Source organism: Arachis stenosperma, chromosome 10 (genome assembly GCF_014773155.1).
Source record: "Arachis stenosperma cultivar V10309 chromosome 10, arast.V10309.gnm1.PFL2, whole genome shotgun sequence".
In the NCBI taxonomy this organism is placed as follows: Eukaryota; Viridiplantae; Streptophyta; class Magnoliopsida; order Fabales; family Fabaceae; genus Arachis; species Arachis stenosperma.
The window spans coordinates 12,387,693-12,459,781 of NC_080386.1; the positions used below are offsets into that span (position 1 = coordinate 12,387,693).

Genomic DNA, 72,089 nt, shown 5'->3' on the forward strand with positions numbered 1-72,089 from the left:
TAATTGATCAGAAGATAGCTCCAACTGTCCTGTTTGAAGATAATACAGCATGCATTGCTCAACTTAAGGGAGGATATATCAAAGGCGATAGGACAAAGCATATTTCTTCCAAATTCTTTTTCACTCATGATCTTCAAAATCAAGGGACAATTGATGTCCAACAGATCCGCTCAAGTGATAATCTGGCAGATTTATTTACAAAGTCACTCCCAAAATCCTCTTTTGAAAGATTGGTACATCAATTTGGGATGCACCGATTTCGAGACATTAAATGATGTCGACAAGAGGGGGAGACTGTACTCTTGTTTTCTTGGTCAGTTTTTTTTCATTGGTTTTTTCTTGACAAGATTTTAATGAAGCAGTCCCCATCACAAAGGATATTGTACTCTTTTTCCTTCACTAAAGTTTTTTCCTATTGGATTTTTCTTTAGTAAAGTTTTAACGAGGCATAATCCTAAATGGTCATCCAAGGGGAAGTGTTGTGATAAGAATTAAGGATGTGGATGCCCATTTCCAAAAGAATCACATTAAATGAAGGTTGAAAAATAAACACTTCATGCATGTATAAATAGGGAATGATCTGAGGCCATATATACACGAACAATCAATAAAATTCTCTCTCTCTCTCTCTCTCTCTCTCTTTCTCTTTCTCTCTCTCTTTATTTTATATTTGTTACCTCTTCCTTATTTATTTATTTAGTTATTCTATAACAGCAATAATAATTTAATGTTAGTCAACAAATGATATAGATAATGCCACTAAAGTTTGAATAATATTTTGATGTTTGTATTTTTTAGGGTGTTTTTATTTATAATTTTAAAATTATTTTATTATAAAACGGTTTTTTCGGTTAAATTACGGTGGACCGATTAGACCAATAAACTAGTAACTAGAATGGTTTAATAATCGATTCAATTTTCAAAACTTTATAAAACAATTATTCTAATTGAACTACAATTAAACTGATTGGACTAATAAACCAGTAAATTAATAACTAAAACGGTTCACTGACCGGTTTGATTTTCAGAACGTTGATAAAACCAAGGTTCTAAAAACCGGTTCGAACCGGACGGTCGAACCGGTCGAACCGCGAACCGCTATCAATTACGGTTCGGACAGAAGGCAAAACCGGCAAATTTGAAAACCGTCGTTGGATCGTTGAACCGGCCGGAAACCGGTCGGTCGTACCGAACCGTGACCCGACCGGTTTTTTAATCTAACCAAAAACGCTGCGTTTCGCTGTGCAGGATGGCAACCCTAAGTTCCCCCCTTCCTTCTAGTCTCCAGCCTCCACAACGCGAAGCAGCAGTCCAGAGTCCAGATTCTCTCAACCTCATCGAAGCCGCTGGCGCATGTCCGTCCAGCCACCGCCACCGTCCCAACTTCGAGCTTCGAAGGCAACGGCGCAACGTTCGTCCAGCCACCGCCGTTTGAGCTTCGAAAATCGAAGCCACCGTCGCCGGTCTCACCTCTTGCCTCCGTCGTGCAGTCACTTCCCGCCGATGGCAGCTCTATTCCACACGACCACGTCGGCCACCTTCCCCGAATCAAGAATCATTCGTGCATCGTGCACCCCCATTAGCCCCTTCTGAAGAAAATCAAAGAGAACCCTAGCCCTAGGATCCTTGCCGCCGCCGTCCCCAGGTTCTCGGCGCCTCCACTTCTTCTTCTTCTCGCTGTTCGGAACCCAGGTAGCTTGGTTCGTCATCCCCATCTTCCCTGTCTTCTCTGTTCGTGGCTTGGAGCAGCTCGCCGTTGGGTCGCCGCTTGCTGTCGCCTTGCCTATTGTCGTCGTCTCGTCGGTTTCCATCCGTGTCTCCGTCGAAGGTTAGTGATGGATCTGTTTAATTTTGCTTCTGGTCACCGATGGCTCTGTTAGTCTGTTTAATTTTGCTTCGCATTCGCTCCTTCCTTTTAATTTTGCCATTGCCATGGTTAGTGGTTACTGATGAGTGATGAGTGATGGCTCTGTTTAATTTTGCTTCTGGTTACTGATGGGTCTGTTTAATTTTGCTTCGATCGGCTCCTTCCTTTTAATTTTGTTCTGTTTACTGATGAGTGATGGCTCTGTTTAATTTCTGAATGCTTGGTTCTTCTTGTTCTTTTTAATTTCTGGAATTTTTGTTCAAATTTTTGTGTAATGTTTTATAATGTTGCTGCTTTGTAATTATTGGTTGCTGGGTGCAGGTTTAGAGTCATCACTGTTTTGGAATGTTTATGTACTAATGTTTATTGCTATTTTGTCATTGTTGGTTGCTGGTTGCTAGTTGGAGGTTTAGTGTGATTATTGGTTAATATTTTGTAATGTTTGTTGCTGAATGCTGATTGTTGAGTTCAGATATGGTCTTGTTGCTGAATGCTGTTTGTGCTGAATGCTAAATGTTTGTTGCTGAATGCTGTTACTATTTTTAATTTCGTGAATAATTTATTAATTTTATTGTTCTTAACTTCTGTTCTTGTTAAAAAAATTTGCAATTGGTGATCTTTTGATTTATTGTATGTCTCATGTTTTTAATTTCACTTTGCTTCTAGGCTTTGAAATCAGGTTATGATAACTGTGATGCAATTATTTAGTTGGATAACTGATGTAATTATTGAGTTCTAAGAGATTGAGTTTTTCTATTCTATTATTAGTAAGACATGGATAGCTTAGTATTTTCTATTTCTTTCCCTTACTTCTGAAGTTCATTGTTTCAAAGGTTCAGTATTGGCTTCAACTTTCAAATAGGAATTGGGAGCTGGTGAAGATAATAACATCTTCTGGAACTGAGTCTGTTGTTTCACTGCCTGATAGAAAAGTAAGATATGATCTAGAATTACCACAGTACACAGTGATGTTTGTTCTATCTAGCTGGACTCACTGAGACAACTGAAAAATATTCTTTTAATTTAACCTTGTTAATCATATCTTGTAAAATTCAGACAAAAGCAGGGCCTATTTTGGTTGCCATAAATCCCTTCAAGAAAGTTTCTTTGTATGGTAATGATTATATTGAAGCCTACAAGCGTAAGAATTAAAAGGGCCTGTTTTGTTTTACTTTTTGACTTAGCTACATTAAGGCAATATTCTCTGTCTTTAACTTGTGCACTGCAATTCAATTCAACTATTTTTAATGAAAGTATAATTATGTTAATTGCCAATATATTTGCTGTAAGTATTTGAGTATTTTGATGATTAATTACATTTAATTGGTGATATGTTATATAGGGTTTTAAATTTGAAAGATACCTTAGGATGTTTATTTATAATTTATTTATTATTTTATTAAGGAACGGTTTTTTCGGTTGAACCACGGTTAGACCGGTTGGACCAGTAAACCAGTGAACCAGTGACTAAAACGATTCGATGACCGGTTCGGTTTTCAGAACCTTGGATAAAACCCATAACCCATATCGAATCAGTTCTCAAACAAGTGTTATCGAAAAGTGTGCCTGCCCTATCTTAACATGGTGCCCACTCGCTGACATCAGTAGATTCCAATTTCACACTTTTCTTCTGCCATTCACCGTCATGCATTTTGGTAGCCATGTATCTCTTGCTTTTTTACATTTTTATCTCGATTGTTGGAGCAAAGAAAATTAAATTAGTCATCTAACCAGTATTTTCTGCCCACATATTATCAAAATGAATTGCTAATTTGTAATTTCATATTGAAATTGTAAATCTTATAGTATAGTAAAATCATGTGTAAGAGAAAATCAAATTCTGTGTTGTGGCTGGGTTATATTTGAAGATTAGTGTTCTTATCGTTGGAGGTTTATACTAGGGACCATTACTTTTGCAAAGGTCATGCATGCAGTTTTAGGGTAGATCTACTCACTTTTTTTAATAAGATTTTTTTTTACTCATATAATTTAAAGTCATGTAAAATATAGGTGCAGAACTGAAGATTCTCATTGTTGCATATAATTGAATGATGTAAAGTAAGATATTTCCTTCATTATTTCGGTTCTCAGTCTTTGACACAAAAAAATCACAAGAGGATAGTGTGAAGGCAGATTGTTGTGATGGATCTACAAGGCTTGCCTGCGAGTCATGGATTCCACATGCCTGCGGAGTGGGAACCTCACACTCAATGTTGGATGGGTTGGCCTGTGAGTTGCATAATTCACACTCTTTTATTCTTATTTTTCTTAAAGCAAATAGACACTTCACAGCACCAAAAGTAATCACAAGGTTCAATTCATGGTCATAGCTTTGAACATGGTTTCACACATCTCTCATCACAGATGGTTGTTATTGAGACGTGACACAAATATAGGAACATAGAGATTGTAAATTTGTGTCCACTATAGAAAATATATGAAACCTAGTGTCTTGAGACTCTCAATTTTGTGTACCTGTCTCTTTGATATTTGTGTCGTGTTTTAGCCGCCCAAGGCAGCCTTGAAAAACTAGTGAAACAGTGTTTGGTGGTGGACTTTTGGGGTCTTTTGGTGATTGTTATGAGTACTAGGTTGGTGTTATTTGACAGGAACGCCCAGATAACTGGAGAGAGAATGCTGTTCCTGCTCAAGATGTGTTTGCCAAGGTAGCATCTGCAATCTCAAGATTTGAGGATGTAACTGTTTGTGCTAGTTCTGGCCAGGTTGGTTGAAGTTTGACATTTTCATTATTTGGCTAGTATCTTGAGGAGTGGACTCAGTTGTTTCTGATGATATGTGGCTTTTGATGCTTGAAATTTCTTTGCCATTTTAGTGGGAGAATGCCAGGAGAATGCTACCTGAACATATCAGGGTCCTTGAGATCAGCATGAATGATTCTTGGTTTCGTGACACCGGACCAACTGTGAGTTTTTCTCCTTATACATGGATGAGTTTTCTGATCAAGTCAGATACTAGATGTTTGGATTTCTACACATGCAGAATTTCATTGTTGACAAAAATTTTCTCTGTTTTGTTCAATAGTTTGTTGTGAAAAGATCAGAGTCTGGTAAGCAAACTATTGCAGGAATTGACTGGAATTTTAATAGCTGGGGAGGTAAGCACTTAAGACCTTTGATATTGGACGTTCTATTTCCAAACAAGGACTGTTTCTTTTGTGGAATGAATGAAGTACATATGATTAGTTGATGTTATGTCTTCATTATTGTTAGTTCAGCTAATGGAGTTTATAAATCTTTTCCAGGGTTAGAAGATGGATGTTATACTGATTGGAGTTTGGACATCCTTGTTGCTAGGAAGGTGTGTGTAGTTAAATATTTAACATTTTTATTTTTGTCATCTTTTACTCTATTGCAAAATGCCTACATGACTTCGCTATCATCATATGTTTGCTAGATTTTGGCAATCGAGAGGGTTCATAGATTTTCACATTCAATGATACTTGAAGGTGGAAGCATACATGTTGATGGAGAAGGTAAGAGTTGTTGGCTTGCTGAATTTTAATATATATATATATATATATATATATATATATTCCTGGTTTTCTTGTTGTTTAATATAAATTCCCCCATATTATGAAGAAATATACACTTTTGATAATTGATATAAAGTAGACAATGAGTCTGCTTATTAAATGCTATTAGGTTGCTCTTAAACTTCTCTAAGATGTAGTTTTATAGTGCTAATCCTTTCATAAATTAAGTGCTAACTAGGCTGGATGATTGTTTATATGTAATTATGTTCATGAACTTGTGGTCTAAGTTTATTCTTTCGTTTCTATATGTTCTGAGATCAAATGAACTGTGCTTGAATATAATGTTCTGTGGCTATATAGCTTACAAAATTTATAAGTTCTTCTTTTAACTTCAGCAACCTTTTCTTGCTTCAGGTACTTGCCTTACCACTGAAGAATGTCTCTTGAACAAGAACAGAAATCCTCATATGAGTAAGAACCAAATAGAGGATCAACTTAAGACATATCTTGGAGTCAGCAAGATTATATGGTTGCCCCGTGGATTGTATGGTATATAAACTTGATGCTGATCTTTTAGACTAAGAATCTTCCTATGAATTGATATTATAATGATCACAATTTTAAATTTGGTGTAGTCAAAGATTTTTGTAAAGACCATTTATCATGAGGTGCAGTATATGTTCTGATATGGATTGGTGTTTGGATAAGAATAACTCCATTTATGAATAAAAGCCTAGTTTCATTTGTCATAAAAATTGGGCCAATTGCAGCTTAGTATGCAATATAGCTTAAAGTTGTACACCCATTTAATGATACCACTCTGGTTCAATAAGTTCAAATCTGAATGTGTGTTTTTTAATGCACATTCTGTCTGGAAATTAGTATCTTGTTATTTTGAATATGCTTTTGCCGGTAAATTAAAGACTCCAGAGCTTCACTATTATCGTCTACACATTAGTACATTTTTTTTTCTGCAATGTAATGTTATTATTACATTTATACTGATTAAAGCAATTTCTGCGCTAGGAATCTTATGCTCTTATGTAGAGATGATGTGAAAAATATTGTGATACAAGTTTTAGGTTCAAAATGATACTTAAATGTTATTCACTCCCTAAGATCTGATTGAGAAGTATGCTGCTTTTGTACAGGAGATGATGATACTAATGGCCATATTGATAACATGTGCTGTTTCACTAGGCCTGGTGTGGTTTTGCTGTCTTGGACTGATGATGAAAGTGATCCTCAATATGAAAGATCTATGGAAGCATATTCTCTGCTTTCTAATGAAACTGATGCCAATGGTAGAAAATTTGAAATCATTAAACTCCATGTTCCTGGACCACTATATATGACAGAGAAAGAGGCAGCTGGAGTAGTTCAAGTAAGCATCCAAGTTCATATTTCTTGTCTTGTCAATAAAAAATATAATTTCTTCAAAGTTGGATGTTATAAAAGAAAGGTATCATCTTATTATTTCATTTCATTTGAAGACTTATGCTAATATTTTGCAAGATTTAATACAAAGTTTGTCACCATCTATATCAATTCTTGATGTAATATTTGAGGCCATTCTGTTTCTTAATGGGAAATTGATTGGGCATATATCAAGTCATACCCCTCTATTTTGGTTAATACTAAGTTCTAATGTTGGATAGTATCTACCAAGTATTATGTGTGATTTCTTTGATGGAATTTCTCTCTGTTTATATGGAAAATTCAGAGATATGAACCAGTTCTGTTTTGTTAGAATGTGGTGGTTTATGATCAGGTGTACAGTTTAAATTGAGATATCCTGTTTCTTTTGATGACTTTGCTAACTGGTTATACCAAAAAACTTGTCTACCAAGCTTAGAGAAATGTTGATGACTGAAGTGATGAATTTAATTTACACACTTCTGACTGAAATTATTCAATATTCATGCAACTGCTGTTGAATCAGTTCACTCAATGCCTTTTCTGAACTTCTAATATAACTATATTTTTCAGGGTGATGATGGTAAGGCAAGACTTCCAGGTACTAGGCTTGCTGCTTCCTTTGTGAACTTTTACATTGCAAATGGAGGTATCATTGTACCACAATTCGGAGATAAGAAGTGGGACGATGAAGCTGTTCGAGTCCTATCAAAGGCCTTCCCAGATCACAAAGTAAGTAAAACTGCTTGTTAAAATGCTATTTTTGTTGAAGAATGTTTCACCAAATGGTAACCTTTCAGAGTGAAGTATTATTTGCAATAATTACTTCAGCTTTCGCAAATCAAGGCGTTATCCTAAACATCTGGAAGAATACCAAATTTGAATACCTAAGAGTCTATTTGGTTTATGTATTTATTTTCAATGTTTTTGGTTTTCAAAATTGTTTTGGAATAAAAAAATGAATACAGTACAAGAAAGAACAAAATTTGTGTTTTGTTCTCTCTCTCTCTCTTTGGGGTTCTTGATGTATTTTTTTGGTTACTGACATTCTTAGTTGTGGCTAATATCTAGGTTGTTGGAATCGAAGGTTCGAGGGAGATTGTTTTAGCTGGTGGAAATATACACTGCATTACTCAGCAACAACCAGCCTCTTGAGCAAAGTACTGTCAACATTTGTTCATATGAGTGTTGTATTTGCATTGAAATTTGTAGTCTCTGGATCATTGATTAAACTGCTGGGTTCATTCCATTAATCTTCAAATGATTGATCCACATAGAGGCACAAAAGTGTGTTTAAGTGTATTGAAATAAAAATTGTGACATAGGTCTTTGAACGGCTAAAATTTTATCTAAGCTATTAGATCCTTGGACAAATTTTGATAAATCATTGTTCAAAGACTTAATTGTTTCATGCAATTTTTCATTTTCAGCAATAACTTTGGCAAGATTAGATGTAGAATTTTCTTGTAAGTTCTTAATTTCAGTTTTCAAAGCATCCATTTCTCTTTTTAAAACATCATTTTCATTTCTTAATTTTACAACAGATGTATTATCATACTTATCTAATTTTGCTTTTAATGAAGACATTTCATATAAGCTTAAGTTTCTTTCTTGTATTTAGAATATTTTGACAAAAGTTTACTAGTTATGAGATAAATCATCAATAATATCATGCAGCTGTTCAGTTGTACATTCACAAATGTTTACCTCATCATTGGATTCTTTGTCCTTAACCATAAGACGTGTGTTCTTTGTTCTTCCTTATCATCATCGGATGAATCATTTTCTAAATTTTTTCAAGATGTCATCAAAACTTTCTTCTTTTTCCTCTTTATTTCTTCTTTTCATTTCAGCAGCGGGCATTCTGTTTTGAGGTGTCTAGGTTCTTTGTAGTAATGGTAATTTCCTTTGTTGTATTCCTTTTTGTCCACCTTTGATGAATAACCTGTTTTTCTGCTTTTATATTTCGTCATTTTTCTCAGCCTTTGTCCCAAAAATATATCTCACCATCGTTGGAAAATTTCTCATCTGATTCGGTTTTAACCTTCGACTTCAGAGCCACACTTTTCTTCTTGTTTTCTGTCTTTAAAATTTAAATGAGTAGCTTCATATGCTAGTAGCTTTTCTCTTAACTCATCATAAGTGATTTTGTTAAGATCATTTCCTTCTTATACTGCAGTAGCTTTTGTCTCTCATTGCTTTGTGAAATTTCTCTGAATCTTCTTAACCAGCTCCTTTTCAGTGAATAGTTTTTTCAATGCATTGAGATTATTGATTATGATTGAGAATCTCTCATACTTCTCGTTTATGGACTCTTCTTCCTTCATGAAAAATAATTCATAGTGTTTCATTAGCATATCGATTCTAATTTCTCTATTCTAGTTTGTTCCTTCATGAGTAACTTAAAGCTTCTCCCATATTTCCTTTGCTGTTTTACATCAGGAGACTTTTTTGTATTATTCCTTTGCTGTTCTTCGAGTGTTAGCTTTGTTGGAACATCAGGTCTGTTCATGATGATCTTTCAAAGATTATAATCTGTTGCTTAAATGAAGATCTTCATTCTCTTCTAATATGAGTAATTGTTGCCATTGAAATATGGAAGTCTATAGCAAGATTGTCCTTTGGTTAGGTTGAAAGGAAGTTGATTGGTCACCACAAATTTTTTTATCGAAGCTGTTAAGCTTGACTTCCGGAGTCTAAACTCTGATACTAATTGAAAGTTTTGTAGGCCTTGAAAAAGAGAGTTTGAATCAAGACACTCTTTTAAAGTTTATTCGCGTTACTGATTAAAAAGGAGATTTTTTGATTTTGTCTCTTGGCAACTGCAGAAGATAAATGAGGAAAGAGTAGAGAGATTCACACGAGCAGGTATCCTGGTTCAATTTTAATGTGCAATGAGGTGTAAGTTTAGTTTCTACCACAACAATTATAGAATTTCACTATATCCAATTTAAGGTTACGATTACCATTGCCATGACTATTTCAAAGACAAATCGAACTAAATCGGTTCTATCCAAGACAATCAAAGCAACAATTCATGCTTCACAAACCAACACCAAGACCAAACTAAATCACTATGACCAAACAAAATCAAGGACAAATTGAATTTGAACCTATGTTGTCTTTTCTTCGTAGTTTATGACTTTTTACCCGTAGGTTTTTTCAAATAATCTCTCAATAAATCACATGTCTTTTTCTTAGTACTAGGAAGATTCAAAGCTGAATATCAGATACAAACCAAAGTGAAGAAGAAAGACACTTAATAGTGCAATGTTTAATTTATGAATATTCTCCTTAATTTCTTCAAATTTTGTTCAACTTCTTATATTCAAAAGTTCAGCCTCTGTTAGCCGTTGCAGCAGGTTTAATGCTCTTTAATGGTGTGATTTTTTCTTTTCTATAAACAACAGTTTTTCTTTCCTTATTCTTCTCATCTTTCCTTATATGCAGCAACTCTTCTATCTGAATAAGATCAGGTCATTGCATTGAAGATGATTATAGCTGTTGCTGTCCATGATCTTCTCATGATGTTTAAGATTGTTTCCTTATCTATTTGGTAGCAACAACTCTTTTCATATGTTTCATATCTTGCTCTTAATTAGTTAATTTTTTTCAATCATAACCAAATCAACATTTACACCAATGTTAAATCTGAAACTTTATAGCACAATCACTCAAACCATTAACTAAGATCAATCTTTAATCAATCAACTAAATGTTTGTCATCATAATAAAATGTAAAATCATTTTCGAATTCAACAAGTTGTTAATTAATGAGGGAGGAGATGATAGTGATGGTGAAAATTTTGGATTGTTGTGGTGGTTGTGATAAAAATGATGGATGAAAATGAAGGAGGAGTTGGCGGTGGTGGTTGTAGTGCGGTAACAACAATTCCAAGAAAGGATGTAATGGTGAAATTGGTGAGAAAGAAGGAGGAGTTACTGTAGTGGTGGAATAATTGGTTGAAAGTTTGGGTAGAGAAAGGGAGGTTTTTAAAAAGTATTAAGAATAAAAGATACACTTTATACCAAATAAAGATGTGTATTTGGTTTTTCACCATTAAAGTTTTGTGATAACATTTAATTAAATAATATGTCCAATTTTTCTACAATATTTATTCATAGAAATTGAGGGGTAACCAAGAATTTAACTATCATATATTGAAAAATACTGGGCGAACAAATTTTTTGTATGTGTGTTAAACCAGGAAGATGTTATATGTGTATTATGTAGTAAAGAAGTTGAAGATGGTCACCACTTGTTTATTGGTTGTGAATTTTCTTTGCATATTTGGTGTGCATGGTTTTCTTTTATTGGAAGAAAATGGTTATGCCTGGGGATCCTAAAGGAACATTTTTAAAGTTGGACTAAATTACCAACTTGTAAGGAGGAGCGCAAGAGATGAATGGTGTGTTTCTGTGCGATTATCTGAAATATTTGGTTGGAAATGAATAGAAGAATTTTTCAGAATAAAAGAAAAGGAGTTGAGAATATTATCCATTGGTCCTTTGTGAACTATAAGGACTAAGGAGTGATTAGGTGTAAATCTCTTCTATTGTTGATGGCAATACGAAAGATGACAGAAGAATATCTTATAGTGTGCTTTACTTTGGTTGCTTTCTTTTTTTCTTCTAGGTTAGTATTTTATAATTTTTGTTATGCTCTACTTGTTGTATTGAACTCTTTCTTTCAAAAAATTTTTTTTTCTGTAATCAAATATCAATCAAATTTTTGTAAAGTTATTGATTTTTTTTCTAACAACAAAGACAAATAATATGAAACAAATACAAATTTCTTATAATAAACACAAATAAAGCTTGAATTTTTTTTATTATAAAATCACAAATTCTGTATAAATAATATAATATGAAAAGAAAGAAGCAAATACATATTGAAAGACAACACAAGAGCACAAAAAAAAAAGAATAATGATTTACTTACTTAGCATTACAAGAAGAATGTTAATTACTGTTGGATTTGATACGCAAAATCGACGATTTCGATTATTATCGTCGAAAAATCCAATAATAATTTCGATTGTAATAGTGATAGAAAATTTTTAATAATAAATCTAACGACTTTAAGTGTTTCTTTTAGTAGTATAAAATTCTCTTTTATTAACATACAATTAAATAAATTCTTTATAAATATTGTCAAAGTATTTAAAAGAACATATGTCAAACTCATTTAATTTTTTTATCCAAAAAAATTAAATGAATATTACTTTTAGTTTACTAATAACTTAATAAGTATACATTTGTAGGGTGCGTTTTTTTTTCTTAGTTTTATCAATTATTTTTAATATTGAGAAAATATATATTAAAATAATACATATAACATTTCTGAAATACAAAAAAAAATTGTAATTTTGGTTTCTTTTGATGTGGGGCCTACATACAAGTGCCGATGAATGTGAATGTGATGACCATACTTTTATGTTTACTTTTGTGCTGATAGCCCTCCTTTCTGACTTTTCATACCCATTCATGCTTGCCTAGCACTGGTCAGTATAACGGGTAACCTGCTTTAAAAAAAGAGCCTCCAATTGATAAAAATATATGTTCGGGATTTTTTATTTAAATAAATTAATAAATTATAAGAGAGAAATATTTATTTCGATAAATATTTTTTAAATTATTTATTTCGATAATTATTATAATTTATTTATTTATTTAAATAAAAAATTTTATATATTTAAATTATTTTAATATTAATAAAAATATTTTTAAATTTTATTATTTATAAAAATATTTTTAAATAATTTTAAAAAGTGTCAAAATATCCAATCGTAATTTAAGACCTGTTCTAGTAACAAAAATGATTTGGCGTGACTTAATATCGAAATTTGACCTTTTACATAAGAAGTTTTTTTATAATATTATTTTTTATTAATGTAAAATATTTTAATTCACGAATATACATTTTGGTCAAGTTTTTAAATAATTTAAAAGTATTTTTATTACAAAAAATATATTCAAATTATTTTGTTGTTGGCGAAAATGTTCTCAAATTTTGTTATTTATAATTTTTTTGTCAATAATAAAAGTGTCCTCAAATTATTTCAAAATGTAATAAAAATACGTATTTAAGCTATGAGATATTTTAGATTAACAAAAAGAGTAATGTGATAAATAGAATTATTTATGTGATAAATGAAATTCTAATATTGGCAAGTGAGTCCGTCATACTTTTTTATTAATGAAATATGTCTTTGATCACGACTGAACAATTTTAATATATTTTTAAATTATTTAAAAATATTTTTGTTAAAAACAAAATTTTTAAGAACATTTTTATCGACGTACCAAAATAATTCAAGTATATTTTTTATAGTTTACCTATTTGTTAATTAATATAATATCTTACAATTCAACTTTTAGAAATAAAAAGTTACTGTTAGGAAATTTTTAATCATTCATACAGTTATATCTATATCGAATTAATCAAATTTTTAATAATGAATATGAATAGTGCTAATTCAACATCTAATTTATACCTTAGAAAAGATTTGATATATAATTTGTTGCTCTAAAAATATCTTTCATCATATATTCATAAAGAAAGGTATTTATGTTATTTATAAAATTTAAACCCGAACCTCTTTTATTAAAATTTTAAAATATTACTATCTTAATTATTTTTATATTTGATATAATTTTATATATTAAATAATAAAAAATATATTAATAAAGAAGTTAATAAATTATCAATGAGTAATAGCTCAAATGATATAATCTCTCCATACTCATATAAGAGGTTGCGGGTTCGAGTCTTCTATCTTTGGTAAAAAAAAAAAGTTAATAAATTAGTATATATAATGAGAATTGTAAAGATTTTAATACACCTATTTTTTTAAATACTATTTATTATATATAGTTCATAAAAAAATATATCTTACTATTAATAGATTTATCTTTCATTTGAATTAAAAAAATTTTATTAGCTTAGTAATTTTATAATTATTAATACATTAGTAATAATAAAACTGATCAAGTTGAAAAGATACTAGAAAACACAGAAAAAGTTGCAAATTCAAGTGCCCACAAGTTTAGAGAAAGCGAGGGTGGGCCTCTGTCTCTATGTATCAGTGACAAAATTGGGTGGGATTTTTGCTTTTGTTATGTGAAAAAGTGGCAGTTTCTGATTCAGGACTCAGAAAGAGGATAAAAGTGTCTTCATGAATCTAAAGTTTTCATGAATGGGGATGACAAGAATCACAACTGATTTATTCTTTATTTCTTTTAATGGGTTTTTTAGGGTAAAACACGCATATAAGCCAAAGCCATACCAAAATTTTACAAATTAGTCAAATTAAAAATTGATACATGAATCAACCAGAAACACATTTTCATATAGTTTGAATTAGGAGAATTTGAATTAAACATTCACAGTAATTTGAATTATACTACACATACACACTAAGACACTAATTCGAATTGGGTAGCTTCGAATTACTCATGTTTAGTGTCTATAATAATTCGAAAAAATGTATTTTGAATTACTCATGTTCTAAAAGAGTTCGAACCAACCTCATTCGAATTACAAGTATTAGTATGCATAAGCTATTACAAATTTTTACACCACCCCTAATATTTTTTAAGTCATTTTTTAAAATTATTTTGCATGGAATCAAATCTTTTTTGTGGTATAATTTAAATAAATTTATTAAAAAATAATTAAAAATTATATTTACTCAAATTTCAAATATAATAATACTCTTTTACCTAATTAATAATTTAAAAATTAAAAAAATTATTTTGTTTCATGTTAAGCAATTTAAAAAAAACGGCTTAAAAGATGTTAGGAGTACTGGAAAAATTTGTAATATCCCAGTGACTTAGGTAAGCAAAAATATATATTTGTAATTTTTAAATTATTATAAACCATGCAGAGTATTTCTTTTAAAATTTGGGTACATGCATGTATTTACTTAAGTCACTAGGATATTACAAATTTTGATAGTATTCCTAACATCTTTTAATCCATTTTTTAAAATTATTTTGCATGGAATAAAATATTTTTGTGTGATATAATTTAAATAAATTTATTAAAAAAATTAATAATTTAGAAATAAAAAAATATATTTTATTCTATGCATTAAAAAAAACTAACAAAATATTTAATTACGAGCCTTTTTTTTAAATATTAATAACATATCCATTCGAATTCTATACAATACTCTTCAGCCAATTCTTGATAACTCATGAATATTTTGAAAAAGTCTCATAATTAAATAGTTTGTTAGTTCATTTTTTCTTTTTAACGATTTTGTATGGAATAAAATAATTCTTTTAAATTTTTAAATTATTATTGATTATATAGAGTATTTTATTTAAGATTTGAGTACATACATGAATATTTGCATTTAAATTTATTTTTTTTAAATTGTTTCGCATGAAATGAAATAATTTTTTTAATTGTTAAATTATTAATTATGTAAAAGAGTATTATTATATTTGAAATTTGAGTAAATATAATTTTAATAAAATTTTTTAATAAATTTATTTAAATTATACCACAAAAAAGATTTGATTCCATGCAAAATAATTTAAAAAAATGACTTAAAAAATATTAAGGGTGCAGTAAAAATTTGTAATAGCTGGTGCATAATAATATTTGTAATTCGAATGAGGTTGGTTCGAACTCTTCTTATAGGCAAAACATGAGTAATTCGAAACACCCTGTTTTAAATTATTATGGACACTAAAACATGAGTAATTCGAAGCTACCCAATTCGAATTAGTGTTTTAGTATGCGTGTGTGTAATTCGAATTTTCCTAATTCGAACTATATGAAAATGTGCTTCTGATTTATTTATGTATCGCTTTTCAATTTGGCTTATTTGTAAAATTTTGGTACGGCTTTGACTTATATGCACGTTTTACCCTTTTTTTTAGTGTGAAATACATCATTAAAATCAAACACCAACCAATATTATATGCTATTTGTAATAAATATAGTACTAAATTGAATCAAATTGATTCGATTTTTACCGTATATGCTATTTGTAATAGATATAGTACTAAATTGAATCAAATTACTTCGATTTAGTATATATCTCCTGCATTTTAAATTTCATTTTTTGTTGTAAATCAAAATAAATAGTTTCGATTTATATTGTTTCTAATTCGATTCGATTTAGTGCTACAGTGTATTATTCGAATTTAATCAATTTGATTTATATAAATATATACACGAGAATATTTTAAATGGTTAGTGTTTGATTTGTTGATGTGTTTTACCTTTTTTTTTTTGCTTTGATTTCTAAATTAAAAAAACTTGCATAATGTGAAATGTTTTCGTAGGAGCGAGATTGTGTTTTATCCGTAATTTATACGGGAGTGGATCCTCTCCGATGAATAAAAAACTGGATGGTGTGCAGTGTTTAATCTAACCATTCACCACACTCTCTCTTATTTATTTCTGGTCCCACTATTAAAATCAAATGTGAGAGATTGCACTGTATTTTATCAAGTGTTGAAAAAATTGGAGAGGATCCATTTCCTAATTTATACCTATTGTCAAAACAATTGTGGTGTTTGTTTGTAGTTTTTTTTGGCACATTTTTGTAAAATAATTATTGTGGAAATTAAATTTGGTTGTTTTTTAGTTATTTCTTTAACGAAATTTTTTAACTACTGAAGTAAGTATGATTGTTTTTATATTTATTTTGTTATATACATAAAGCAACCCAACACACATGCTAGTGTTTGTTCGGACACCAGTCCGTATGTACTTATAATGATTTTTTTTTTAATTTTTCAAAAATTTTATTGTAAGAGTATTAAAAACTTCAAATTTTTTAGTCCGCAGACTTTTCTTTTCTTAGTCTTAAAGAATTTAAAATGTTCGATTTGGATACTACTATCATTTTCTGTTTGTTACAGAGTCTCTCGTTTGGCCTAATGGTGACAGAAAAATTGTATTCACCAAAACCATTGTTTTGAATTTTTAGGACCCAAATAATGAAAATAATTACAATGATTAAATAAATAGAAATTAGTTAAATTACAAAACACAAACTTATAACTTATAAGGATGGAAACTTAAGCAAATCAAGAATTTATTGTTTCTTAAAAAGTTAAGGTATTAATTATACGTTATTTTACTTTTATTTAATATATTAAAAAGACTTCTACATACATTTGTGAACTGTGGTGGATTAAACTCAAATTAGGAAAATGGTAGGTCATTTTAAAGTCATATATATTAATGTAATATTTAATTTAGTCTCTGAAATTTTAAACGCTTATTAAAATAATTTCTGATTTTTAAAAATGATCAAATTAAACCTTTGAATTTATAAACTGTGAATTTTTGTCATCTTAGATTTAACTATTGTTAATACAATGCTAATATGAAGTGTTACAGTGTTAGTATAACATTCCAACGGTAAGATAATGTGACTAAAACTTCACAATATGATTAAATAAGTGTCTCAAATTGGATTAGACTCATTTTGGTTAATTAATTAGTTTTATATTGGTGTAGAGACTCAAATAAGTCTCATTAACCAATTTGTATACTAAAATTCCATTTTAACACTTACAGCAGTTAAATTCAAGGTAAATGGAGATTCACAATTTATAAATTTTTGAGTGCTCAAAATTTTAGCAAACAAATTGAGCATTATCTCCATATATATTATACATGATGATATAGGCAAGTCTCACCTTAACGTAAAGGCTCAAGTAGAGCCAAATCAGCATTTTTGAGGCCATGAGATGTAAAAGTAAACAAATCCTATCCTATACTATTTTTCTAAAAAGAGAGCTTGCAATTATTGAAATTTAACGCCTGTCAAACTCCTTCGAGATGGTGGTACTATTTATGTATTCCATCATGTAACACATGCCATGCTTCAATTTATACATACATATTCATTGGTTTTATAAAGACTCATTCATCTCTCACCATGGTCATGTCCCCATCCATGGTTCTAATTTCTTCTTATGCATGTATTTACATTTATTAACATATAAACATCTTCTTTTTGTCTCTTTCTCTGCTATGAATTTTTCTCTGATTTATGCACAAGCCATTGGAGAGAACAATTCATTTTAAAATTCAAATTTCTATAGATAGATAGATCATGTTGCATGTCATATCAGTCAATTATTTCTCATCTCACTCTTGCTCCTTTCTCTTTGTTCATAAATATTTAATCATTAAATTTTTTCTTGACTCTACTAAAAAAGTAGGTTAAATTCCTAAATTACTCTTCCATAATCATCTTCAACTTCTTGAAATTCTATATCAAAAATCATCTATAAACTCATTCCATTAACAAAGAGCTACTCTTTCCTTCTTTTTTTTTTTTCATGATAACTTTCTTCTAAAATCTCGTTAAAAAAGGACAAGCAAATTTTGAGCAAAAATAGGTTATTTCTTTCAAATTTTTGAAGACTAATTTGTAGCAATAATTTTGTATCCCCCACAAATTAAGATCCTAAAATTAAACTCAAAATCTCTTCTATTTCAATGTCACTCAACCTCAACTGCGCAAAACTAAAATTCCAAACCCGTGATATTCTCTCTTTAACCCTAACCCCAAATCCCTTGTCCCCTGTTCTCCTAAGGCTCATCACCGTTGCTTGTTGTGGCTCTGCAGGCTGATGACCCTTTGGTTGGTGGCTTTGTTAATCTCATCTTGTGTTAATTTTCTTATTGTTGTTGTTATTCGTGTTTGTTGACGCTACTTCTGCTTATTGTTTGTGTCACTATTGATAAGAATAATAATAAAGCATAAGTATTGTTCGGGTCCTAAGATTTAGAGTCAAAATCAAATTCGTCTCTTATATTTTTTTATTTAAAATTGTCTCGAATATTTTATTTAGAATTAAAATCGTCATTTTTAATAAAAATTTTAATTTTATTACTAAATTACTTATATCCTAATAAAAAATTATAAAATAAAAAAAAAGCCAGGCGGAGAAAAGAAAAGAAAAAAGGACGCGAGGGGGGAAGGAAAATGGAAAAGGAAGAGGGGAGGGGAGGGAAAGATGAAGGGAAAGAAGAAGAAGGGGAAGGGGGACGGCGTCGGCAAAGATTGGAGTCGCCGTTGCTGTTGGAAATCAGAACCAGAGGGAGAGAGAGCTCGCGAGGGAAAAAGGAGACACGAGCTAAGGAGTCGTGCTCCGCCACTGCCGTCGCTACTACGCCACTTCACATCCTCGCCGCTGCACCTCGCAGATTCGGCTTCTGCTTCTGCTTCTTCTTTGGCTTCTGCTTCTGATTCTGCTTCTGCATCTATATCTGCTTCTGCTTCTATGTCTGCATCTGCTTTTGCTTCTCTTTTGTTTCTGCTTTACTTCTACTTTTGATTCTAATTTTAATGTTATTTTTCTGATTTTATTATTGTTGTGTGTTGATTTTGTTGTTGAATTTGATGTTGTTAGTTTCTGAATTTGAATAATGTGTTATTGTTAGTGTTTTTAAATTTGATTATTCGCATTTGGTGGGAGTAGGGGAGGTGGTGGTGGTGGTAAAGGTAGTGGTGGTGAAGAATATTTTTGTCCGTAAAAATTCAAAAGGACGATTTGATACCAAATAAAATGTTGGGGATGACTTTAAATCTAAAATAACATTAGGGACGAATTTGATTTTGACCCTAAAATTTAGGGCAAAAAACTCAATTAAGCCAAGGTGAGGAAATTTTTACCCAAATCCACTAAACCAAATTCTGATTCATGAATCAACCAATGCACGTTTATATGTAGTTCGAACTGGCTAAATTCGAACTCCATTTGAACATAATTTTAATGACCTTGATTCGAATTATAGAGAGAGGCAGACACACAGCAATTCGAATCAACCTGATTCGAATTACACACACACAGTAATTCGAATAAGGGTGATTCGAATTACCCCCAACACGCAATCCCAAGTAGTTCGAAACAAGTTGATTCGAATTACACACTGTATAGTTCGAATTAGGCTGGCTTGAATTATAAAGGACCAGAGGTGTATATATATGGTGTGAACGTGAATTGATCTCATTAGAATGGGTGAATGGCTAGTGAAGAGAGTTTGGATCGATTAAGAGGAAAACACGATCCGGTGTGAAGTTCACCGATAAGGATCCTCTCAGTATTTTCGTGAGGCCTACGACGAGCTATGATGAGCTTGTTAATTCTGTACTACAGAAACTTAGGTTGGAAGGCGTGAAACGGGTTAAGAAGTTTTTCCATCGCATTCCAATCTCGGTGCTGCAAGAAATCGTGAAGTATGATTGTTTCACGATCGGGAGTGATGAGGACTTGCAGGTCATGTTTCATTGCCCGCCGGCATTTTCCCGAAGTTAGGACACCTAAATTGTTGGCGAAGCTGATTAATGTGGTATCCAGCTCGGGGGATTCGAACCGAAATACCCCCACTATAGGCACAGTAGCTGGTTCTAGCTCCAGACCTGCTGGTGCATCTTCGTCCGTCCCTGTGTATGAACCTCCGGTCGAGCCTGTCACCTCCCTTTCGTTCGCTGTTGAACTCAACTATAGTGGAGGCGGCAAGGTTGGAATAGGGGATTTTGTGCTGACGTCTTCACAGTGTGCTGCACCGGCTGGTCTTGGAGATGCATTGTTGGATGATCTAGACGATGATGATGTAGAGCCGGATATCGTTGTTGATGACAGTGGCGATGATATTGGAGCAAGTGAGCCAGCTGCGGTGGGAGGTGGTTCTAGCTCTGGCACACAGCAGTACCCTCCGCACTTTTCATGTTTGGACTTAGATGCCATGAGGCAGGAGGGGGTTCCTGGGGAGCCTGCTGGATTTGGTGCTAGATACAAGGTGGTAGAGTCTGACTATCGCCGGTATGTTGGAAAGTGTTCTGAGTTTGGGAATGGCTGCACATGGTTGATTCGGCTTAGTCTCCGGCAGCGCAAGGGCATTTGGGAGGTCAAATGGTGCAAAGCCGCCGCCTCTGGGTCCGTCACCATTGAGCAAAGTCACCGCCTCAGGGTCCGTCACCGCCACTGTTTTCTCCGCCATCGCTGAGCCCGACCCTGCGCCTCGCCATTATGTTGCTATTAAGGGAGAAGGGAGCGCGAACAACAACCACGGACGGAGAAGAGAGCGTGCATGCAGAGGAGGAGAAGTCGTTGCTGTCACTGTCGCGTGTGGAGTCGCCGCCGTTCCTCCACCGTCGCCGAAGGTCCATTACCGTAACTGAAGCCTCTGCCTTCTCAAGATGTGCGCCGCTGCTGTGAGTTATACTGTGTTTGGTTTATATGTTGTTGTATTAATTAGATTATTTTATTCCATTGTCTTTGTTATTACAAGTTTGTAAGAGGGGTAGGAGTTGTATGTTTTATATGTATATTATACTATGAGATATTATGTAAGAAGTCTTGTATATGAATCTATGCCTGCTTGTATTTTTCTTAAAATAAAGTATTTATTTCCGGTTCTCAAATAAATCAACGATACGGTGTCGAGTCACAGACTCCTATTTTAATATTTAGTATATAAAGTAGTCGTAATACTTCTCGCTATCAGAGTGGCACCGCCGGAAGCGTGACATTCTGGTAGTGAGGGTATTACAAACACCTCTCTATCCTTATTCTTTATGCACTTAACGTGATCCAAATCTCTCGTTCTTCTTTCACGGCTCTTTGCGATTCTATATATACCTTTTTCTCCTTCTTTCGTGCCCAAAGGCTGGTAAAGACCCTCATATGCTCTTGTTCTTGCTTCATTATAGCCACTTTTGTCTCTTTCTTAGCCGCCTTATATTTTTTCCAGTTATCTGCGTTGCAGCATAAAGACCACTCTTTAAAGCACTCCATTTTTATCTTTATCTTTTTTTGTACACTCGCATTCCACCACCAGGACTCCTTGTCTCTTGGTCCTATTCCTTTAGATTTACCAAAGCTTTCTTTTGCTGTTCTTCTAATAACTTCTGCCATCTCCCTCCACATCTCTTTCGCGCTTCCATTCCCATTCCAATTTGCCTCTTTTCCTCAACTTTTGCTCAATGCGAAAATCCATGATGAGCACCCTATGTTGTGTTGTCAAACTCTCTCCCGGGACAATTTTACAATTGATGCAAAATTTTTGGTCGACTCTCCTCAACGAAAAGAAGTCGATTTGAGAGTTTGTCATGCCATTCTTATAGGTTATAAGATGTTCGCCTCTCTTTTTAAAACATGTATTTGCGATGAGAAGATCAAAAGTTGAGGAAAAGTCCAAAATAGTTTTACCCTCGGCATTGATCACCCTAAAACCATGGCCTCCGTGAATACTCCCATATCCAGTCACTTCTCTCCCAACATGGTCATTTAAATCTCCTCCTAAGAAAATCTTATCTCCCAAAGGTATGTCTTGAACCAAACTCTCTAAATCCTCACAAAACCTTATCTTGTGTTGTTCATCTGAACCCACTTGCGGTGCATAGGCGCTAATCACATGGAAAGTACCTACCTCAACCACAAGTTTGATAGAGATGATCCGATCTCCCACCCTCTTGATATCCACTACGTCCTTCTTCCACTGCTTATCCATAATAATTCCAACCCCATTCCTATTCTTCACCTTTCCTATATACCAAAGTTTGAAACCAGAAGTATCCAACTCCCTAGCCTTCACACCAACCCATTTTGTTTCTTGTAGGCACATAATGTTAATTTTCCTCCTTGTCATGGTGTGCACCACCTACATAGACTTTCCTGTTAGGGTGCCTATATTTCATGTCCCAAATCTCAACCTTTTGTCGCTCCGACCTTTACCTTTTACTTTGTGAACTAGCTTATTTATCCTCGTCTGTTCACGAAAATGCGAGAACCCTTTCTCATTTAACACTACATCCGGGCACCAATACAGTGGCTCTTGCTCATTTGACACCGTACTCGAGCCATACAACGCGTTGCTTTCGGGCAACGACCTAGCTTTAGCGCAATAATGTGTTTGATTCATGTCATGAGGATTCGACTATATTTTTATGTTGGTTGTCGAAAACCTAACACAACCCTCCTCCTTTATCCGGGCTTGGGACCGGCTATGTACCGCAAGTGTAACATAGGCGGAGTTAGTTGTAAACCTAATGACATGACTAAATATCTAATCATAATCTATTCCTTCTATTTGGTGAAAATCTTTGGCCACCAAACGTGCTTTATACCTGAGAATTTTGTCATGAGAATCTCTTTTCATGGCAAAAACTAATTTGCCGTCCAAAATAGAAGCATTTGGTGGAGCTTTTTTAAGAGTCCAAGTTTCACATTTAAAAATAACTTTATATTCTGAGTCCATTGTTGCCTTCCAATGTGGAGACTACAATGCTTGTTTAACATTTTAGTAGTATTATTTATAAGATCAGGTTCAATATTTTTAGATACAATTAATGTAATAAAGGAATTCAATTTTGCTTTAGACCTTGTTATCATATTGTGAGTGTTATGAGATGAAATAGAGGGTAATCAAATTTTAACTCTCCTATGGGAATTATAGAACTTGGTGATGTTTATAAAAGATGCTCAATCTTCTTGTCTAGTTCAGGAGGTGAATTCAATAAGAGATCAGAAGTGTGATCAAAATTGCTGTCATGTGACTTAGTAGTGTTATGTCCTTTTGAGATTTGTGTAATAACTATTTGAGTAGCATGATCATCTGACATATTCTTAATATTTGTTGTATCATTAGTTGTTGATTGTTGTAATGGAAGTGGATGGGAACTAGATGGAGCTGATGAGCTTGGTAACTGAAACATAGAGGCTGTAATTGAGATGTAATTGGCAAATATTGAGATTTAGTATTGAGATTATAAGAAAATAGTTTAGAGTAAGGAAATCACTTTTCATTCATCAAATTTGACATGTCTAGCCATATATATTTGTTATTCTTTGCCATGAATTTATAGCTTTTATATTGAGTGTCATATCTAAGAAATAAGCAAATTTAGACTTGTAATCAAATTTGACTTTATTGTAAGATTTTAAAAATGGGTAGCAGGCACACCTAAAAATTTTGAAAAAAGTGTAGTTTAGTTTATGTTGAAATAAAAGCTCATAAGGGCTTGTATTTCCCAAACTAGTAGTTGGAAGCCTATTGATAATATAGACAAAGCTAGAAAAAGCATTTTTCCAAAATGACATTAGGAGAAAGAGGATGTGGCTAATAAAAAAAAGTCTCATCTAAGTTATATGCCAGTGCTTTCTTTTAACAGATTCTTATTGATGATGTGTATCTGGATAGGATTTTCTATGAAAAATACCTTTTGCTGCAAGAAAAGAAGTAAAAGTTTTGGAGAGAAATTTTGCTCCCATGTCAATTTGTAAAGATTTCAATTTACATCCAATCTATTTTTCCATTAGATTTTTATGATTTTGTAAGGTTAAGAGAGATTGTTCCTTATTAATATGCATAAAGATACAAACAAATTTAGAAATATGCATCAATAAAGCATACATAGTATCTATATCCATTTCTTGAGATAATTGCGGCAGGGCCCTAAATATCAATAAGGACCAATTCAATGAGTGATTTGTAGTCAATGTTGGAAAAGTGTAAACGTGTATTTTTGCAAGAGAGAAAAGTTCACACACATTATCAAGTTGAACATTAGGGTTGTATTTGGTTTTGAGAATAGGACAAGACAAAACACTAAGAACCTGATACAAAGGATAAAGATACAAAAATTAGTGTTTTGTATTTTGTTTGGTGAAAAACTAAATATAAGATAGAACAAACAATAAAAAGTCCAATTTAACTTCATTTTTCTTTACAAAAAATTTAGATTAAAAAATAAAATGATAAAAAAATATAATTATAAAAATTTAATAGTGATCATAAAAGAAAAAAAAGGTTATATCTCCGTCTAGTGTCTATGTGTCCTTCCTAACAAAAAGGACACAAAATACACTAATTTAGTGTCCAAGACATGATATCTTTGCCTATATTTCACCTGTCAAACACGATTTTGTGTCTCTGTGTTCATATCTCAATGTCTTGTCCTTGTAAACAAATATAACCTAGAGCGTGTAGAGAAAGAACATCGTTTAAGGACAGTAACAATAGTATTTATTGCACAATGGCCTAATCTTTTATGCCACAATTCAATATTTGATGTTTGATTACAGTTAAAAGTAGTCACATTATATCTTTGACTATCTTGATTAAGTGAATGACTAGAATGAAGAGAAAACTGATTACTATAACTGTTAACTAAACTAGTCTAAGGCTTATTCATAGTTGTAGTAGTACACAGATCAAAACAAATTGTAGGAATGGATTTTGACGCACAAAGTTGATCAAAGGTTTAGATGTCATTCTTAGCTACGTCTTGGAAAAGATGCTCCAGGGTAGCCTGATGCACCACTATTTCGTGGTACATCTTGTGCTTAATTGAGTGGATTTTATCCACTATTCTCACACTTATTCATGTAAATTGCATGTTTACATTTTCCTTCTTGATTTTGTGCTATGATTGAAAACATGTTTTTTTGGTCTTAATTTAGCTAATTTTAATCCTCTCTTATTACCATTCGATGCCATGATATGTGCGTTAAGTATTTTCAGAGATTACAGGGCAAGAATGGCTTAGAGGATGGAAAGGAAGCATGTAAAAGTGGAAGGAATACAAAAAGCTGAAGGAACTGCAAAGCTGTCAACCCTGACCTCTTTGAACTCAATCGATCATAACTTGAGCTACAAAGATCCAAATGAGGTAGTTTCAGTTGCGTTAGAAAGATAACATCCGGGGCTTCGCAACGATATATAATTTGCCATAGTTGATTTGGCGTTTAGGGACGCGCACGCGCAAAGTACGCGTACGCGTGGATAGTGCGCAGACCAGCGGCGCGTACCCGTGCATGACGCATACGCGCGCATGAGCCACGTGCTGTACGTATTAGAAATTGCCCCCAGCAAGGGCTATTTTTGACCCAGTTTTCGGCCCAAAAAATACAGATTAGAGGCTGCAGAGTGGAGAAATCAATTATACTACTTTCATTCACACAATTTTAGGTTTTAGATGTAGATTCTAGAGAGAAGATCTCTCCTCTCTCTAGGTTTTAGGATTTTAGGATTAGCTTTTCTTAAATTCAGATTTCTATCTTGCTTTAATTTAGATTATCTTCTACTCTTATTTGTTTTAGCATTCTAGTTTATTTATTTCTCTTGTTGATTACTTTATCTTCTCATTTAGTTTATGAATTCTCATGTTAGATTTGATTTTCTATTTAATGCAATTTGAGGTATTTCAGATTTATGATTGCTTTCTTCAATTTATGTTATTGATGTTTGTAATCAGTTGTTTGGATTTAATATTCCTTGCTAGTTTTTTATGTTTTTATGTTGTGCCTTCCAAGTGTTTGATACAATGCTTGGGAGGATTTTAAATTAGCTTTTTATGTTTTCTTGGCTTTGGTAGAGTAATTGGAGACTTTTGAGTTATCAAACTCCTTTGTGATTGATAATTGAAAGTTGCTGGTTGATTTGGATCCCTCTAAGCTAGTCTTTCCTTAGGAGTTGACTAGGATTTGAGGAATCGAATTGATTTATCTACTTGACCTTCCTTCATAGCTAGAGGTTGACTAAGTGGGAGCAAAAGACAATTATCATCATAATTGATAAGGATAACTAGGATAGGACGTCTAATTCTCATACCTTGCCAAGAGCTTTTCTAATTATTAATTTACTTTCTTGCCATTTTCTTGTTCTCTTATTCAAAAACCCCAAAAACACACTTTTCCATAACCAATTATAAGCACACTTCTCTGCAATTCCTTGAGAGATGACCCGAGGTTTAAATACTTCGTACTTGTGACAACCAAGTTTTTGTACGAAAGGATTCTTGTTGGTTTAGAAGCTATACTTTCATCGAGAACTTATTTGTGAAATTCTAGACCACACAAAAATCTGTTCGTCAAAATGGCGCCGTTGCCGGGGAATTGTAAACGTGTACCTTATTATTATTTATTGTAAATATTTGCTTTTTGCTTGTTTGTTAGTTTTTGTTAGTTTAGGAATTAGTTGCTTATTTTTGCTAGTTTTTGTTTTTATTTTCTTTAGCTACTATGAACTATCACCCCTTTGGCTATGAGTTTGGTTACAATTATGTTGCAGGAAGAGGAGATTACAATGAGAATATGCATCAAGGATGGGAGAATCAAAGATGGGAGGAGCCACAAGGATTTGATCAACCCGCTTGCCAACAACCTCCACCAACATACTATAACCAAGAGCCATTCCAAGAAGCATATCAAGATGACGGCTATGGTAAGCACTCTTTTGATTATCAACAACCACCACCATACGCCTATGAACCCCCTCCTCAACATAATTTTGAACCACCATACTCACAAGCACCTTACCACCAAACACCCCCATATGATCCTAATCCTTACCCACCATACCAATAGCCTTATGAGACATACTTAGAACCACCACCTCAATATACAACATCTTCATGTCCTTATCAAGAAGAACCACCTCCGTATTATGAGCCATTTCTCCCAATAAATGAACCCTCTTATCTACCCCAACCTCCACTGGATAACAACACACTTATCTCTAATCTCATTGGTCTCACCTCTAAACTTCAATGTCTTATATCCCGTAGGGACCAACCCTCTACCTCTAATATTCAACCCTCAAACTTTAGTGCACCACCACCCTTCGTGCAAGAATACCCATATCCATCAATCCAAGAGTAAGATGATCCCAATTATGCTATGGACATGGAACAACAGAGAAGGGATCGTCTTCGCGAATTCATACTTCAAAAGAAGCTAGAAGAGGCCCTAAAGGTGGAGGTAGTAGAGAACTTTGAAGGCGAAAGAGTGATTGAAGAATTAGTAAAGGAAGACATCAAGGAGGATTTTAATTTTGTATTGGAGTAAGTGGAGAAAGCCAAAATTATCACAAAAGAGGAAGTGGTTGAAGACTTGGGAGATGCGAAACCTCCATGGGAACCTCAAGTCATAGAGCCTCCTTCTAAGGAGTTTGAATTTGATGTTGAGGAGGGTGTACAACCTCCAAAGCATATCATGGTTGAAGACTTTGCAAAGGTTGATCAAGAGATGGAGATTAAAGAAGAAGAAGCACAACCTCCCATGGCCTTGGTAGGCAATAAAGAAGAGATTGAATTAGAAGAAAGCTACCAAGATAAAGCAGTTGAAGTTGAAGAGGCTTGCAAAGAGGTGAAAGAATTCAAAGAAGAGCACAAGGGAGTGGAGATTGCAAGACCATTGAAAACACCTCTCCCAAAGCCATTACCATCCAATACAACATTCAAGTGGGTAAAATCCTTATCCTTGACCTTTACTTTCCCACTTGAATATGGTTTGCTTGAGACGGATGGTCAACTTAGAGCTCTTTGTGGCTTTAAGAGTAAGAGGGAGATGGTTAGTGGTAGGAGTTGTCAGGCAAGGTTCGATATGGTTGCATGCTCCAAATTGAAGTGCAAGGGTTGGTGTAGAGCTTAATTGAATGGGTCTAGGAAGTTGTTTGGGCGCTTCAGTGAGAATTCAAATTGCTTGCCACCCGATTGGAACAATGATGATCAACACGAAGACGGGTGCAAAAGTAATATTTGGGACCCTGGAATTCAGTCTAGCAATCAACACTCTAGGGGCCTTGTCACTTGCTTTAACTTGCTTGAAGGCTCTTTGCGCCTAGTTTTGGATCCCGGAGGCCATTGCAATTACAAACATTGGTGGGAATTTCTGGATGAGTTCAAGCACAAGCCACCATGACAAGGAGCTCACCAACTGTCCAACTTAAGGACAATAACTAAAAGTACTGGGTGGGAGACAATCCACCATGGTATGATCGTTCCTTTTCATTCTTAGTTTTATTTTGTTTTATTTTCATCAGTGTTAATTCATACATTCTGCATCATCATCTGCATTCTGCATAAAAAAATGGGAATCGATGCGCCAGCGCCTAATGTGCAACCGCATCCTTTATGGATGCGACTTGGGTTAGATTGAACAGAGAATGGCGCGGGAGTTGGGCGAGAAACGTGCCTTAGGCACAATCCCGCCCACACGCAAGCGTACTGTACGCGTGCGCACCGTTTCCACTTTTGGCGACCCACGCGTCCTCGCCCTTGGTGCGTCTGCGTGGTTGGAAAAATCAGCGTAAAACCTTGTTTTACCCAAGAGTTATGCTGGACTGGGCTGGTACTGTGCTCGAGGCTCAAAATCACCGACGCGTACGCGTCCCTGACGCGGCGCGTCCTTTTCCACACATGGCCACCCACGCGTCCGCGCACTGTGCGCCTTCGCGCCCTTTCTTTTCTCTCCATGCATGCGTACGCGTACCGTACGCGTGCGCATCGTACGCGTACGCGTTGATTGCGCCGCCAGCTTCCAAATTTCTCTCCTCCCTTCTCCTCCTTATTCTCTTTCCTTCTCTTTTACATGTTGCATTTGCATACTTTCCTTCATTGCATTTTAATTTTATTCATATTTTTCTCTCCTTTTCCAATTTTCTCTTTTACCATTGGTGTTACATGTTCTTATTCAACTGTTGCATCTTTTCTTGAATTCTTTTGGTGCTTCGTGACTTGTTTTAAACTGTTGGGTGTTATTAATTATAAGTCAATGCTAATTTTTATGATACTTGTCTTCCATTTGCATTGATATGCACTTATATTGTCTTTCATTACCCACACTCTCTCCCCCATTTTTGTAATTTTTGCACTATTCATATGCCATTTGCTTCTACTGTTTTCTCACTTGCATGTTGTAGCTACCATGTAGTTGAGATCCTCATTATTTGACATCAACACACCTATCTTCTATTTGTTTCCTTATTTTTATTTCTGGGTTACTTTTCTTCCTTTTCTCTTCTTTTAGGATGGCCACCGAGAAGGGAGAGGAAAAGCTTCTCAATGGGGCAACAAAGAAGTCCATCTACACAATCTTTGGTGAAAAACATGAGTTGTAGCAACCCATCCACTTGCACATCTCAGCATGCACCGAGGACGGTGCTATCTTTAAGTGTGGGGAGGTCGATACCAATCACTGTGGGTTAGTTACTTTCCTGTCTTAACACCAATGTTTAGTTTTCTTTGTTAAATTAGTTGTTGTATTTGCATGTTTGATTGTATGTTTGTTTGATTTTGTGCATATTTTACCAACTACTTGGTTGAAGTAATATTTTCTTTTTCAAGAAACCTTTTTAACATTTCACTAATTTGAATTAATATTTTTGTTAAACTTGTTTGAAGATATTTAATTTGGAACACGGTTTAGAGCTCGAACACATAAAACCAGTGAGATTTTGAGCCTATTTGATTGGTTGCATTTTATCAACCAACATTTTATTTTTGGTGTGTGTTGTTCTCTCTAAAATTGTGATCTTTGTCTTGCTCAATTCTATATTTCCATTGTTTGATGTATGCATGCACTTATATGATTGAGGCCTTGTTTCACAAAGCTTACATACCCATATGGCCTTAACCCTTCATTATCCTTTGCAAACCAATTTTAAGCCTATTTAACCCTTTTGTTCTCTACTTTAGCACATCACTAACTCTAAACGGAAAACAATAATGTCCTTAATTTGAATCCTTGGTTAGCTTAGACTAGTAAGAGTGCTTATGAATTAAGTGTGGGGAAATTAGGTTTGGAAACGTTTGGTTTGGGAATTGAGTATATTATACTTTTCTGTGAAAATGTGAAAAAAATGTTGAGCGTATATATTCTTGCACTCAATACTTTAATCATATGCATTGAGAAAAATAAAAGAAAAGAAAAGAAAAATAGAAAAAAATAGAAAAAAAAAAAGAAAAGAAAAAGAGCAAATAATAAAAGGGGACAAAATGCCCCAAAGTAAATGGTGAAAACAATGCATATGAGTTGTACTAAAACTGGGATGCATGAATATGTGGCAAAACATAGTTAATGGGCAGTTAGAATTTATATCATGATTACATGGATTGTCCTAAGTTAGGTGAGAAGTTTATGTTAATTAAGGATTCAGATTTTAGTCTACTTGACCAAATACAATCCTACCTTGACCTTGACCCCATTACAACCCTTAAAAGACCTCTTGATTTGCGTAGTCATGCATTAAATTTCTGTTGATTGGTAGAAGAAGAGCAAGTCTTAGAAAGCAAGGTTAGTAGAGAATTGAGAGAATCGAACCTTAAACACCTGAGCGATTAGAGTGTATACACTTTCAGTGAGGGTTCGATGCTCAATTCTTTGATTCCGGCTTTCATGAGCTATCTTCTTCTTGCAAGTCTATTTGTACTTCATTTTTATGATTTGAATTAGTGAAATTCAGTTCATATTTGTTCTTGAAAGGTTTATTTACTTTTCACCAAGTTGGTAGAAACATTTTGCATTTAGCTGCATTCATACAGATAGGTTGCGTCTCATACTTTCTACCATTCCTCTTCACTCTTATAGCTTCTCTTGAGCTTAGCATGAGGACATGCTAATGTTTAAGTGTGGGAAGATTTGATGCTCCACTATTTCGTGGTACATCTTGTGCTTAATTGAGTGGATTTTATCCACTATTCTCACACTTATTCATGTAAATTGCATGTTTTACATTTTCCTTCCAGATTTTGTGCTATGATTAAAAACATGTTTCTTTGGTCTTAATTTAGCTAATTTTAATCATCTCTTATTACAATTTGATGCCATGATATGTGCGTTAAGTGTTTTTAGAGATTACAGGGCAGGAATGGTTTAGAGGATGGAAAAGGAAGTATGCAAAAGTGGAAGGAATACAAGAAGTTGAAGGAACTGCAAAGTTGTCAACCCTAACTTCTTCGCACTCAATCGATCATAACTTGAGCTATAAAGGTCCAAATGAGGCGGTTCTAGTTGCGTTGGAAAGCTAACATCCGGGGCTTCGCAACGATATATAATTTGCCATAATTGATTTGGTGTTTAGGGAGGCACACGCACAAAGCACGCGTATGCGTGGATAGTGCGTAGACCAGCGGCGCGTACGCGTGCATGATGCATACGCGCGCATGAGCCACGTGCTGTGCGTATCAGAAATTGCCCCCAGCAATTTCTGGGCTATTTTTTACCCAGTTTTTGGCCTAGAACACACATATTAGAGGCTGCAAAGTGGAGGAATCAATGATACAACTTTCATTCGCACAATTTTAGGTTTTAGATGTAGATTCTAGAGAGAGAAGCTCTCTTCTTTCTCTAGGTTTTAGGATTTTAGGATTAGCTTTTCTTAAATTCAGATTTCTATCTTACTTTAATTTAGTTTCTCTTCTACTCTTATTTGTCTTAGTATTCTAGTTTATTTATTTCCCTTGTTGATTACTTTATCTTCTCATTTAGTTTATGAATTCTCATGTTAGATTTGATTTTCTATTTAATGCAATTTGAGGTATTTTAGATTTATGATTGCTTTCTTCAATTTATATTATTGATGTTTGCAATTGGTTGTTTGGATTTAATATTTCTTGCTAGTTTTCTATGTTTTTATGTTGTGCCTTCCAAGTGTTTGATACAATGCTTGGGAGGATTTTAAATTAGCTTTTTATGTCTTCTTGGCTTTGGTAGAGTAATTGGAGACTCTTGAGTTATCAAACTCCTTTGTGATTGATAATTGAAAGTTGCTGGTTGATTTGGATCCCTCTAAGCTAGTCTTTCCTTAGGAGTTGACTAGGACTTGAGGAATCGAATTGATTTATCCACTTGACCTTCCTTCATAGCTAGAGGTTGACTAAGTGGGAGAAAAAGACGATTATCATCATAATTGATAAGGATAACTAGGATATGACGTCTAATTCTCATACCTTGCCATGAGCTTTTCTAGTTATTAATTTACTTTCTTGCCATTTTATTTTCTTGTTCTCTTATTCAAAAAACCCCAAAAACACACTTTTCCATAACCAATTATAAGCACACTTCTCTGTAATTCCTTGAGAGACGACCCGAGGTTTAAATACTTCGGTTATCAATTTTACTAGGGGTTTGTTACTTGTGACAACCAAGTTTTTGTACAAAAAGATTCTTGTTGGTTTAGAAGCTATACTTTCAACGAGAACTTATTTGTGAAATTCTAGACCATACCAAAATCTGTTTGTCATAGCCTGATCACTAATAACAACAAAATCAGACCAAAATTTAAAGAAAACATAAGTATCAGAAGCAATTTTTGATACACTTATAAGATTGTGTGTGATTTCAAGAATAATTAACAAATTATTCAAACGAAAAGCAATATTTTTATATGGATCAGCTAGAATTGAAGAGCCTTTAGCAGTGATACTTATATCTGTACCGTTTCTCACATCCAAATGTTCTAAATCCACTGGACTTGAGGATGAAATTAACAAATTTGAGGCATCGTTGGTCATGTGATGGCTTGCACTAAAATTTGGCAACCATGCAGCTTCACTAATGGAAGAAGGTGTAGATAGAAACTTAGCTTTGATATAACAGTGCCTATTCATATAGTGTATTCTTTTTTAAAAATCATCTAAAATAGCTTGAAGGTGGTCACCTTTTGGAACTACATAGCCTATTGCAAATAGAGAATAAAAAATCTTTCAAATTTGTGCCAAAGAATCTGAAGCAGAAGCTATTTTTTATTGATTTTAGCTGCAATTTTAAGGTTTGGACTCATGCATTTGATATAGTAGTTAAATAGGTATCAATTTTCTCCCAAATTTCATAAAACCAAGCTGAATCAATGACTTTAGTTTGGAAATTTGTGGCCATGCATGCAACTATCCATGTAGAGAGTGTGAGATCTTAAAGCTTTTAGGTCTTGTAGGAATCATATTCAGATTGTGTCTTCTTGATTGGACCAGAAATAAACTGCTCTGGAATTTTATCAACATAGAGATGATCTCCCATGCCAATGCTTTGAATGGTGATAAGAGCTTGATATCTCCATGTAACGTAATTGTTTTCATTGAGCTTATCTGGGATGGGAGAGAAAGCTTTCTTGCTAAATTTATCTGTGAGGAAGACTTCCGCGGTTGAAAGAATGAGGAATTTAATTACAAAGGGATGGAGAGAGGGACAAATTTGGTTCTAGATACCATGTTAGATCTTGATAGATCTATAGTAGAGTGCACAACAATGATTCTTAGAAGAGTGGTTCGGATTTTAAAATACTTCAACAGAACTGGCAAGTACACCGGGTCGTACCAAGTAATACCTCATGTGAGAGATGATCGATCCTACGAGGATTAATGGATCAAGCAACAATTGTTGAGTGATTAAGCTAGTTAGACAAACCAAATTAAGTATTTTGAGTTCTAAATTGTATACAACAGTAAATGAGATAACTTAAATAAGCAAACAGTGAATAGGTTATGAGATTAATATGAGAAAACAGTTAAGACTTTGCAGATGTTCAGATTGTCGGATTAACAATTCTTATTAACTACTTTGATTATGCAAAGATTCAATTCACAACAAACTTTAAGTGATTAAACTCCATTTTTTTGGTAATTTAATCCTCCTCTAACTCAATTAACCGCCAATTCCTTGGTCACTTAATCTAATTAGAGGGTTTAAGTTCAAATCCTAGTTTATAAGCCACACAAAATCCTGAAAACCCAAAGATAAGATGATTATATGTCACGTATCATGTTAAGGCCAGGTAATTAGAGAGTCATGGGAATTCAGTTTTAAGCTATTATTCAGGTGATATAACTTTTCCAAGATTCAACAAGAATTCAATTTAGAAAAGAGTTGTTTTTCAATATACTTTAATCCGTAGGATGAAGAACGAAACTGATTCTTGAATGTAAATCAATGCATTAATCAGAAGTAGAAAATAATAGTATTAATTCATCTAAATAAACAGAGCTCCTAACCTTAACAATAGAGGTTTAGTTGCTCATGGTGTAAAAAATCCTAGCGGAAAAAAAATGTAAAGTGCAGAAGAGGAGAAGAGAAGAGACACCAAGGGCTAAATCTTTTCTCCTTGTATATTTAACCTAATTGATTTAGAAATAAAATTCAGAAACCTAAATATCTTTTTTAATTAAAAATAAATTAAAATAAAATTTAAATACATGCGGGACCACCCTGATTGTAAAAGGTGGCACCATAATTGGGAGGAGTGGTGCCTAACTTGAGTTCCTGGGATGTGCATGGTGCCATACTTAAGAGAAGTAGAGTTTGACTTGGTAGTCCTTGAGTGGTTCCAAACTTAGTATTCCAGGGGCCATACTTGAGGCTTATGATGTATATGGCACTGATCACGGCGCCAAACGCCGTGACGTGGCGTTTGGCGCCACCTCCTGCTCCAAATATAGAGAATAAGCATAAACTATTATAAATCATTGGAGAACTCTGGAAGTTGGCTTTTCAATGCCATTAGAATTGCATCTTTTAGACCTCTATAACTAAAGTTATGCTCGTTAGAGTGTAAAAAAGTCAAGATTTAACAGCATCCACGAATTCTCTTTGCACTTTGCTAAACTCGGCGAACGCCACCTGTAATAAATCAAATTGCAAAACAACTCAAAATAGCATTTATGGTGGCTTAAAACACCTAAATCTCATAATAATATAGCAAATTCACATGCAAATTACTAAGAAAGAATAAGAAAGATGCTCGCGCATCACAACCCCAAACTTGAATTGTTGTTTGTCCTCGAGCAACTTAAACAATAGAAATTTGAGATGTGGGTTTGATTAAGAGTTGAGCTGTCAATCAAGCTCATGTCTGTCCTTTGAATGGGGTTAATGACATTGTGATTATGAATAGTTTTGGCATCTCTCTATCTTTTAAAAACTTGGTGATATCAATGTCATACAAAACTAGAACCCGGATGATGTTATGAACTCTCTCTCTTTTAACTCCTGATTGATCCTTGAACATAGCATTTTTCTTTTCTTTTTTTTCCTTAGGTGGTTTGCACCCCTGAGCCTAACTGTGACTCTAAATGTTTTGTCTCAAGTTTTACTCGACACAAAAACACTACAAGCACTTAACTAGGGAACTCTTTGAGCTTTGATCATTTTTCTTTATATTCTTTCCAGTCAGTAGTGCTTAGAGCCTTTAGCTTCTCATTGATTGTATTTGGCTTTGACTCTAAGTGTTCTGTCTTAAGATTTCTTGACACATTCACACCACAAGCATATAGCTAGGAAAACAACTCTTTTGAGCTTTTGTTCAATTGAACCTTCCTAGCCATTGATGCTCAAAGTCTTGAGCCTTGCTTTTTCTTATTCTTTTCTTGATGTTTCTTTTGCTTCAAGGGTCAATTTTTTGTTTAACTCTTGGAGATCTCATAACACTTTTCTAATTTCCTATTTATTATGAACTAACATCTCCTTATTTCTGAAGTCATTCATGCACTATTCTTTCCATGCAATCACAATCACAGATAAATACCACCACATATAATTTGACAAGACAATTATAAAATTTAAACTCAATAACTTATACATTACACCGCTTTTCTCTTCATTTTTTTTTAATTCAAGCTTAGATAGTGATACATGAGATATATTTGGATTGAAATAAAACTAAAATAACTAAAATGAACTAGAATAACTAAAATTGACTCAGGCTCATGCAAAGGACACTAAAAATCAAACAGAAAATAGGAAAATAACATAATAATAATAATAATAATAATAATAAAGGAATGAAAATAAGAATGAAAAAGGGAACTCAACTACCTGAGTCATCATGGTGGTCATCTCCCTGCTCATGCAATGCTCCATAGGGTCCTCTGAAGAGGTCAGCTGCTACCATGGATAAAAAATAGAAAAATTAGCGGAGTCACAACACCAAACTTAAAAATTTACTCATTCTTGAGCAAAATAAAACTAGACCAAGAGAAAAGGAGGGAGAGGAAGGGTAATGGCCAGGGGGAGAATAGTAAGTGAAAAAAAATAAAAAAAAAACGAAAAATAAAAAAACTTTTTTTTTAATTTTTTTACGCTAGACGCCCCTTTTTTTTTTTGCTTCTTGGTTCATGGCACCAAACTTGGGAGAATCTAAGTATGGAGCCCCTCAATGAAAACAACTGAAAAAAAATGTGCGTCACTGCGGCGCCAAACTTTCTGCTGTAGAGTTTGGTGCCACCCCTTGGAAATTTTCATCTTGGTTTACATCGTCGCAGTGCTAAACTTTACGTCATGAAGTTTGGCACCACCCCTTGCGTTACAAATTCCTTCCAGGGTGTCCAATTTTCATTCTAAATGCACCTGTTCTTGTTTTAAACACTTTGTATGAGCCAATCAAATTAAAAACATGGAAAACTACTGATAGATAAAAATAAAATAGAATTAAAACAAAAATAAAAAATCAAAATAAAAATAAATAGAAAATCAAACGATACTCGGGTTGGGTTGCCTCCCAACAAGCACTTTTTTAACGTCACTAGCTTGACAGTTGATTTCTTGTTAAGGTGGGGGTTGATCATAATGCTTCAACTCCTCACCTATCACTATGAATCATCTTCCTCATGGATTACCTCAATATGCTCAAGAGAGAGAATTTTGTTGACTATATAAAGTAACTTTGTATTTCGAGTTAATACTACTTTTAATCTTGGTGAGAAAACTTCAGTGGGGATCTTTTTATTTCTCCATCCCATTGACACTTTCTTCTTAGGAACTTTCTTCTTGGTGGATGACGCGCACCCTGCCAAACTTAGATTTGATATGAGGAGAAATTGTATTAATTCCCACCAAATGAGGTTTGAGCTGTAAACTCTATTTTACATCATCAGGAGGTTCTTAGAGATTTGGATCAACAAGCTTAATCTACATGTACCTCTCCTCTTCACCTGATGAATACATATTTTTGAAGACATGAAAGGCCAGGTTACTCATTATGCACTCTAAGCACTAATTCACCCTTTTCTACATCAATGATAGCTCTCCCAGTGGCTAGGAATAATCTTCCTAGGATTATAGAGGCGTTTTCATCCTTCCCATGTCAAGAATCACAAAATCTGTTGGGAGAAAGAACTTTCCACTTTGACGATGATATTCTCCACTATTCCATGTGCATACTTCAAAGATTTATCTGCCATTTATAGTGCTATCCTTGTTGGTTGTTCTTCTTTGATTCCAAAATGCTACCTCTTTGGGCGTTAAACGCCCAACCAGGTGCCCTGGCTGGCGTTTAAACGCCAGTCTGTCTTCTTCACTGGGCATTTTTGAATGCTCAGCTTTTTCTGTATAATTCCTCTGCAGTATGTTCTGAATCTTCAATTCTTTGTATCATTGACTTGAAAAGACACAAATTAAAATTATTTTTGGATTTTTAATAATCAAAATGCAACAAGAATCAAATAACAATGCATGCAAGACACCAAACTTAGCAGTTTGACACTATATGAGACGCATAAACACTCAAGCCAAAAGAATTCAAAGATCAGAGTAAGAAATCATCAAGAATTACTTAAAGATCCTTAAGACTCATGAATGAATGCATGCAATTGACACCAAACTTAAGATGAGACACTAGACTTAAGCAAGAAACATCAAATATTTTTGGTTTTTATGATTTTGTAATTTTTTTTTGTGTTTTTCGAAAATTAAGTGGAAAAAGATATCAAAATTCTTAATGAGAATTCCAGGAATCAGTGCAATGCTAGTCTAAGACTCCGGTCCAAGAATTAGACATGGCTTCACAGCCAGCCAAGCCTTCAAAGAAAGCTTCGGTCCAAAACACTAGACATGACCAAAGGTCAGCCAAGCCTTAGCAGATCACTGCTCCAAAAGCAAAATTGATGAAAATCAACAAGCTCTTGTGGTGATAGGTTGAAACCTCGGTCCAATCAGATTAGACATGGCTTCTCAGCCAGCCAGATTTCAACAAATCATCATGAAACTCTAGAATTCATCTTCAAGAATTTCGAAAAAAATAAATACCTAATCTAAGCAACAAGATGAACCGTCAGTTGTCCAAACTAGAACAATCCCAGGCATTGTTACCAAAAGCTTGCTCAAAACTTGAACAATCTCCGGCAACGGCGCCAAAAACTTGGTGCGCGAAATTGTGAACAATACTTTCACAACTCTCATAATCCTGGTCATGAACTCCAAAAACTTGGTGGTTCAATTCCATGGCATTACACAACTTCGCACAACTAACCAGCAAGTGCACTGGGTCGTCCAAGTATACCTTACGTGAGTAAGGGTCGATCCCACGGAGATTGTTAGCATTGAAGCAAGCTATGGTCATCTTGTAAATCTTAGTCAGGCAGACTCAATGGATATGGTGATGAACGAAAATAATATAAAAGATAAGGATAGTGATACTTATGTAATTCATTGGTAGGAACTTCAGATAAGCGCATGAAGATGCCTTCCCTTCCGTCTCTCTGCTTTCCTACTGCCTTCATCCAATCCTTCTTACTCCTTTCCATGGCAAGCTCGTGTAGGGTTTCACTGTTGTCAGCAGCTACCTCCCATCCTCTCAGTGAAAATACGTCCCTGATGCTCTGTCACAGCATAGGCTAATCATCTGTCGGTTCTCGTTCAGGCCGGAATAATATCCATTGATACTTTTGCGTCTGTCACTAACGCCCTAGCCTGCTAGGAGTTTGAAGCACGTCACAGTCATTCAATCATTGAATCCTACTCAGAATACCACAACAAGGTTAGACCTTCCGGATTCTCTTGAATGCCGCCATCAGTTCTTGCCTATACCACGAAGACTCTGATCTCACGGAATGGCTGGCTCGTTTGTCAGCGAGCACTCGGTTGTCAGGCGATCAACCATGCATCGTGCAATCAGGAATCCAAGAGATATTCACTAAGCCTCAGATGCTTGTAGAACAAGAGTGGTTGTCAGTCACTTTGTTCATGGTGAGAATGGTGATGGGCGTCAATCATCACCTTCATCAAGTTGAAGAACAAGTGATATCTTGGACAAAGAACAAGCGGAATTGAATGGAAGAACAATAGTAATTGCATTAATACTCGAGGTACAGCAGAGCTCCACACCTTAATCTATGGTGTGTAGAAACTCCACCGTTGAAAATACATAAGCATAAGGTCTAGGCATGGCCGAATGGCCAGCCTCCCAAAGTGATCAAAAGATCTAAAGAAAAAGGTTCCAAAGATCAGAAGATGATTTATACAATAGTAAAAGGTCCTACTTATAGAAAACTAGTAGCCTAAGGTGTACAGAAATGAGTAAATGACATAAAAATCCACTTCCGGGCCCACTTGGTGTGTGCTTGGGCTGAGCAATGAAGCATTTTCGTGTAGAGACTCTTCTTGGAGTTAAACGCCAGCTTTGGTGCCAGTTTGGGCGTTTAACTCCCATTTGGGTGCCAGTTCCGGCGTTTAACGCTGGAATTTCTTGAGGTGACTTTGAACGCCGGTTTGGGCCATCAAATCTTGGGCAAAGTATAGACTATTATATATTTCTGGAAAGCCCAGGATGTCTACTTTCCAACGCCGTTGAGAGCGCGCCAATTGGGCTTCTGTAGCTCCAGAAAATTCACTTCGAGTGCAGGGAGGTCAGAATCCAACAGCATCTGCAGTCCTTTTGAGTCTCTGGATCAGATTTTTGCTCAGATCTCTCAATTTCAGCCAGAAAATACCTGAAATCACAGAAAAACACACAAACTCATAGTAAAGTCCAGAAAAGTGAATTTTAACTAAAAACTAATAAAAATATATACTAAAAACTAACTAGATCATATCAAAAACATACTAAAAACAATGCCAAAAAGCATACAAATTATCCGCTCATCACAACACCAAACTTAAATTGTTGCTTGTCCCCAAGCAACTGAGATCAAATAAGATAAAAAGAAGAGAATATGCAATGAACTCCAAAACATCTATGAAGATCAGTATAATTAGATGAGCGGGCTTTTAGCTTTTGTCTCTGAATAGTTTTGGCATCTCACTCTATCCCTTGTAATTCAGAATGATTGGCTTCTTTAGGAACTTAGAATCCAGATAGTGTTAATGATTCTCCTAGTAAAGTATGATGATTCTTGAACATAGCTATTTATTGAGTCTTGGCTGTGGCCCAAAGCACTCTGCCTTCCAGTATTACCACCGGATACATACATGCCACAGACACATAATTGGGTGAACCTTTTCAGATTGTGACTCAGCTTTGCTAAAGTCCCCAATTAGAGGTGTCCAGGGTTCTTAAGCACACTCTTATTGCCTTGGATCACAACTTTATTTCTTTCTTTTTCTTTCTTCTTTTTTTTTTGGTTTTTTTTTTTTCGTTTGCCCCCCTTTTTTTTTGTATTCACTGCTTTTTCTTGCTTCAAGAATCATTTTTAATGATTTTTCAGATCCTCAGTAACATGTCTCCTTTTTTCATCATTCTTTCAAGAGCCAACATTCATGAACCACAAATTCAAAAGACATATGCACTGTTCAAGCATACATTCAGAGAACAAAAGTGTTGCCACCACATCAAATTAATTAAACTATTATAAAGTTCAGAATTCATGCAATTCTTTCCTTTTCAATTAAGCACGTTTTTATTCAAGAAAGGTGATGGATTCATAGGACATTCATAACTTTAAGGCATAGACACTAAGACACTAATGATCACAAGACACAAACATGGATAAACATAAGCATAAAATTCGAAAAACAGAAGAATAAGAACAAGGAAATCAAAGAACGGGTCCACCTTAGTGATGGCGGCTCTTTCTTCCTCTTGAAGATCCTATGGAGTGCTTGAGCTCCTCAATGTCTCTTCCTTGTCTTTGTTGCTCCTCCCTCATGATTCTTTGGTCTTCTCTAATTTCATGAAGGATGATGGAGTGTTCTTGATGCTCCACCCTTAGTTGTCCCATGTTGGAACTCAACTCTCCTAGGGAGGTGTTTAGTTGCTCCCAATAATTTTGTGGAGGAAAGTGCATCCCTTGAGGCATCTCAGGGATCTCTTGATGAGAGGGTCTCTTGTGTACTCCATCCTTTTCTTGGTGATTGGCTTATCCTCATCAATGGGGGTATCTCCCTCTATGTCAACTCCAACTGAATAACAGAGGTGGCAAATGAGGTGAGGAAAGGCTAACCTTGCTAAGGTAGTGGACTTATCCGCCACCTTGTAGAGTTCTTGGGCTATGACCTCATGAACTTCCACTTCTTCTCCAATCATGATGCTATGGATCATGATAGCCCGGTCTATGGTAACTTCGGACCGGTTGCTAGTGGAAATGATTGAGCGTTGAATGAACTCTAACCATCCTCTAGCCACGGGCTTGAGGTCATGCCTTCTTAATTGAACCGGCTTTCCTCTTGAATCTTGCTTCCATTGTGCGCCCTCTTCACATATGATTGTGAGGACTTGGTCCAACCTTTGATCAAAGTTGACCCTTCTTGTATAAGGATGCTCATCTCCTTGCATCATAGGCAAGTTGAACGCCACCCTCACACTCTCCGGACTAAAATCCAAGTATTTCCCCCGAACCATAGTGAGATAATTCTTTGGATTCGGGTTCACACTTTGATCATGGTTCTTGGTGATCCATGCATTGGCATAGAACTCTTGAACCATCAAGATTCCGACTTGTTGAATGGGGTTGGTAAGTACTTCCCAACCTCTTCTTCGGATCTCATGGCGGATCTCCGGATATTCACCCTTTTTGAGTGAAAAGGGGACCTCGGGGATCACCTTCTTCAAGGCCACAACTTCATAGAAGTAGTCTTGATGCACCCTTGAGAGGAATCTATCCATCTCCCATGACTCGGAGGTGGAAGCTTTTGCCTTCCCTTTCCTCTTTCTAGAGGTTTCTCCGGCCTTGGATGCCATAATGGTTATGGAAAAATGAAGAAGCAACGCTTTTACCACACCAAACTTAAAATGTTTGCTCGTCCTCGAGCAAAAGAGAAAAAGAAGAGAGTAGAAGAAGAAGAAATGAGGAAGAGGGAGAAGGTGGTGTGTTCGGCCAAGAAGGGAAAGAAGGGGTGTTTAGGTTGTGTGAAAATGAAGGGTTGAAGAAGGGTATATATAGGAGAGAGGGGGAGTAATGGTTCGGCCATTATGGGTGGGTTTGGGAGGGAAAGTGGTTTGAATTTGAAGGGTGAGGTTGGTGGGGATTTATGAAGGATGGATGTGAGTGGTGAAGAGAAATATGGGATTTGATAGGTGAAGGGTTTTTTGGGGAAGAGGTTTTGAGGTGATTGGTGAATGGGGGAAGAAGAGAGAGAGTGGTGGTGGGGTCCTGTGGGGTCCACAGATCCTGTGGTGTCAAGGAAAAGTCATCCCTGCACCAATTCAAAATTCACGTTTTGAGCCATTTCTGGCGTTAAACGCCGGGCTGGTGCCCATTCCTGGCGTTTAACGCCAGGTTGTTGCCCTTTACTGGCGTTTAACGCCAGTCTGGTGCCCCTTTCTGGCGTTAAACGCCCAGAATGGTGCCAGACTGGGCGTTAAACGCCCAACAGCTAGCATTACTGGCGTTTGAACGCCAGCTTCTTCTCCTCCAGGGTGTGCTATTTTTCTTCCTGTTTTTCATTCTGTTTTTGCTTTTTTCATTATTTTTGTGACTTCTTATGATCATCAACCTACAAAAAAGATAAAATAACAAAGAAATAGTTAACTATAAAACATTGGGTTGCCTCCCAACAAGCGCTTCTTTAATGTCATTAGCTTGACAGAGGACTCTCATGGAGCCTCAGAAATACTCAGAACCGTGTTGGAACCTCCCAACACCAAACTTAGAGTTTGAATGTGGGGGTTCAACACCAAACTTAGAGTCTGGTTGTGGCCTCCCAACACCAAACTTAGAGTTTGACTGTGGGGGCTCTGCTTGGCTCTGTTTTGAGAGAAGCTCTTCAAGCTTCATCTCCATGGTGACAGAGGGATATCCTTGAGCCTTAAACACAAAGGATTCTTCATTCACTTGAATGATTAACTCTCCTCTATCAACATCAATCACAACCTTTGTTGTGGCTAGGAAGGGTCTGCCAAGGATGATGGATTCATCCATGCACTTCCTAGTCTCTAGGACTATGAAGTCAGTAGGGATGTAATGGTCTTCAATCTTCACCAAAACATTCTCTACAAGTTCATGAGCTTGTTTTCTTGAATTGTCTGCCATCTCTAATGAGATTCTTGCAGCTTGCACCTCAAAGATCCCTAATTTCTCTATTACAGAGAGGGGCATGAGGTTTACACTTGACCCTAAGTCACACAAGGCCTTCTTGAAGGTCATGGTGCCTATGGTACAAGGTATGGAAAACTTCCCAGGACCCTGCCTCTTTTGAGGCAGTTTCTGCAGATCATCCAGTTCTTTGGTGAGCATTTAGCTTCATGATTGCTCCAAGGTATTTAGCAACTTGCTCTTCAGTGACATACTCATCCTCTTCAGAGGAAGAATACTCATCAGAGCTCATGAATGGCAGAAGTAAGTCCAATGGAATCTCTATGGTCTCATTTTGAGCCTCAGATTCCCATTGTTCCTCATTGAGGAACTCAGAGGAGATTGGTGCACGCCCATTGGGGTCTTCCTCAGTGGCGTCCACCTCCTCTCTTTCCTCTCCATATTCGGCCATGGTTATGGCTTTGCACTCTCCTTTTGGATTTTCTTCTGTATTACTTGGGAGAGTACTAGGAGGGAGTTCAGTAATTTTCTTACTCAGCTGTCCCACTTGTCCTTCCAAATTTCTGATGGAGGATCTTGTTTCATTCATGAAACTTTGAGTGGTTTTGATTAGATCAGAGACCATTGTTGCTAAGTCAGAGGTATTCTGCTTAGAACTCTCTGTCTGTTGCTGAGAAGATGATGGAAAAGGCTTGCCATTACTAAACCTGTTTCTTCCACCATTGTTGTTGTTGAAACCTTGTTGAGGTCTCTCTTGATTCTTCCATGAGAGATTTGGGTGATTTCTCCATGAAGAATTGTAGGTGTTTCCATAGGGTTCTCCTAGGTAATTCACCTCTTCCATTGAAGGATTCTCAGGATCATAAGCTTCTTCCTCAGATGAAGCTTCCTTAGTACTGCCATGTGCATTTTGCATTCCAGACAGACTTTGAGAAATCAAATTGACTTGTTGAGTCAATATCTTGTTCTGAGCCAATATGGCATTCAGAGTGTCAATCTCAAGAACTCCTTTCTTCTGACTAGTCCCATTGTTCACAGGATTCCTTTAAGAAGTGTACATGAATTGGTTATTTGCAACCATTTCAATCAGCTCTTGAGCCTCTGCAGGCGTCTTCTTCAAATGAAGAGATCCTCCAGCAGAGCTATCCAAAGACATCTTGGATAGTTCAGAGAGACCATCATAGAAAATACCTATGATGCTCCATTCAGAAAGCATGTCTGAGGGACATCTTCTGATTAATTGTTTGTATCTTTCCCAAGCTTCATAGAGGGATTCTCCATCCTTCTGTCTGAAGGTTTGGACTTCCACTCTAAGTTTACTCCATCTTTGAGGTAGAAAGAACTTTGCCAAGAAGGCATTGACTAGCTTTTCCCAAGAGTCCAGGCTTTCTTTAGGTTGAGAATCCAACCATATTCTAGCTCTGTCTCTTACAGCAAAAGGGAATAGCATCAGTCTATAGACCTCAGGGTCAACCCCATTAGTCTTGACTGTGTCACAGATTTGCAAGAATTCAGCTAAGAACTGATGAGGATCTTCCATTGGAAGTCCATGGAACTTGCAATTCTGTTGCATTAGAGAAACCAATTGAGGCTTAAGCTCAAAGTTGTTTGCTCCAATGGCAGGGATAGAGATGCTTCTCCCATAGAAATCAGGAGTAGGTGCAGTGAAGTCACCAAGCACCTTCCTTGCATTGTTGGCATTGTTGTTGTTTTCGGCTGCCATGGGTTCTTCTTCCTTGAAGAATTCGGTCAGGTCCTCAACAGAGAGTTGTGCTTTAGCTTCTCTTAGCTTTCTCTTCAAGGTCCTTTCAGGTTCGGGATCAGCTTCAACAAGAATGCCTTTGTCTCTGCTCCTGCTCATATGAAAGAGAAGAGAAAAAGAAAATGTGGAATCCTCTATGTCACAGTATAGAGATTCCTTGAAGTGTCAGAGGAAAAGAAAAATAGAAGAAGGAGGTAGAAGAATTCGAACTTGATGAGATAGAGTTCGAATTGTGCATTAAGAAGGAGTAGTACTCCATAAATAGAAGGATGTGAGAGAGAGGGAAGTGGATTTTCGAAAATTCAATTAAAAGATTTTGAAAACATTTTGAAAATTTGATTGATAATTTTCGAAAATTCAAAGTGAAAAAGAAATCAAGTGATTTTTGAAAGAGGATTTGAAATTAGAAATCAAAAAGATTTGATTGAAAACTATTTTGAAAAAGATGAGGTTAAGAAGATATGATTGGTTTTTAAAAAAAAAATGTGATTGAGAAGATATGGTTTGAAAACAATTTCAAAAGATATGTTTTTGAAAATTAATCACTTGCCTAACAAGAAAAGATATGATTCAAACATAAAACCTTCCTCAACAGAAAAGGCAAAAAATGTTCAATCAAATCATTAATTGTTAGTAAGTATCTTTGAAAAAGGAAAGAAATTGATTTTGAAAACATTTGATTGAAAAGATATGATTTGAAAAAGATTTGATTTTGAAAAACTTTGAAAACTTGAAAAAATTGATTTTGAAAACAAAATCTTCCCCCTAGCACCATCCTGGCGTTAAACGCCCAGAATGGTATACATTCTGGCGTTTAACGCCCAAAATGCTACCTCTTTGGGCGTTAAACGCCCAACCAGGTGCCCTGGCTGGCGTTTAAACGCCAGTCTGTCTTCTTCACTGGGCATTTTTGAATGCTCAGCTTTTTCTGTATAATTCCTCTGCAGTATGTTCTGAATCTTCAATTCTTTGTATCATTGACTTGAAAAGACACAAATTAAATTATTTTTGGATTTTTAATAATCAAATGCAACAAGAATCAAATAACAATGCATGCAAGACACCAAACTTAGCAGTTTGACACTATATGAGACGCATAAACACTCAAGCCAAAAGAATTCAAAGATCAGAGTAAGAAATCATCAAGAATTACTTAAAGATCCTTAAGACTCATGAATGAATGCATGCAATTGACACCAAACTTAAGATGAGACACTAGACTTAAGCAAGAAACATCAAATATTTTTGGTTTTTATGATTTTGTAATTTTTTTTTTGTGTTTTTCGAAAATTAAGTGGAAAAAGATATCAAAATTCTTAATGAGAATTCCAGGAATCAGTGCAATGCTAGTCTAAGACTCCGGTCCAAGAATTAGACATGGCTTCACAGCCAGCCAAGCCTTCAAAGAAAGCTTCGGTCCAAAACACTAGACATGACCAAAGGTCAGCCAAGCCTTAGCAGATCACTGCTCCAAAAGCAAAATTGATGAAAATCAACAAGCTCTTGTGGTGATAGGTTGAAACCTCGGTCCAATCAGATTAGACATGGCTTCTCAGCCAGCCAGATTTCAACAAATCATCATGAAACTCTAGAATTCATCTTCAAGAATTTCGAAAAAAATAAATACCTAATCTAAGCAACAAGATGAACCGTCAGTTGTCCAAACTAGAACAATCCCAGGCATTGTTACCAAAAGCTTGCTCAAAACTTGAACAATCTCCGGCAACGGCGCCAAAACTTGGTGCGCGAAATTGTGAACAATACTTTTCACAACTCTCATAATCCCTGGTCATGAACTCCAAAACTTGGTGGTTCAATTCCATGGCATTACACAACTTCGCACAACTAACCAGCAAGTGCACTGGGTCGTCCAAGTAATACCTTACGTGAGTAAGGGTCGATCCACGGAGATTGTTAGCATTGAAGCAAGCTATGGTCATCTTGTAAATCTTAGTCAGGCAGACTCAAATGGATATGGTGATGAACGAAAATAATATAAAAGATAAGGATAGTGATACTTATGTAATTCATTGGTAGGAACTTCAGATAAGCGCATGAAGATGCCTTCCCTTCCGTCTCTCTGCTTTCCTATGCCTTCATCCAATCCTTCTTACTCCTTTCCATGGCAAGCTCGTGTAGGGTTTCACTGTTGTCAGCAGCTACCTCCCATCCTCTCAGTGAAAATACGTCCCTGATGCTCTGTCACAGCATAGGCTAATCATCTGTCGGTTCTCGTTCAGGCCGGAATAATATCCATTGATACTTTTGCGTCTGTCACTAACGCCCTAGCCTGCTAGGAGTTTGAAGCACGTCACAGTCATTCAATCATTGAATCCTACTCAGAATACCACAGACAAGGTTAGACCTTCCGGATTCTCTTGAATGCCGCCATCAGTTCTTGCCTATACAACGAAGACTCTGATCTCACGGAATGGCTGGCTCGTTTGTCAGGCGAGCACTCGGTTGTCAGGCGATCAACCATGCATCGTGCAATCAGGAATCCAAGAGATATTCACTAAGCCTCAGATGCTTGTAGAACAAGAGTGGTTGTCAGTCACTTTGTTCATGGGTGAGAATGGTGATGGGCGTCAATCATCACCTTCATCAAGTTGACGAACAAGTGATATCTTGGACAAAGAACAAGCGGAATTGAATGGAAGAACAATAGTAATTGCATTAATACTCGAGGTACAGCAGAGCTCCACACCTTAATCTATGGTGTGTAGAAACTCCACCGTTGAAAATACATAAGCATAAGGTCTAGGCATGGCCGAATGGCCAGCCTCCCAAAGTGATCAAAAGATCTAAAGAAAAAGGTTCCAAAGATCAGAAGATGATTTATACAATAGTAAAAGGTCCTACTTATAGAAAACTAGTAGCCTAAGGTGTACAGAAATGAGTAAATGACATAAAAATCCACTTCCGGGCCCACTTGGTGTGTGCTTGGGCTGAGCAATGAAGCATTTTCGTGTAGAGACTCTTCTTGGAGTTAAACGCCAGCTTTGGTGCCAGTTTGGGCGTTTAACTCCCATTTGGGTGCCAGTTCCGGCGTTTAACGCTGGAATTTCTTGAGGTGACTTTGAACGCCGGTTTGGGCCATCAAATCTTGGGCAAAGTATGGACTATTATATATTGCTGGAAAGCCCAGGATGTCTACTTTCCAACGCCGTTGAGAGCGCGCCAATTGGGCTTCTGTGGCTCCAGAAAATCTACTTCGAGTGCAGGAAGGTCAGAATCCAACAACATCTGCAGTCCTTTTGAGTCTCTGGATCAGATTTTTGCTCAGATCCCTCAATTTCAGCCAGAAAATACCTGAAATCACAGAAAAACACACAAACTCATAGTAAAGTCCAGAAAAGTGAATTTTAACTAAAAACTAATAAAAATATACTAAAAACTAACTAGATCATATCAAAAACATACTAAAAACAATGCCAAAAAGCATACAAATTATCCGCTCATCACTGTGACAGAGCATCTGGACCGTTTTCACTGAGGGGATGGGAAGTAGCTACTGACAATGGTGACACCCTACATACAGCTTGCCATGGATGGAACTTTACAAACAATTGAGTTGAATATTACATTGCAGAAATTCAGAGGACAAAGCATCTCCAAAACTCCAACATATTCTCCATTATTAAAGTAACAATTATTTATTTCACGCTCTTTTATTTCTAATAATTCCTACTGATAATTTCAATTGATATCCTGACTAAGAATAATAAAATAAACATAGCTTGCTTCAAACCAATAATCTCCGTGGGATTGACCCTTACTCACGTAAGGTATTACTTGGACGACCCAGTGCACTTGCTGGTTAGTTGTGCGGATTGCAAAAGTGTGATTGCAATTTCGTGCACCAAGTTTTTGGTGCCGTTGCCGGGGATTATTCGAGTTTGAACAACTAAAGGTTTTTTTTATTTCTTAGATTAGGAAAATTTTGGCAATTGGGTCAGAGTCTTTTATTTTCTTTTCAAAAATATTATTTTTCTTTATTAATTTTTAATTTTTCGTGAGTCTAGTGTTTTGTTCTAAGTTTGGTGTCAATTGCATATCTTGTATTTTCCTTTAAATTTTTGAATTAGTGTTCTTTGTTTTTCCTTGATCTTCAAATTGTTCTTATCAATTTTCTTATTTGATCTTTGGTTTGTCTTGTTCTGTGTCTTTTCTTGTTTTTCTTGTGCTTTTTCAAAACATTAGTTTTCAAAAAATTTATTCTTATCTGTAAAGATAATACATCTTTAAAACACGTTACATTTTTAGCTCAGTTGGTTAGAGCGTTGGCTTATGTTCTTGGCAATTGGGCATCTTCTTTTTAAAATCTTTTTTTTTTCAAAAATAATTTTTCTTGATTTAATCTTGTGCCAAACTTTAGGTTTGGTGTTTTCTTGTTGATCTTTCTTTAATTTTTGAAAATTTATCTTGGTTTTCTAAAAATTTTAAGTTTGGTGTTCTTTCTTCTGTTCTTGGTGTTCTTGTGAATCTTCAAGGTGTTCTTGAGTCTTTCTTGTGTTTTGATCTTAAAATTTTTAAGTTTGGTGTTCTTTGGTGTTTTTCCTCCAAAATTTTCGAAAATAAGGAGCATTAGATCTAAAAATTTTAAGTCTTGTGTCTTTTGTGTGTTTTTCTCTTTCATCATAAAATTCAAAATTCAAAAAAATATCTTTTCTAACTAATTTTAAACTATATTTTCGAAATTTTTATATAAAAATTCAGATTTCAATTTCAAAATTTTTCAATTCTTATCTTTTTAAGTTTAAAAAAAAAGAAGGTATTTTTAATATATATTTTATTATCTTTTTCAAAAATATCCTAACCACTTTCTCTTTTTCCTCAAATTTTTCAAAAATCTTCATAAGCTTTTTCAAATTTTTATAAATTTTAATTTTTAATTTTCTTTCTTTATTTATTTTATTTTTATTTCGATTTTTGTTTTATTTTATTATTTCGAAAATTATTCGTATAATAAAATAGACAATATCAACATCCATACCATCTCCCTTGGTCCATCATGGAACTAAGTGGAAATGAACAGTCTAGGAGGACTCTGGGGTCATATGCTAATCCTACTACTGCTTCATATGGGAATAGTATCTGTATACCCTCCATTGGAGTTAGTAGGTTTGAGTTGAATCCTTAGCTCATTATCATGGTGCAGCAAAGCTGCCAGTATTCCGGTCTTCCACATGAAGAACCTACAGAGTTTCTGGCACAATTTTTACAAATTGCTGACACTGTACATGATAAGGAAGTAGATCAGGATGTCTACAGATTATTACTGTTTCCATTTGCTGTAAAAGATCAAGCTAAGAGGTGGTTAAATAACCAACCTAAGAACAGCATAAGGACATGGAAACAGCTGTCAGAAAAATTTCTGAATCACTATTTTTCTCCAAAACGGATGACACAGCTAAGGCTAAGCATCCAAGACTTCAAACAAGGAGATAATGAATCTCTTTATGATGCTTGGGAGAGATACAGAGAGATGCTGAGAAAATGCCCCTCTGAAATGTTTTCAGAGTGGTTGCAATTAGACATCTTCTACTATGGACTTACAGAAAAGCTCAAATTTCTCTAGATCACTCAGCTGGTGGATCTATACATATGAGAAAAATAATTGAAGAAGCTCAAGAGCTTATTGATACAGTTGCCAGAAATCAGCATCTGTACCTAAGCAGTGAATCTTCCATGAAAGAAGAAGCTAAAACAGTAACTGCTGAACTCAGTCATGTAGATCAGGCTAATGAATTCAATCAGCAGCTGGATTTTCTAACTCAGCAGCTAGCCAAATTCAAGGAAATACTACAAGAAACAAGAATGGCTAACAGGAATATGGAAGTACAGTTAAAACAAACAGAAAAGCAACTGTCAAAACAAATAACAGAAGAATGCCAAGCAGTTCAATTAAGAAGTGGTAAAACATTAAATACCTCACTTCAAAGCAGCAGGAAGCCAAGAAATGAACAAATGGCTACTCAAAATCCCTCTGAGGACAATCAGAGCCCATAGAGGAATAATGCTGGCGCTGAACGCCCAAACCATGCTCATTCCTGGCGTTCAACGCCAGAAACAAGCAAGGATTTGGCGTTGAACGCCCAAAGGGAGCACAGTTCTGGCGTTCAGACGCCAGAAATAGATAAGGAGCTGGCGTCTAACGCCACTCCAGCTTCCACCCCTGGTATTCAAATTCCAGTGGGGGATCATACACATACAAGTGCTGATAACAACCTTTCTAAAAAGGCTTCCCAATCCACATCTGTAGGCAATAAACCTGCAGCAACTAAGGTTGAGGAATATAAAGCCAAAATGCCTTATCCTCAAAAACTTCGCCAATCGGAACAGGATAAGCAATTTGCCCGCTTTGCAGACTACCTCAGGACTCTTGAAATAAAGATTCCGTTTGCAGAAGCACTTGAACAAATACCCTCTTATGCTAAGTTCATGAAAGAGATCTTAAGTCATAAGAAGGATTGGAGGAAAACTGAAAAAGTTTACCTCACTGAAGAATGCAGTACGGTCATTCTGAAAAGCTTCCCAAAAAAGCTTAAAGATCCCGGGAGCTTTATGATACCATGCATATTAGAGGGTAACTACACCAAGACAGCTCTATGTGATCTTGGGGCAAGCATCAACCTAATCCCTGCATCCACTATCAGAAAGCTTGGCTTGACTGAAGAGGTCAAACCAACCCGGATCTGTCTTCAACTTGCTGATGGCTTCATTAAATACCCATCAGGCATAATTGAGGACATGATTGTTAAGGTTGGGCCATTTGTCTTCCCTACTGACTTTGTAGTGCTGGAAATGGAGGAGCACAAGAGTGCAACTCTCATTTTAGGAAGACCATTCCTAGCAACTGGACGAACCCTCATTGACGTCCAAAAAGGGGAGATAACCCTGAGAGTCAATGAGGATGAGTTTAAGTTGAATGTTGTCAAAGCTATGCAACATCCAGACACATCAGACGACTGCCTGGGCGTTGACATTATTGACTCCCTGGTGGAAGAGGTCTATATGACTGAGAGTATCGAATCAGAGCTAGAGGACATTTTTAAAGATGTTCAGCCTGATCTGGAGGAACCAGAGGAAATAAAAGAACCTCTGAAAACTCCTCAGGAAGAGGAGAAACCTCCTAAACCCGAGCTCAAACCACTACCACCATCCCTGAAATATGCATTTCTGGGAGAAGATGACACTTTTCCTGTAATCAAAAGCTCTGCTTTAGGGCCACAGGAAGAGAAAGCATTAATTCAGGTGCTAAGGACACACAAGACAGCTCTTCGGTGGTCCATAAGTGATCTTAAGGGCGTTAGCCCAGCCAGATGCATGCACAAGATCCTATTGGAGGATGATGCTAAGCCAGTGGTTCAACGACAGAGGCGGCTAAATCCCGCCATGAAGGAGGTGGTGCAGAAAGAGGTCACTAAGTTACTGGAGGCTGGGATTATCTATCCTATTTCTGATAGCCCCTGGGTGAGCCCTGTCCATGTTGTCCCTAAGAAGGGAGGAATGACAGTGGTTCATAATGAAAAGAATGAACTGGTTCCTACAAGAACAGTTACAGGGTGGCGTATGTGTATTGACTACAGAAGGCTCAATACAGCCACCAGGAAGGATCATTTTTCTTTACCATTCATAGACCAGATGCTAGAGAGACTAGCAGGTCATGAATATTACTGCTTTTTGGATGGCTATTCAGGTTACAACCAAATTGCAGTAGATCCTCAGGACCAAGAGAAAACAGCATTCACATGTCCTTCTGGAGTGTTTGCCTACAGAAGGATGCCTTTTGGTCTGTGTAATGCACCTGTAACCTTTCAGAGGTGCATGCTCTCTATCTTCTCTGATATGGTAGAGAAGTTTCTGGAAGTCTTCATGGATGACTTTTCAGTATTTGGAGATTCATTCAGCTCCTGCCTTAACCATTTAGCACTTGTTCTGAAAAGATGCCAAGAGACCAACCTAGTTTTAAACTGGGAAAAATGTCACTTTATGGTGACTGAAGGGATTGTCCTTGGGCATAAAATTTCAAACAAGGGAATAGAGGTGGATCAAGCTAAAGTTGAAGTAATTGAAAAATTACCACCACCTGCCAATGTTAAGGCAATCAGAAGCTTTCTGGGGCATGCAGGATTCTATAGGAAGTTTATAAAGGATTTTTCAAAAATTGCAAAACCTCTGAGCAATCTGCTAGCTGCTGACATGCCATTTGTGTTTGACACAAAGTGTTTGCAGGCGTTTGAGACCCTAAAAGCTAAGCTGGTCACAGCACCAGTTATTTCTGCACCAGACTGGACATTACCCTTTGAACTAATGTGTGATGCCAGTGACCATACCATTGGTGCAGTATTGGGACAGAGGCATAACAAGCTTCTGCATGTCATTTATTATGCTAGCAGTGTTTTAAATGATGCCCAGAAAAATTACACAACCACAGAAAAAGAATTACTTGCAGTGGTTTATGCCATTGACAAGTTTAGATCCTACTTAGTAGGATCAAAAGTGATTGTGTACACTGACCATGCTGCTCTTAAATATCTACTCACAAAGCAGGATTCAAAGCCTAGGCTCATAAGATGGGTGTTGCTTCTACAAGAGTTTGATATAGAAATAAGAGACAGAAAAGGGACAGAGAATCAAGTAGCTGATCACCTGTCCCGGATAGAACCAGTAGCAGGAGCATCCCTCCCTCCTACTGAGATCTCTGAAACCTTTCCGGATGAGCAATTTTTTGCTATTCAGGAAGCTCTGTGGTTTGCAGACATTGCAAACTATAAGACACACGGTTCTCCTTCTGTAACCATGGAGAGGAAGCATGAAAAGCTTCTCTCACTGCAGAGTCAACCAAAGCCCCCACAGTCAAACTCTAAGTTTGGTGTTGGGAGGCCACAACCAAACTCTAAGTTTGGTGTTGAACCCCCACATTCAAGCTCTAAGTTTGATGTTGGGAGGTCCCAACCTTGCTCTGATTATCTGTGAGGCTCCATGAGAGCTCACTGTCAAGCAATTGACATTAAAGAATCGCTTGTTGGGAGGCAACCCAATATTATTTAATTATATCTATTTATTTTCCATGGCTATTTTATGTTTTCTTTAGGTTGATGATCATGTGAAGTCACAAAAACAAATGGAAAATAAAAAAACAGAATGAAAAACAGCATGAAAAATAGCACACCCTGGAGGAAGATCATTCTGGTGTTTAAACGCCAGAAACAAGCATCTGTCTGGCGTTTAACGCCAGAAACAAGCACCAAGCTGGCGTTTAACGCCAGAAACAGGCTACATTTAGGCGTTTAACGCCAGAAACAGGCAGCAGTCTGGCGTTAAACGCCAGGATTGCACAGTAAGGGCATTTTGTACGCCTAATTAGAGCAGAGATGCTAAATCCTTGACCCCACTGGATCTGTGGACCCCACAGGATCCCAACCTACCTCACCATTCAAATTCAAACCATTTCCCTCCCAAACCCACCCATTCACACACTTCCATCTCCTTCATCTTCTCCACTTCTTTCTTCTTTTGCTCGAGGACGAGCAAACCTTTTAAGTTTAGTGTGATAAAAGTATTGCTTTTGTTTTTCCATAATTCAGTGGTAGAGCAATTGACTGCAGATTAAAGAGCTATGAGGAAAGAGCAACAAAGGCAAGGAAGAGACATAGAGGAGCTCAAAAGCACCATTGGTCCTTCAAGAAGAGGAAGACGCCACCCTCATTAAGGTGGACCTATTCCTTAATCTCCTTGTCCTTATTTTCCTATTTTTCGATTACTATGCTTCATGTTTAATTATGTTTGTGTCTTTACTATATGATCACTAGTATCTAAGTGTCTATGTCTTAAAGATATGAATGTCCTATGAATCCATCACCTTTCTTAAATGAAAATTGCTTTCTGAAAAAGAAAAAGAAGTACATGAATTTCGAATTTTAAAATAGTTTAATTATTTTGATGTGGTGGCAATACTTTTCGTTTTCTGAATGAATGCTTGAACAGTGCATATGTCTTTTGAATTTGTTGCTTATGAATGTTAAAATTGTTGGCTCTTGAAAGAATGATGAAAAAAGAGAAATGTTATTTGATAATCTGAAAAATCATAAAAATGATTCTTGAAGCAAGAAAAAGCAGTGAAGAACAAAGCTTGCAGGAAAAAAAAAGAGCAAGAAAAAGAAAAAAAAAGCAAGCAGAAAAAGCCAAAAGCTCTTTAAACCAAAAGGCAAGGGTAATAAAAAGGATCCAAGGCTTTGAGCATCAGTGGATAGGAGGGCCTAAAGGAATAAAATCCTGGCCTTAGCGGCTAAACCAAGCTGTCCCTAACCATGTGCTTGTGGCGTGAAGGTGTCAAGTGAAAACTTGAGACTGAGCGGATAAAGTCGAGGTCCAAAGCAAAAAAAAAAAACAGAGTGTGCTTAAGAACCCTGGACACCTCTAATTGGGGACTTTAGCAAAGCTGAGTCACAATCTGAAAAGGTTCACCCAGTTATGTGTCTGTGGCATGTATGTATCCGGTGGTAATACTGGAAAACAGAGTGCTTAGGGCCACGGCCAAGACTCATAAAGTAGCTGTGTTCAAGAATCAACATACTGAACTAGGAGAATCAATAACACTATCTGAATTCTGAGTTTCTATAGATACCAATCATTCTGAACTTCAAAGGATAAAGTGAGATGACAAAACTGTTCAGAAGCAAAAAGCTAATAGCCCCGCTCATCTAATTAAGACTGATATTCACAGATGTTTTTTGGAATTCATTGTATATTATCTTCTTTCTATCCTACTTTATTTTTAGTTGCTTGGGGACAAGCAACAATTTAAGTTTGGTGTTGTGATGAGCGGATAATTTATACGCTTTTTGGCATTATTTTTACTTAGTTTTTAGTATGATTTAGTTGGTTTTTAGTATATTTTTATTAGTTTTTAATTAAAAATCACATTTCTGGACTTTACTATGAGTTTGTGTGTTTTTCTGTGATTTCAAGTATTTTCTGGCTGAAATTGAAGGAACTGAGCAAAAATCTGATTCAGGCTGAAAAAGGACTGCTGATGTTGTTGGATTCTGACCTCTCTGCACTCAAAGTGGATTTTCTGGAGCTACAGAACTCCAAATGGCGCGCTCTCAATTGTGTTGGAAAGTAGACATCCAGGACTTTCCAGCAATATATAATAGTCCATACTTTGCTCAAGGATAGATGACGTAAACTGGCGTTCAACGCCAGTTCCATGTTGCAGTCTGGCGTCCAGCGCCAGAAACAAGTTACAAGTTGGAGTTCAACGCCAGAAACAGGTTACAACCTGGCGTTGAACGCCCAAAACAGCCTAGGCACGTGAGAAGCTTAAGTCTCAACCCCAGCACACACCAAGTGGGCCCCAGAAGTGGATTTCTGCGCTATCTATCATAGTTTACTCATTTTCTATAAACCTAGGTTACTAGTTTAGTATTTAAACAACTTTTAGAGATTTATTTTTGGATCTCATGACATTTTCATATCTGAATTTTATACACTTTGACGGCATGAGTCTCTAAACTCCATTGTTGGGGGTGAGGAGCTCTGCAGCGTCTCAATGAATTAATGCAATTGTTTCTATTTCTCCATTCAAACGTGTGTGTGTTCCTATCTAAGATGTTCATTCGCGCTTAATTGTGAAGGAGGTGATGATCCGTGACACTCATCACCTTCCTCAATCTATGAACGTGTGCTTAACAAACACCCTCGTTCTACATCAGACTGAATGAGCTTCTCTTAGATTCCTTAATCAGAATCTTCGTGGTATAAGCTAGAATTGATGGCGGTCATTCTTGAGGATCGGGAAAGTCTAAACCTTGTCTGTGGTATTCCGAGTAGGATTCAAGGATTGAATGGCTGTGACGAGTTTCAAACTCGCGATTGCTGGGCGTGATGACAAACGCAAAAGGATCAATGGATCCTATTCTAACATGATCGAGAACCAACAGCTGATTAGCCGTGCTGTGACAGAGCATCTGGACCGTTTTAACTGAGAGGATGGGAAGTAGCCACTGACAATGGTGACACCCTACATACAGCTTGCCATGGATGGAACTTTACAAACAATTGAGTTGAATATTACATTGCAGAAATTCAGAGGACAAAGCATCTCCAAAACTCCAACATATTCTCCATTATTAAAGTAACAATTATTTATTTCACACTCTTTTATTTTTCTAATAATTCCTACTGATAATTTCAATTGATATCCTGACTAAGAATAATAAAATAAACATAGCTTGCTTCAAACCAATAATCTCCGTGGGATTGACCCTTACTCACGTAAGGTATTACTTGGACGACCCAGTGCACTTGCTGGTTAGTTGTGCGGATTGCAAAAGTGTGATTGCAATTTCGTGCACCATGTGTCAAGCCACAGATTGGCTCTGTCCCGTACAGCAAACAGAAAGGGTAACAACCGTAAATATTAGGATGGACTCCATTGGCCTTCACCGTATCACAGATTTGTAGGAAATTTGAGATGAACAAGTTTGGGTCTTCCTGCAGGAGTCCATGAAACTGACAATTTTGTTGCACCAGAGAGATGAGTTGAGGTTTCAGTTCAAACTTGTTAGTCCCCACAAGAGGTACTTCAATGTTATTGCCATAGAAGTTAGGATTTAGAGCAGTATAGGAACCAAGAGTCCTCCTAGGTTGCTCATAAGCATTAGGAGCATTGGGAATGACAACATTGTTGTTGTTTGGCTCTATAATGACCTCTTTAGTTTCCTTCTCAAAATTATCCTTGAGATTCTCAACAGCTTTGTAAGCTCTAGCCTGTTGTAAATGCCTTCTCAAAGTCCTCTCAATATCAGGATCAAATTCAAGAAGAGATTTTTTGTCCCTGTTCCTCCGCATAAACAACCAAAAAATAAAAAAATGCAGATTCTCAATGTCATAGGAAAGAGAATTCGGGAAAGCAACTAGAAACTAAAAAATTAACTAAATAAAAGAACGAAAATTAAATGGAAGGAAAAAAAGGAATGAAAATTGAGAAAGAAGAAAAATTGAAATTAAGGAAAAAGAAAATAAAAGAACGCTTTTTTAAAAAAAATTAAAAATCGAAACTAAATAATAAAATAAAAAGGAAAGGGAAAAACAAGGGAGGAGGGATGAAACTGAAGGAAAAAGAAAAAAGAAAATGAAAATAAAAATTAATAATAAAAGAAAACTCATTGAAAAAGAAAAATTATCTAAACTAGGTAATCAAACAACGGGTAGTTGTCAATCACAATCAATTCCTGGCAACAGCGCCAAAAATTTGGTGCAGATTTTAAAATACTACAATTGAACCGGTAAGTGCACCGGGTCGTGCCAAGTAATATCTCAGGTGGGTGATGGTCGATCCCACGAGGATTAATGGATCAAGCAATAATAGTTGAGTGATTAAGCTAGTCAGACAAACCAAATTGAGTGTTTTGAGTTCTAAATTGCATAAAACAGTAAATGAGAGAATTTAAATAAGCAAACAGTGAATAGGTTGCGAGATTAATACAAAAAAACAGTTAAGGCTTTGGAGATGTTCAGATTTCTGGATTAAAAATTCTTATTAACTACTTTGATTATGCAAAGATTCAATTCACATCAAATTTTAAGTGATTAAGCTCCAATTTCTTGGTAATTTAATCCTCTTCTAACTCAATTAACTGCCAATTTCTTGGTCACTTAATCTAATTAGAGGGTTTAAGTTCAAACCCTAGTTTATAAGCCATACAAAACCCTAAAAACTCAAAGATAAGATGATTATACGTCACGTATCATGTTAAGTCCAGGTAATTAGAGAGTCATGAGAATTCAGTTTCAAGCTGTTATTCAGGTGATATAACTTTTTCAAGATTCAACAAGAATTCAATTTAGAAAAGAGTTATTTTTCAATATACTCTAATCTGGGGATGAAGAACGAAATTAATTCTTGAATGTAAATCAATAAATTAATCAGAAGTAGAAAATAATAGTATTAATTCATCTAAATAAACAGAGCTCCTAACTTTAACAATAGAGGTTTAGTTGTTCATGGTGTGGAAAATCCTAGCAGAAAAAAATGTAAAGTGTGGAAGAGGAGAAGAGAAGAAGCCCCAAGAGCTGAATCTTTTCTCCTTGTATATCTAACCTAGTTGATTTAGAAATAAAATTTAGAAACCTAATTAATATCTTTTTCTAGTTAAAAATAAAATTTAAATACATGTGGAACCACCCTGGGTGTAAAAGGTGGCGCCATACTTGGGAGGAGTGGCACCTAACTTGAGTTCCTGGGATGTGCATGGCGCCATACTTGAGAGAAGTGAAGTTTGACTTGGGAGCTAAGTGTGGCGCCATACTTGAGATGGGTGGAGTTTGACTTGGGAGTCCTTGAGTGGCACCAAACTTGGTATTCCAGGTGCCATACTTGAGGCTTATGATGTATATGGCACTGATCACAGCGCCAAACGCCGTGACGTGGCGTTTGGCACTACCTCCTGCTCCAAATTCAGAGAATAAGCATAAGATATTATATATTGTTGGAAAAGTTTGGAAGTTGGCTTTTCAATTCCACTAGAATCGCATCATTTGGATCTCAGTAGCTCAAGTTATGTTCGTTGGAGTGTGAAGAGGTCAGGGTTGACAACAACCACTAATTCTCTTTGCACTTTACTAAACTCGCCCGAATACCACCTGTAATAAATCAAATTACAAAATAACTCAAAGTAGTATTCATGGTGGCTTAAAATACCTAAATCTCATAATAGTATAGCAAATTCATATGTAAATTACTAATTAAGGATAAAAAAGATGCTCACACATCAAAGAGCATAAGATAATCAAGAATGAGATGAGAGAATAGAAAAAGGAAAGAAGAATTCTTGCTGTGGAAGAAAATAGAATTAGTTATGCATGCATAAGACTGATACATGTATGCTAAACTAAACCTTTTAATATAGCAGGCTCAGCAAAGTACATTCTCTAAACAATTCTAACTAACATTTAACTACCATAGTCTAGACTACCACCAATAATTTTCACAATCTCTAAACTTTAAAAGATATTTTTCAAAAGCATATGTATAAGAAATATATTTTGTTTAATTGGATAAGTTAGTTTTGTTGACATATATAGTATAAGGAATATGTACTAGTTTAATGAAAAGAAAATTAGATAAAAAATTGAATAGATAAAAAATTAGAAAATTTTAATTAGAATTAAAAATAATTAATAGTAATAAATTAGAGCTACTTTTTTGTTATTTCTATAGTTAAAGTGATTTATTTTGAAGGAAAAATGAGTAAATTAAAGAGAAACATGGCGTTTAGTAGTTTAAGTAGATAGAAGTAGATATTATGATTTGTTTAATAATTATCACCACTAAAGAAATGCAATTAAGAGTAACCAAGATAATTATATTTGAAGATAAAACATACAAGGATGCCTATAAAAATATGATTATGGTAGTGTTGGTATAAAACATAGATTTTTTTCGATAAGAGGGTGTTTCGACTGCCAATGTTTTCGACTACAGAAGCAGAAATGGGTATGCTAAAGTGGAAGAAAAATGGTGCAAAGAGCGTCAAAGTCGAAAGGTAGTTATTGCCTTTCCTTGAGCAACAAGGCTTGCTACTCGACCTTCTAGCTAAGTGGAGGACATGGGTGCAAAATTTGAGGAGTCAAGTAAAAAAACGTGGGACTTGAAGATCAAGGAAGACATGGATGTCAAAACCTAGGGGACAAGATTCTTCATGGTCAAGGCAAGGTCATGGTTGAGAAAAAGAAGGAAGTAAGATCGTGGACAACATGCTTCATAGCAAGTCTATCTCCATGGTTTATAAATAGTAAAAAGTCCGAAGAGTACATTTTTCTAGCCCCAGCGATGCAATGGAAGACCATGGAGTACAAGTGCATGTGAGTGTTGGAAGTCCATTTTTATTTGCTTTTCTTTTATTTTCTTTTTCCGTTTCTTTTCATTTATTTGCTTTCTTTTCATTTAGTTACTTTACGCATTTTATTTTTACTTCTGTTCTTCAAGCATTTTGCTTGCTCTCAATTTCAATTTTAAAGCTTCATTTGTTTATTTGCAATTATTTATTATTTTTCACAATTCAAGCATCTCATATATTTCGACACAAACGCTAAGTAATTTCCAAGTCGAGCTCACTCTTTTTCAGAGGAGTCTTATCTGCTCTCCGATAAAGCTTGATTTGACACCCTGTCAAAAAATCTTGTCGAGATTACCAAAAATCAAGTGAAACAAATTGGCACGTGTGGTGGGACTCTAGGTTAAGTAACGTGTCAAAATTTGCATGCAATTATGGAATGGGAAGTTGATAATGACTAATAGAGCCTCTATTTCGACAGATACGTTGAATAACGACACTGGTGAAAATACAAGAGGCCTAGAGGCAGAGGCTTGACCATCAAGTCGAATGACGAACCCTGTTATTACAGAGGGAATTCCTTTTACTGTACCCAATACGTGGCCTTCATACGGATTGTCTCCAAATTTACTCTCCACCATTGAAGAATCCTAACATGGGATATATATAGGAGGTACAACGACAAAAGGAACAACCCCTTGTATAATTCTACATCTCTTATAGGATATCCTTCAATGGGTATGCCGACCAATTATAACCCTAATATGGCAAAGCATAATGCATATCAATATTTAATGAATAATCTCCATATTTAGGGTTCATACCCATGTCCTTGCGAATTCCAAATGTTGTTTCGACACAAGGCACAGGGGCAACCCAAGTATAGTTGACAATCAGTGGAGGATGAACCTCCATATTTCCAGAGATGCCGAGACAAGTTTGTATCAGAACAACGTCTCCTAACACGGTCGAATCTTTGACTGTGTTTAGACAACTAATTGAGGATAGCCATCATGATTTGGTCAATATGCTTACACGGTAGATGGCTACAATATTAAATCGTATAATGAAAAATAATAATGCAAGAATAGAGCAGATAGCTCGATGTGTCGATGATATTAAAGGAATAGTTAATCGATAGTTTATATCACTGATAGGTGGAATACAGGGTAATAATCCTCCCCTAATGTTAAATAGAGAAGATGATCCAAATTCTATCTGAGGCTAGAGCAAACAATATTGCTCAAACTTATGGTCAGAATATAACCCAAGCTGTCAAATAGATTTTGAATCAAACAGGGTTAAATGTTGGGGTGACAAATCAATCCTATTTTATATCTCCCTTTCCAGATTATGTCTTGCAAGCTGAGCTCTCGAAGAGAGTCAAAACTCCCAAATCCCTCACTAAGTTTGCAGGTGAAAATGGAGATTCGACGGTCGAGCATATAGCTCGCTATACAGTTGAAATCGTGAGTTAGCTGGTAATAAATTTTTAAAAATGAGATATTTTTCCTCTTCTTTGACAAAGAATACATTCACATGGTTTTCAAATTTGCAAACAAACTCAATCCATAGTTGGGAGCTAGGTTCAGTTAGAAAGAAATTTTCGTGATCAATTACTTAAATATGAGATGAAAGTAAATTTGTCTAATTTATTCACGATGAGAAGGAAAAAATCCGAGTCGATCAATGACTATTTGATTAGATTCAAGAATATGAGAAACAAATGTTTCACTCATACTCCTGAACCTGAAATAGTCAAAATGGCCATCAATGGTCTCGACTTCAATATTCGAAAGAAATTAGTGAACCAGCAATTTCTCGACTTAACTCAGTTGGCTGATAAAGTTCAAGAAATTGAAAAGTTCAATAAATAAAAAGAAGAACTTGAGTCGAGTAAAAGAAAACCTTTATTTAATAAAAAGTTAAAATTATGTCGACTGTATTAATGAATAAGGGTCCAAGAATGAGTTTGCCTGTACTGTAGAATTAAAAGATGGACCCCATATGTGTTTCAGTCTCTTAATACAGCAAAAGACAAAACTCCTTTGACAGGAAGAAGAAGTTATTCTTTCGACTTGACAAAAGCTGAACAAATTTTTGACATGCTATTAAAAGATAAATAGCTTGTACTCCCCGAAGGGAAAAGAATGTCATCTGTTTCTGAAATTAGAAATAAAATATTTTGTAAATTTTATCAAGCCCCTGGGCATTATACTAATAATTATGTCTGTTCAGGGACTTGATACAGAAGGCAATTAGTGATGGTCGACTAAAGTTCGAAGAAAAACCTGAGATGAAAATGGATTCTGATCCTTTCCAGGTCACGGCGAAGTTTGCAAAAATAGAGGAATTGACTTTTTCGATTAGCACGGCCTCTGTCGAGCCTGTTGGAAAAATGGTCAATTCAAACTCGACATGTTTAAAACACGAAGGTCCATCTATCTAAAGGCAGGCGAGGACCTGTTGAATTTTTTGCTAAGGAAAAGAGAAGAGGAAGGTAATTTTGCTATTTGTCCTCGATGCAGTGCTTTGTTTGACACCTCAGCTGCTAAGGCTTTTGATTTCTACAAAAAGAGAAGAGAGCAGGTTTACCAAGAAGAGTTGAAGAAAGCCCAACTAAAGTAGTGAGGTAAAAGTTGAGATTCTTCAAATACCCATGTTAGGCAGCAGATGCCTACGGTGGTCACGGTTGATCAGAAATCCCATGGGGTTTTGAGTCGAACTAGAGTTCCACCTGCCAATGTGTCAAACAATAAATGGGTACAAAATAATGCTCCAAACTACTCAAGAAACTATAACTTTAACATTTCCATAGGAGGTTTTGGAAATTGGGCTGGAAACAAAAAAAGAGGTGCCTTTCGACGAGGGGCAAGCAGAAGAGGTGGCAGTTGAGCTAGATCTTGACACAACTTTCAAGACAGAGCTCCATTTATTCCAAGAGCTGTGACGTAGGCACAAAGGGCATATATTGACACAGATGATCCATATCTCGAGTTGGGTAAAGACAGTACGTCACCCAGTAAGGAAGAACAAAAGGAGGATAAAACATCATTGACCAAGATCCAGGAACCAAAGGATGTGTCGAAAGAAACATCCATCACTAAGCCAATTTCCAAGTCGAAATAACAAATACGTTTGACTCTGGGTTTGAAGATGACTTGGATGTCATATTTGGTGAAACTGATTTTGGTTATGTAGCCACAGTGTCGATACTACCTTTCGACTTTCAGGGTGACTCTGAAAGCCCTTGGAGTTGTCTCAAAAGAGATTGTGATGATGTCATCCGAAGAGACGAGTGCAGGTTTATCGAAAATGGATTGATCAAAGAGGGGTTATTTGAAGGGCCTGATGAGATAACCAAAGGTCATCTTCGACCTTTACATATCAAAGCCAAGGTGGAAGGATTGGGGATCAATCGCATCTTGGTCGATAGAGGAGCAACAATTAACTTGCTACCTGAGAGCATGCCCTCACTATTCAAGAAAATAGTCGAAGATTTTATTAAGACAAATTTGGTTGTTATTGGATTTAATGGTAAGTCGGCAACATCCCTGGGAATGATCTCACTCAGGGTTAAAGTAGGAAGTGTTGAACGACCCATGGTATTTATAGTGGTGCCTACTAAGGCAACCTTTAATATGCTACTGAGAAGAAATTGGATCCATGGAGTAGGGGAAATTCCCTCGACTATGCATAAAAAATTAGTGCTATGGGACGAGGATGAAAGGATCGAAGAAATTGAAGCTGGCGACATCCTTTGTCGAACAGATGAATATCAACTTTAAGGAGTACCATACTAGTGTTCAACCACTAGAGATTGATATGAGTACCTTTGGCCCAGCTCTTATCGAAGGCTGCTATGTCGGGGCCCATGGTATGAAGTCAGTCCCTAAGGCCAAGGAAAGCTTAGCCACAGAATCCACTTGATGGATATATCGAGCCATTGGACTTGACTCTCAGCCTATATGGCTGAGAAGAAGGAGTTCACAGGGGAACATGCACTTGATTGTATATATGATCTCGATCCCTTAGGATTTGAGAAGTTTGGTATATTTTCAAAAGACTTGAACAATAAAAAAGTCAAAGTACAAGACCCTCTCGAGGAAGTCGAGATTGATAGAGAAGTTCGAGTTACATATGTCAGCAAATGCTTGGATCCTATTTTTAAGAAGAAGCTAATCGAAGTGCTGAAGAGATATTAGGATTCATTTTTAGGATCTTATTGTTGTTGAAAGCTGGTTTCATTTGAACAGCCAGGTATGTCAAATGGATTTCTAATATTGTGTCTGTCATTAAGAAAAATAAAAAGCTAAGAGTGTGTATTGATTTCAGAGATTTGAATAAAGCGACACCAAAGGATGAGTTATGCATGCCAATTGCAGAGATGCTGATCGACTCTGTAGCAAGAAGTAAAATTCTAAACTTCATGGATGGATACTCAAGATATAATCAAGCATTCATATCCCAAGAAGATGTGTCGAAAATAGCTTTTTGATGCCCTGGAGCCTTTGGTACCTATGAATGGTTAGTCATGCTATTTGGACTAAAGAATATTGGGAAAACTTGCCAAAGAGTTATGAATTCGATTTTCCATGATTTTATTGGTAAGTTTATGGAAATTTACACTTATGATGTAGTGGTAAGGTCAGAGTTGAAACAATCTCATTTGGATAACCTAGAAACTGCTTTTAAACGAATGAGATATCATCGATTTAAAATGAACCCATTGAAATGTACTTTTGATGTATCTGCAGTAAATATTTTTGGGATTTATTGTGCAGAAAAAAGGAATAGTGGTCGAGACTAACAAGTGCAAAGCTATCTTCGACTCATTACCTCCCAAAAACAAGAAAGAACTTTAATGTTCCTTAGGTAATTTGAATTTTCTTCGACGTTTCATTTCAAACCTGTCAGGAAAAATAAGGATATTTACTCCTTTGTTGAAATTAAAACAGGGAGAAGAATTCAAATGGGAAGAAGAACACTAACAAGCATTCGACTAGATCAAGAAGTATTTGACTTCGCCACCGATCTTGGCCACTGTTAAGCAAGGCCAACCACTACGGTTATACATAGCTGCGTCAGAAATATCTCTAGAGGGCATGTTGACCCAAGAGGACGAAGATGATAGTGAAAGAGTGATTTACTATCTAAGTCAAATATTGACTGATGTAGAGACTCGATATAGTGCAGTCGAAAAACTTTGCTTAGCCTTATATTTCTCTTGTGCTAAGTTAAAAAGTTATTTAATTGAAAAGAATGTTTATATTGTTTCAAAATTCGATGTTATTAAATACATGCTTTCTTATCTAATCTTGAGAGGTCGAATTGGCAAGTGGATGTTAGCCTTAATCGAATATTCTTTATTTTATATCCATGTCAAGGCTGACCAAAGGCAAGTGATTGCTGACCTTTTAGTAGACCACCCATGCGTCGATGTTGATAAACTGGCTGATGTTGATGTTGATGAATGCAAGGTGTGTTTAGTCAAATGAAACAGTGCATTTTTTATTCTCCTTTACTGTTGGATTTTTATCATGCAAAATCTGACGGTAATTTTTGCTCGAGATTCAATTATGGTATCCAATGGTAATAAAAATCAAAAGACAAATTTCTTTTATTGTCATAGGAAATTCTCACGGTAAATTTGACTGTAATTAGCATGTTTGTAGTAGTAAATGATATATATAAAATTAAAAGTATAGTTGATGGATAGTAATTAAGAAATGAGTTTAAAATTTTAAATTCCTAAATCTTTGTGTTTTATGAACTTTAATCTTTAAATTTTAAAAATTATGTAAATTGAAAATGGATCCCCTGCCCCCGGTATGGTTTCCAATGTATATTTAACACATTATTATGTGGACATTATTTTAATGAAATTTTTTAAATATAAAATTTTAGTAGTTTTTTTAGTTACATTATGCTATAATTTAAAATATTAATTTTCAATTTTGTTAATAAGTTATCAAAATATTACCTATACCATAGATTTATACACTAAAAAAATTAGGAGACTTATTGACACAATTTTAAAAATTTAAGAACCAAAATGCAGATGACAAAAATGTGAGGGAGATAGTGAAATTAACACAAATAATAATGTTAACATACAATAGTTAATATTAATGAGAAAGTATAAATTATAATTTGTAGCAACATAAACATCTAGTTATATATGTTTTCATATGAACAGTTGTATAAAACTGAGTAAATAGTCATTTTTTATCATGAAAGATTTGGACGCTGATATTTTTATCCATAAAAGACGAAAATTAAAGTTATACCCATTAAAGATGGGTTTTTGCAGACAAAATTATCAGAATCCTAAAAACTTAATTAAAATTCTCAAATTACCCTATAATATAACCTATTTTTAATTTCTAATTTTATTCCACACCACCACTCTCCTAATTCTAAACCCTATAACCACCACTGCCATCACCACCGCTACTGCTTTTGCTCCTCCATGTTCTTAGCCACTGGCACTGTTGCTGGAAGACAACGACGAACTCCATTCCTTCTACGTCAAGTCCGTCCAAGAAATTCCCTACATCTCCATCCTCGAGATCAGTAGCGCATTGAGCTCCGCCGAAGCAGAAGCACCTACCGCGGCCCACAGCCAAATCAACATCATCAACATCTTGTCCAAGCAAGATTGCAAGTCATTTGCAGACTTGCTCAGACCTTCAAAGGCTCTTCCAAATTTTCAGGACAGCGTGAATGGTGGCTTGACTGTGTTTTACCCTACAGACACTACTGTGAACAACTTTATGTCCAAGTACAAGAACCACACGGATGCGCAGAAGATATCAATGCTGTTGTACTATGGCATTTCTGTGTACTAGTTGCTGTAGGCGCTGAAGTCAAACAACAGGGTTATGAACACTTTAGTGACAGAAGGAGCAAACAAATTTGACTTCACGGTGCAGAATGGTGAAGACATGAAGCTTGAGACAAAGGTTGATATGGCGAGCATAGTGGGGACACTGATTAGCAAGGTTCTGATGCCGAGGGAGCTCTTCAAGGTGGTGATGGTAATGACAGTGGTGGTGATAGCGATGGTGGCAATGATAATGGTAGTTGGGGATGAGAGTGGTGGTAAGCTTTGGAATTGGGGGTGTGGGGGTGTGGAGTAAAATTAGAAGTTAGAGTTAAGTTATATTAGAGAGTAATTTAAGAATTTTATTTAATTTTTTAGAGTTCAAATAATTTTGTCTATAAAAGTTTATCTTTCATGGATATAACTTTAATTGTCGTCTTTCATAGATAGAAATGTCAGCGTCCGAATCTTTCATGGTTAGAAATGGATATTTAGTCATAAAACTGTATGACATTTTTTGTTCAAATTTTTGGATCTTAATAAAACAAAATTAAACTCTTAAAATATATTATATTTGAAAATTTTTGTTAGGTCACTAAGAGTAAATTGTTGAAATGTAGATAAACTAGCTATCAAATTTACTATAAGTAAACTTTTTTGCGGATCAAATAAAAAATAGAAAAACGATAGGAGGTAATCAGAATTTATTGTTTTTGGCAATTACTTAATCATCAATTCAATTCCTTTAATCTAATAATCCAACAACATATTTTTTTATACTTTTAAACATTGATAACTAACTGATAGCAAAAAATAATAAATTCTGATGATTATCTAACATTCCTCTAAAAAACATAACATTTAGAATTGGTTTAGTAAAAAAAGTTATATTTATCAAAACAGCTCCGCTAGGTAGACAACGAAAAATCTGAACAATGTGAACAACGGGTTAAAAATTTGGCCCAATAAAGTTAAAAAAAACACACCACCTAAATTACCCAACCAAAAAACTCCATTCAGTAATTCAAAAATTTTAACCATCCATTATATCCTAATTTACCAAAGCACCAGCTTCTCTCCCAAAACCCTCTACCATCGCCACCGTCGCTTGGTCGCCAACCAGCTCTCATTGTTGCCGCCGGGATCCTCCTCACCGTCGTTGATTCATCAACAAAGACCCTCATCGGCGTCGCTCTCCTCTAGACCAGAAATGAACGGCGCCGTCGGGCTCCTCCTCAGTGTCGCTGCTTGGCTTGCCACGCACCGTCACCGGCGTCACTTACCCCTAATGAAAATAACCATCCATTTAAGGATTAAAATAATCATCCACATACCTAGTGAATTGAACATCCAACATATTTTTGTTATATATAACTAAACTCAATCCAATCAAACAACCATCCACATAAGAATTAAAATAACCATCTGTATACCTACTAAAATGACCATCCTAAACTGACCATTGAAGTAGCTTCACTGAAAGGGCAGTAGGAAATTTTTTGCAATGGACGAAAGCCTGACAGAGCAATGCCGCGTGGAGGTAAAAGGCCTACGGGTTGTTAACTTCCTTTTTCGAAGAAGAAGCAATGACGGTATTCGGAGAATAAGCATCTGCTAACTCTGTGCCAGAAGCGCAGTAAGACAGAAGATGCAAGCGTTATCCAAAATAATTAGGCGTAAAGCGTCTGTAGGTGGCTTTTTAAGTTCGCCGTCAAAATATTCCATTCAAAATATTTTTTCTTCTTATAAAATAAATAGATTCCAAAATAGATATTAGTATGAATTATAAGTAAAAAATTTTATTTAATAGAACTATTTTTATTTAAAAATTCTATTAAATAAAAATAATTCTTAAATTCTGTTTCTTTGATTTTATTAAAAAAATATAACTATTTGAAACTATTTTGGTTAATATTATATAGAAATTTTATATTCCATTAAAGAATAGAATCCAACTAATTCAAAGTATTCCAACATTTGTATTTTTTATAGAGAAAAACTTTTTGAATTTTTAGTAGAAATTAATTACGCTAATGAATAAGCTTCCAATGCTGTCCAAAAACCTCTCCTTTTCCAAAGAGTTTTTCAGATTTTTTTTATCTCGAGATGCGTTTCTTTGAAACTGCCATGCAACTGATATTATTTTTTTATTGCTACAAGTCATGTGAAAGACATATCTTCTGTTCCGCAAAATAAATAGTTATTTTATTTGATTAATTAGCCATTTTTTATCCCCTCTTTTTTTTCTATCTTTCTATCTAAAGTAAAATTTTGAATATTATAACATTTTTTTCAAAATTTTGCCAAACATAAATATCTGTTTAATGTAAAAAAAGGAATTAGTTCGAAAAAACTAATGCTTTTGAAATAAAAGACAAAAATTCTTATGTATTCGATTGGGTCATGTCATATGAATTTAATTTTACTGCATATCAAACAAAGTAAACGAATGTTTTTATTTGATTTGACAAATTTTGTTTTTATGAGAATTATTTACTAAAATACAAATATTAAAAAAAGTTTATTAGTATTAAAAAAAGTGTATTAGGAATTTGAATTTATTTATTCGACCTTTTTTAGTACTTTGAAATATTTAAAAATATTAGAAGAACACTGTTGATGCTCCTTCAACGGTTTGACAACTACCAACGGTGGTAACTAGTGAGGATGATAGTAGGCAATTTTCTTCCCGCAGATCTGATCCATCATCGATACTATTAGACAATGTCGATTTCAGAAAAATAACAGCAACGAAACAATACAATTCAAAGCAATGACAAGTGAAGGAAAAAAGAAAAAAAAAAGAGCAAACCGAAAATGTGAGAGGACTGTTTGAGTTTGGCGGAGAAATCACAGGAGACGTTGTCGGCGGGAACGCCCTTGATGAGGAAGACATAGGCATTGCCACCTTCACAGAGCTGCCTGATGATACGGAATTAGTTCTCGTTGATCCAAACATCTCCGGCCCCGTTAACAGAATCATAAAGTGCGTCCAAACCAGAAAATGAACACTCCATGCTTCTTCTTATTACAGTGGCATCAGGTGAGGCTTCTGCGGGAGGTTGCGATGGCATCGATCGGTACAGTCGGCGGGGGTATAGCAGCGCGAGGTGAGGACCGGAGAATGATGACAGCAAGTTTTGTGCGTGTATTGGAGGTTATGGTGAGATTATGAATAACCGAACGTAGTGTGAATACATTTAAATGCTAATTCTAATTTTTCAAATTTTAAAATTTGAAATTAAATAATAATTAATAATCTTATTTTTAATTTTATTTTTATTTTTTTTAATCTATTATTTACATTGTTTATAATTATCATTGTTTTCTATACTTTTTCTTATCCAAAATAAAAATTGATGTGGTTGTACAGCCAAACCAAACCTTAATTATTTTTTTTTATCAAAGATAGAGAGACTTGAATTCGTAACTTCTTAAGTTTGTATGGAAAAATTATACCAATTGAATTATAACTCATTGGCCAAACCAAACCTTAATTAAGCAAGCTAAATGCTACCGCTTGTATTAGATCGCATGATTATGAATTAATTAGTTAATTAAAAACTCTTAAATTACAGGCTTAAAGGAGTCCAAGTTTAACCCAATAATATCACTATCACTAGAAACGGTCGAAATCCCGGAAGAGCAACTAGCTATGAGGAGGGACAGGTCACTAGTCACAGGCACACACCCAAATTGAAAAGTTGCATGATTCTGCAATTTGGGTTGAATTTGGTCTCCATTTCATTCTTAACCGCGGTAGCACCACACTCCACCTAACCCCAGTCAGATCCTAAACCCAAGTTAGTTCAGTTTATATATATAAACACACACCTCTCGATGTTAACGTGAAATCACTTCTTCTTTTTCTCACCACCACCTTCTCTCCTTCCCTCTTACTCATCCTAGCTATATGGCATAGTTTGATCA

At 35.6% G+C, this 72,089-nt stretch overlaps 2 protein-coding genes and 1 non-coding gene across 6 annotated transcripts in view; all 3 read left to right on the forward strand.

Annotated features, from left to right (window-relative positions):
- Positions 1-1,591: 1,591 nt before the first annotated feature.
- On the forward strand, positions 1,592-8,292 carry LOC130955074 (agmatine deiminase-like). 3 transcript variants are annotated; one of them, XM_057881849.1, is made up of 12 exons: positions 1,592-1,828; positions 2,701-2,799; positions 3,959-4,096; positions 4,477-4,590; positions 4,701-4,790; positions 4,910-4,982; positions 5,130-5,185; positions 5,282-5,360; positions 5,775-5,909; positions 6,512-6,744; positions 7,350-7,508; positions 7,848-8,292. In XM_057881849.1, exons 3-12 carry the CDS (start codon positions 4,010-4,012, stop codon positions 7,929-7,931), a joined length of 1,110 nt encoding a protein of 369 aa, XP_057737832.1. In that variant the 5' UTR covers positions 1,592-1,828; positions 2,701-2,799; positions 3,959-4,009; the 3' UTR covers positions 7,932-8,292. The 3 variants fall into 3 exon arrangements, with proteins under 3 accessions (XP_057737832.1, XP_057737833.1, XP_057737834.1); XM_057881850.1 differs by having other exon boundaries at positions 2,707-2,799; XM_057881851.1 differs by lacking the exon at positions 3,959-4,096.
- Positions 8,293-44,932: 36,640 nt separating this feature from the next.
- LOC130958903 (small nucleolar RNA R71) lies at positions 44,933-45,041 on the forward strand. The gene has a single exon (XR_009078005.1). It is a non-coding gene; the product is annotated as a small nucleolar RNA R71 (small nucleolar RNA).
- A 26,955-nt stretch (positions 45,042-71,996) lies between these two features.
- Positions 71,997-72,089, forward strand: part of LOC130955159 (homeobox-leucine zipper protein ATHB-6-like) — a 3,720-nt gene continuing 3,627 nt past the window's right edge. For both annotated transcript variants that reach the window (XM_057881964.1, XM_057881965.1), the window contains exon 1: positions 71,997-72,089. This exon is cut by the window's right edge and continues 351 nt beyond it. The gene's annotated coding sequence lies outside the window, so the exon portion shown is untranslated.

Bases quoted from the DNA above. Each gene is read 5' to 3' on its own strand.
- LOC130955074 (XM_057881849.1), top strand. From the start codon at position 4,010: ATGGATCTACAAGGCTTGCCTGCGAGTCATGGATTCCACATGCCTGCG. The intron at 5,361-5,774 runs GTAAGAGTTGTT...TTCTTGCTTCAG, and splicing joins CATACATGTTGATGGAGAAG to GTACTTGCCTTACCACTGAA. The intron at 7,509-7,847 runs GTAAGTAAAACT...GCTAATATCTAG, and splicing joins AGGCCTTCCCAGATCACAAA to GTTGTTGGAATCGAAGGTTC.